We start from the raw sequence: 72,089 nt of genomic DNA on the forward strand, positions 1-72,089 counted from the left end.
GAGGCGGCGCCGGCAGCCTCACAAAGAGATTTGAAGGAAGCCTATAAACCATGATAGGATTCTTAGGACACAGGCCCATGTAGTGGGCCTTAGGACACAGGCCCATGTACTGGGCCTGCTGCGATGGAAGAACCTCCGGTAATTTCACTGCAGCCTGGAAGTTGTCGTCGTACATCAGAATGTGTAGGAGGCTCCACTCCTTCGACATGGCAAAGTGGTTCCAAAGTCTCTCACAAAGCGCAAAAAGATATTACCTCGCTGTACTTCAAATTGCTTAAATGACAAGGTTTAAAAGTGAATATGGAAAGTTTGCCAACTCAACACACGTCTGCTCAGCACAGCACATTATAAGTACAATACTTATTCATTGTTCTCATATATGACAGGGAAGCAAAGGAGAGAGAGGACCACTGAAGGTCTGAGTGGAACCAAAGGAGACAAGGTATGTGGTGAAAGAGTCCACCAGGGGGCAGTGTTTACCCAGGAGTTGAATACAAGTCTTACATTCAAAGAGTCCACCAGGGGGCAGTGTTTACCCAGGAGTTGAATACAAGTCTTACATTCAAAGAGTCCACCAGGGGGCAGTGTTTACCCAGGAGTTGAATACAAGTCTTACATTCAAGCAGAATGAAATATTTCTGTCCTTGTAGTGCTTCAGTACTTTGAATATATTCTGAAGATAGTATATTATGTAAGTATTTACAATTTCTTCTAAAGAAAGTATAACATCTGTTTATGTCCTTGTAGTACATCATTATGCTGTCTTTTTTACATTTTTATTTTTATTTTTGATTAAATCAACATAAAAAACACAAGATACACTTACAATGAGTGCACCAGTACTTGTACTGGCAACTGTTCAACATAGTGGCAACTATGTTGAACTCTTGCATGCTATTGCTGAGAAAGATGACAGGCTAGCTAGGCATTTGGAGACATCCACTGTATTTTCTGCTTTGTCAAATAGAATACAGAATGATTTAATCAAAGCAGTTGGGGATGTCATTAGAAATGACATTAAAAAGGAGATCATTTGTTGCTGTAGAAGTGGACGAGACCACATATGTCACAAACCAAGCTCAGATTTCTGTCATATTACAGTATGTAGCTACAACTGAAGCAGGCTGTGAGGTGAGGGAGGCGTTTTTGGGATTTGATGACGTCAGTAATGACAGACACTGCTGAGTATGTCCAGGGAGTGTTGGAGAAGTATGACTGTGTTGAAAAGCTTGTAGCTCAGACCTATGATGGGGCCGCTGTAATGCCCTCAGAGCTTAATGGCGTGCAAGCTAAAATGAAAGAAAGAGTGCCCAAAGCCATGTTCACCCACTGTTACGCACACAAGCTGAACTTAGTGCTATTGCATTCAGCAAAGTGCATGTCCGAGTGTCGCACGTTTTTTAAAAAGCTGAGGGACTGGCCTCATTTTTCAGCAAGTCCACAAAGCGCACTCACTTGCTGGATGATGTTGTCAAGCGCCGTTAACCCAGAGCAGCGCCCACAAGATGGAGCTGTAACTCTAGGCTGCCTCAAACAATAAGCATGCCCCACCATGATCTGCGCGCGTTATTTCACATCATCATTGAAAATCCTGACAGCTGGGATAATAACACGCTGATGATGGCAGCAGGATGCGATCAGTGGCTGTCAAAAGCATCTACATGCTTTCTCCTTATGGTATATGAGGACATTTTCAATGAGACTAATGCACTTTATAGAATGCTGCAAAACAAAGTGATGGACATTGAATAATGTCTTGCACGCATCCGCGACACCATTGCAGCTCTCAAGCGCATGAGACTGGAGTTCAAAAGTTTCTGTGAGCGATTTGAGAAGAAATGCAGCTCACTAGGCCTGGCAGAGAGTGGAGGTAGACAGTCAATTAGATTTGAACGAAAACAAGTGTTCTGTAACATTCTGGATGACATAAGCTATCAAATGAAGGCTAGGTTTGATCATTTTGGTGAGCTGGCTTTCCTTGGTTTGGTTGATTGTTCAAAATTCAGTGAAATGTCAAAACATTTTGATGACACAAAACTGCAGAGCCTTTCAAAATATGCCAGATTCTTTGACTTTGTGCAACTAAAGGCGGATCTTGTTGGACTGTACAGCTCACAAACAGTGAGGGATGAATGTCAATCTCCTGGACAGCTTCTCAGCTTTTTGGCCCAGAAGGACCTCATCAAAACTGTTCCTGAGGCGACAAAGTTACTCCAGCTAGTGCTCACTGTTCCATCTACTACAGCATCGGTGGAGCGGTCATTCTCAGCACTGAAAAGAATCCAAACATACAGTCGGAACAGGACCGATCAAGGACGACTTTCTTCCCTGGCAGTGATCTCCATCGAGACAGAGAGACTTTTAAAACTGAAGAAAGATAAGGAAGACTTCTTTAAACAAGTTATCGATGCTTTTGTTCAGAAGGAGCGGCGCATGGACTTCATTTATAAGTAAAGGTAAGACCATAATAAAGTTTTTTTAATTAAATGTGCTTTTTTGTGTGCTACAGTTTGTATGTGTAAAGAATGCTGGTATGAGCTTTTAAACATAACCCGTTAACTTCTGTCAATCAAATGGTGAATAAGATACTCTTTAGGGTTCATATGTTTGTAAATCTGACTGTGATGAAGTCAGTGCCTCACCAGCCATCAACCTCACCGCACGTCACTGGAGTGCACCAACCCACAAAACCTCCTTCCCCCATTTACACTCATTCACACAAAAGGGTTGTTTCTTTCTGTTATTAATATTGTGGTTCCTACAATATATATCAATATATATCAATACAGTCTGCAAGGGATACAGTCCGTAAGCACACACGATTGTGCGTGCTGCTGGTCCACTAATAGTACTAACCTTTTAACAGTTAATTTTATTCATTTTCATTAATTACTAGTTTCTATTGTAACTGTTTTTATATTGTTGCACTTCCTTTTTTATTCAAGAAAATGTTTTGAATTTATTTATCTTAAAAAGGACCTTATCTTCACCAGACCTGGTTGTCCATGAAATGAGATTGTTTAAAGGGTTCTTAAAAGCAGGTCCAGTCCAGATTATGTCCAGGTCAGGCTCAGCAACACACACCTTCATTTATGTACATTCAAATTTAGGGAACACAACAACAGATTGCATATAATCTATAAACAAAATTACATTTTCAAAATAAGCATTTCTGTACAGTTCAGATTATGTCCAGGTCGGACTCAGCAACGCACACCTTCATTTATGTACACTCAAATTAGGAAACACAACAACACATTGCATATATCTGTAAACAAAATGACATTTTCAAAATAAGCATTTGAGGACTTCCCATCTTTTTTTAATGTTTTTTGGCATCATTATCGGTTTCAATCATATAACTTTCTAAAGTTAAGAAATACTGAATACATGTTTTAAAGAGAATAATACTAAGTGAATATCTGTTTTTGGCCTTAAAAATAAACCTTTTACCGAGTACTATAATTACATTGACTAAGTCATGACTGTCAATGATCTCTCCTAAAATAATAGAAACCACATCAAGCTTCATAAACAAACCAATCCTTAAACACATGTTTTCAACTTCCACCCAAAAGGAAGACACAATATGACAATACCAAAACAAATGCAGGGTGGATTCAGACTCCTTACAACAAAATCGGCAATCATCCGACTCTGTCACATTCCATAGTTTTAACAATTTTCTTGTGGGTAAGAAGTTATAAATAATGTTAATTTGAAAATAACCATTTTGCACATCGATAGTAGTTTTGCCGATTAATTTGAATATGGCATCAGTCAAAAAGCAGTCAAAAAAGTCCTCCCATTTTCCATATATGTTATATGGGGCAGCCTTCAAAGATTTATTTATTAAATAAAAATTATATTTTTTTCTATTTATTTTAGGTCCTTTTTGCCAACTAGAATTTCGTATTACAAACTAATACTTTAGTAGTTCCATAATGAATTATTTGTGTCCATCTTTTCCAGTTAGTTGATTAAGAGAAAAGCTTGAACAGGCATCACCATACATAGTTGTAAATTCATCATACTTCATCATCTTACCATTCTCATTGATAATATCATTGACAAAAATCATTCCTCTTTCAAACATATTTTTCCAAAAGAAAGGCTTTCCTTCTATTACAATATTAGAGTTGATCCATATTATCTGCTGCAAAATGTCATCTCTTTTTTCTGGCACATAGAATTGAAAACACCACCATGAGTGGATTGTTTCCTTTATGAAGCCCGCCATGTTTCCCAGCAGACTCTCTACATAAGGAAAATGGGAGGGCATCACTTGTAAAAACGGATACAATTTCTTTTGATACAGTGCATGTTTTTTGTCCAACAGGACACTTTTAAAGACAGACACATAGCTTCAAGGTTATGAAGTTTCAGGCCCCCATATTCATATTCATTTTACAAAACCTTTCTTCTAATCTTTTTTGGTTTGCCGTCCCAGACAAAATCGAATATATTTTACCATACAAGGTTAAGGATTTTCTTTTCCATAATTGCATAATTTTATCCAGCTTTCTTAGTGGATTATCATAATTTACTGAGCCTAGATCTTCCAGCTTCTCTGGGACAACAACACCAAGTTTGTTAACTGGTCCATCTGTCCACAAAACAGGCACTTTGCATTCCCTTTAGATTCCCGATCCTTAATATTTTACATTTATCATAATTAAGCTTAAACCCAGATTGCTGTGAAAATATGTCCAAAAGATAAAGAAGGTTTTGCAAACAATGAGAATTGGGGCTGATGAAGAAGCTTGTATCGTCTGCATACATTATTTTACTTTCAATATTATTATTACTGAGCCCTTCAATATTTGTATTCAATCTAACTTTAATTGCCAATATTTCCGTTGCAATAATAAATAAGTATGGAGACAAAGGGCACCCTTGTTTTAGACCTCTTAATAGAGGTATTGTCCCAGAGATGTATCCAGTATTGATCATTCTACAGTTATTTTTAATATATAGCATCTTGATCCAGTGTAATAAGGTGTTGCCAAAATAGAAAAAAACTAATTTTTTACAAATCTAAGCTAATTTTGTCAAATGCCTTCTCCAGGTTGGCTACACAAATTATTCCTCTTTTATTTTCCATATTATAATTTCTAATAACTGTCTAATATTGTTTTCCTATGTTTCTTCCTTGTAGGAAACCTGATTGATCTTGGTGAATAATATTTGACCCTAACCCTGACCCTTATATTTGACAAAACAGACTTAAGTTGTGTAGCCAAACATTTTGCCAGGATCTTAGCATCGTAACACTGAAGTGTAATTGGTCTCCAATTTTTTAGATAAACTGGGCCTTTACACTGACCATTTATTTCCTGTTTCAATGATAAAGAATTAAGACCTTCTGTTTGAGTGTTACACAAAAAACCTGTTTTATATGAGTTATTATAACTACAAAAGCAACCTCTTTATAAAATACTTGTCAAACCTCAATAGGTATTCCATCTAATCCTGGGGTTTTCCCTGGATGAAAAGACTTAACAGCTTCCACAAGTTCTTCCTCTCTAATGAGGCCTTCACATGAATGGCTTTCTTCTGAATTCAATTTTCTTTCATCATTTTCTGGAAAAATGTTTTTGGTTTCAGGAGGGATTACCGGATTAGCAAAAATATTTCTAAAGTAATTTTCCATTTCTTTCAACAACGTGGTGTGTGTATCCAATACCTTTCCATTTGTTTTATTAAGTTTGGAAATGTTTTTTTTAGAACTATTTTTTGTTTGGATATTTAAAAATAATTTTGAACACTTTTCACCTTTTTTCATCCAGATTGCTCTGTTGCAGTCACAACTTTAAAATAAATGTTTTTCAATTAAGTGTGCTAACTCCTCTTGTTTGGCTGTAAAGGAATTCAGTTGCTCACTAATTAGATTATCATTACTATCAAAGTATTTTGGTAAATCCTCAATTTATTTCTTTAATTCCTGTTCTGCAATTGTAAGTTGTTTTTTTTCCATGAAGAGTACGCAATGGCATATCCCCTAAAACAACGTTTGAAGGCTTCCCAAGTAAGTAATACATTGCTTAGTTTTTTCTATTAATACCGTACATCATCCTGTAGAAGCATTTGATTAAACTTCCAATATCTGGGCCCACGTGTACTATCTTCAATTGCAATATTTAATCCTATACAATTATGATCATTACGCAATTTATCATGGATTGATATTGCAGTCACTTTGTTTAGCATTGAAAATGATATCAATAAAATAGTCAAGACGACTTGCCTGATTTTGTCTTCTCCATGTATACCGTACTAACCTAGGATTTTTGAATCTCCAGATATCAATTAAATCAAATGCATCCATAACATTTTGAATCTTTTGTAAAGATTGAGGATTATAATCCGTTGAAAAATTCCCTTTTCGGTCCAGAACTTTATCCAAGGCAACATTAAAGTCCCCTACAGTAATAATGTCCCCTTGTTGTTCTTGCAACATGTCACTTATTTCTTCAAAAAAGGCAGGTTCATCAACATTTGGCCCATACACATTCAAAACACACATCTTTTAACCCTGAATAATCATATTTAATATTAACCAGCATCCTTGTGAGTTTTTCCATAGAGTTAAATTGAAAATTAAAACATTATTTTATCAAAATCATAACACCTTTTGAATTTCTGTGACCATGTGCAAAGAAAATCGGACCATCCCATTCTTTTCTCCATGTTTCTTCATCTAAATTTGTTGAATGCATATTTTGAAGACAAAATATATAACTTGTTTTTTTTCCTTCAGCCAAATAAATATAAGTTTTCTTTTTCTGTTGGTCTGCAAGACCATTGCAATTATAACTAATTATTCCAACTTCATTATCGTTCCTATAAACCACATGACCTGAGTAAATTCATTATATATTTGATTGAATGTCTTAACACCATAAGTTTCATAGACATGAAACTCTTGAAAGTAAAAACTGCAGCATCACCTGCTATTTACCAGGAAACCAATGTCCCCTCTAATAAAGCCACAGACACACCATTCACACCACAGCACAAAAGACAAACAAACACGTACACCCCAACATATATTATTCAACATCTAACTACATTGTCCAGTCCCAGAATAAACTAAAAAGCCCCAAAACAAAATGTCAATTCATATCCGTCAAGTTGTCACCATGGCGATGACGCAATCAGTGCTCAACATTATTGTTCCTCACATGCTTCTGTACAGCTCAACGTTAACAGTTTATTGAAAACAAGACGAGCTTGTTGTCCTTTCTGCCTAAAGGACTTCATAATTGGAATGAACTTACGTGGTTTCTCCACCACCTGGATTGGGTATTGGCTGGTCATGAAGAATGTAGTACCTTTCAGTCTTCTGGAGAGAGCAAGCACTCCATCTTTGCATTTGGAGTTAGTAAACGTTACAACCATAGGTCTCGGTCTAGCGTCCTCATTGCGTCTGACAATCCTGTGTGCTCGTTTCATTTGGATCCTCTGGACTTCTTCCTCCGAGATGCCGAGTTGCTCCTGCAGAAAGGCTCTGACGAGGTTCTCCGTGATGCTGTAAGTCTCTCCTACATCTTCATGATCAGCAGCTTGTCCCGCATGCTCCTGCAGTGGAGTTCCAACAAGTCCGCCTTTAATTTCTTGCTCTCTGTTGTAAGTTTAGTAGTTTCGAGTTCCAGGCTTGTTAACTCAACTTTTAGCGTTGTCTGTTCCTTTTTTATCTCCACCATTTTAGCGTGATTGTACTCGACTGATTTTTTTCAGCTCTGATACGTCAGTTTTTAGTTCATCCAAAATGTCCAGTTTTCCAAGTTTTTCAACCATAGCTTGCAACATTTTTCGATCGTCCGGACTAAACGTTGTATTTTCGTCCAAATCACTAGAGGAAAATTGATCACGGACGCGTTTAGATTCCTTTGATCCGAGTTGTGGCATGGTTGCAGGAGAACAATGGGCCACTCGGCGTTCCAGGCACCTTATCTTCAGCCAAATCACCCTTGTGAGTAGTGTATATCTCACCAATTGCAGAGAGGCGGATATATATAGCGTAAACGACTTCAAATCTTGTGTCAGTGGCGCTTTTATGCCATTTATAACATTACATACTGGGACTTGTGTAGAGACTGTCTCAGCTCACGTTGCTCACGGCGGCCTAACCCATTATGCTGTCTTTTAAACTTGGTATATTATATAATTGTACTGTAGTGCATCAATACTCCTAAAGATAGCATATACGTATGTATTTACACTTTCTTCTAAAGATAGTGTTACGGCTACTCTTGCTTTCAAAAAAGTTTTAAAAAATAAAAATAAAGATAGCAGAGTAGTACTGAGGAGGAGGTATTTGACTCACCAAATTCCTTCATAAGCACTCGCGGAGATATGTCGAGATTCCAAATGATCATCATTTATTTTCACAAACAAAATATATTCTCCATGGTTGACTTCATAATAATCAAAATAACTTATTTAGCGGTAAATAAACTGTTTCACTCCTCACTCCAACATGATAGACAGACAAAAAGGAGAACCCAGCTGCCCTGTCTTCTTAATTATAGGAGGAGGAAGTGGCTCACCAGGAGGACCGTGAGTAGCTGAAAACAATCAGTCAATCATAATTTATCTAAAACATCCAATAATTCATCAACATTATCATTGGCATTATTTGATTTCATTGTCAAAACAATTAATAAATAAATAATATAGATAGGCTCGAACAGATAGTATATCATAGAAGTGTTTGCGTCCTTGTATTGTACATCAATACATACACTTTCTTCTATATAAGTACTTCAGTACATTAATACTTACACTTTTTTTCTAAAGATAGTGTATTGTATAAGTATTTCAGTACATCAATACTTAAACATTGTATCTTTAGAAGAAACTAAGTATTTATGTCGTTGTACTGTAGAACATCAATACATAAACTTTCTTCTAAAGATTATGTAAGTATTTCTCTCCTTGTATTGTGTAGTACATCATTACTAAAACTGACTTCTAATGATAGCATATCAGTGTTCCTGTCCTTGCACATCAATACTTACACTTTCTCCTAAAGGTATTGTTTTATAGAAAGTACTGGAATTAGTTACCGTGTACAAGATGTATTTACGGTATATTTTTAACTCCACTATGTTATACATGTATAAGTTTGTCTCTTGTCATTCAAAGGGCTTCCAAGGAAGAGGTGGACCCAAAGGAGACTTTGTGAGTATCACTTTTGTTTGTGAATGATTGGAGCCTTCAATATTTCATGAAACACTAACAAATATTCAGTTTTCTGCTTGAAGGGAGACCCTGGTGTGGAGGGGCTGGCTGGTGAGAAAGGTGAAAAGGTAAGAACAGTCATTTCGGACTTTCTGAAGTTGACTTATTGATATTTAAATATTGAAAGCAAAGACAAATATATTATTTGACTGAGACCCCTTTGTCCCCAGGACTTCTAACAATCCTCAAGGATAGTTAAAAACAAGAAATATCAAAATGGCACCTGCATTCGTTAACTTTTCAGTGTGCGGCCCGTTGTGGTAAAGTTTTGGACATCCATGGTTTAGTTATAATGATTAGCTGAGCAAAAAGAATCTTAAATAGATTATAGATTAATAGTAAGTAAGTGAATCTTTGTGTTTCAGTATTGTTTGCCCCGCCACTAGTAGGAACCCTCATTCTGCATGTTTTTGTACAGACTATTGTTGGACAATCTTATAACGCTGCATTCAAACTTTTTCATAGTTGAACTCTACTTGTAGAAACACAAACGTTTATTGGTGCTGTGCTTACTAAACGGAGGAAAACAAACTTAAAGAACCAGAGCCTCTATCCTCCTTCAAAACCGCAATAAAAGTACACCTCCAGGCAACTTCAACCCTAAACTAACACCCTCCCCAGATTGTATATAATCGAATGTAAATAATCAAATGTAGATACTTTTTCTTATGCTTTCTGATCTCTCTCTCTCTCTCTGTGTCCACTACTTGCTGTACATATCCTACCAAGTCACACCTACACTGTTTCAATGTCCATTTCTTTGTTTTTAATTGTTGATGACTGAAGTGATGATAACAACCAAACCTAACCCCCTTCCACACCCCGAATTGTAAATAATGTAAATAATTCAATATATATACTCTGATGATTATCTTGTGTGATGACTGTATTATGATGATAGTATATATCTGTATCATGAATCAATTTAAGTAGACCCCGACTCAAACAAGTGTGAAAAACTTATTCGGGTGTTACCATTTAGTGGTCAATTGTACGGAATATGTACTTCACTGTGCAATCTACTAATAAAAGTTTCAATCAATCAATCAATCAATTAATCAATCAATCAAACAAAAGCCTGCAATCATTCAAATCAGTAACTCATGATTGTTTGGTTGTGACAGGGTATGTCTGGAGAAGCTGGCCCTAAAGGACAGGTGAGTTGTGTATGATCATGTGTTAAGTAAATATATATACTTCATGCACTTGTATGTGTGTTTGCAGCACAGAGTGAGGGGAGACCTTGGACATAACGGTCCAACTGGAGACTCTGGGAAGCCAGGTGATCTAGGACCCCCTGGACTGCCTTTTCTCGGGGGTTGAACGGCATGAGAGGAGTGCCTGGCAGGACGGGTATTGAGGGTCCACCGGTGAGTGCACTTCCTGTCTGGGAAATGTAACGTTGGTCACTTTTACACAATGTTGTTCTTCCCTTCAGGGACAAGATACATCTGACCAGCATATTATTGATGTGGTGCTAAGAATGTTGCAAGGTGAGCTTTCACACTCAAATTTCCCTCCTAAAAATAATCAATTGCTTGTTATTGTAAACATCTACTTTATTTAATGTTTAAAGTATCAGTTTATCCGTCAAAAGTATAAATGACAGTTAACCAAAATCAAATGAAAACCATACATGTTGGAAGATGTGTGGAGATGTAGTGGAGAAGGAAGGGTTAGGGTTTTATAAGAAGTATTGGAATTAGAGTTATTGTGTATAAAATGTATGTACAGTATATTTTTAATCTCCACATTGTTTAGTTTCTAAGTTAATCTCTTTGTTGTGTCAGAGAGGCTGGCAGCGGTAGCAGTGAGCGTTAAAAGGGCTGTGCTTGGTGGAGCTGGTGTCATGGGAACCCCCCGGCCCTCCTGGACCTCTGTGATCAACATGATTTGCCTGGTTCTCGAAGAATTCCTGGGATGATAGGAGCTGATGGACAGATCGGAAACAAAGGTCTTAAAGGTAGTCGGACACAATGGGCCTGCCCGGGATATCTCGTGGTGTCGGCTCCGCTTGTGTTGCTCTTTGTGGATCTTGGGGAGCATATAGATTCTGCGGGGGCCGGGGGCCGATTCGCTCAAGAGATAAGTCTTTTGTTTTGCATTAATGAATCATTTTTGTAATACATTCTTAATTATGTTTTCTATCATAGGAATAGTTTCGGGGTAAATGGGCGAGGCCAATGGTGAGTAATAAGTGGTATTTCTCAATTGTCTGGTGCTCTCCCAAACATATTGAGACCTGTACCGTATTTTCCGCACTATAAGGCGCACCGGATTATTAGCCGCACCTTCAATGAATGGCATATTTCATAACTTTGTCCACCAATAAGCCGCCCCGGACTATAAGCCGCGCCTACGCTGCGCTAAAGGGAATGTAAAAAAAACAGTCAGATAGGTCAGTCAAACTTTAATAATATATTAAAAACCAGCGTTCTAACAACTCTGTTCACTCCCAAAATGTACGCAAATGTGCAATCACAAACATAGTAAAATTCAAAATAGTGCAGAGCAATAGCAACATAATGTTGCTCGAACGTTAATGTCACAACACACAAAATAAACATAGCGCTCACTTTCTGAAGTTATTCTTCATTCGTAAATCCTTCGTCTTCGGTGTCCGAAGTGAAAAGTTGGGCAAATGTGAGATCCAAAATGGCCGGTTCCGTCTCGTCGAAGTCATCGGAGTCAGTGTCACTGTTATCCAGCAGTTCTGTGAATCCTGCCTTCCGGAAAGCTCGGACCACAGTTGTGACCGAAATATCTGCCCAGGCATTTACGATCCACTGGCAGATGTTGGCGTCGTCTGGCGCTGCCTCCCTGTCTTAGTGAAGGTGTGTTCGCCTTCTGTCATCCATTGTTCCCACGCAGTTAGCAGTCTAGCTTCGAATGCCCTGTTGACACCAATATCTAGCGGCTGGAGGTCTTTTGTCAATCCACCCGGAATGACGGCGAGTATTGAATTAAGCGCTTAAGCGTGTCTCTTACTGTGATGTTATGAGCTAGCAAATATAACAACTACACTACCCAGCATGCAACGATAGTTACGAGCATGCGCGGTAGCCCTGAGAAGCGTTGTATGCTGGGAGTTAGAATGTGGTTATGAGCACGCTGTGAGTAAACGTTGAGAACTCAGTTAACACGCCTCGTCTGCATTATTTATAATTAGACAGACAACACACTTAATAGGAGCCATTTTGGGGTCTTTACATAAACACACAAATGGAAATGAAACGTCACATATCCCAGCATGCACCGCGCGCTTCTTCGTCATCCACTGTTCCCACGCAGTTAGCAGTCTAGCTTCGAATGCCCTGTTGACACCAATATCTAGCGGCTGGAGGTCTTTTGTCAATCCACCCGGAATGACGGCGAGTATTGAATTAAGCGCGCAAGCGTGTCTCTTAATGTGATGTTATGAGCTAGCAAATATAACAACTACACTACCCAGCATGCAACGATAGTTACGAGCATGCGCGGTAGCCCTGAGAAGCGTTGTTGTATGCTGGGAGTTAGAATGTGGTTATGAGCACGCTGTGAGTAAACGTTGAGAACTCAGTTAACACGCCTCGTCTGCATTATTTATAATTAGACAGACAACACACTTAATAGGAGCCATTTTGGGGTCTTTACATAAACACACAAATGGAAATGTAACGTCACATATCCCAGCATGCACCGCGCGCTTCTTCTTCTTCCGGGGGCGGGTGGTTGCTTACAGTACAAGAAGAAGCGCTTCCTGTTCTATGGGGGCGGGTGCTTACCTTGGCGGTTGCTTGCGTAGAAGAAGAAGCGCTTCCTGCTCTACCGGGAAAAAAGATGGCGGCTGTTTACCGAAGTTGCGAGAACGAAACTTTATGAAAATGAATCTTAATATTTATCCATATATAAAGCGCACCGGGTTAAAAGCCGCACTGTCAGCTTTTGAGTAAATTTGTGGTTTTTAGGTGCGGCTAATGGTGCGGAAAATACGGTACATAATAATAACCACGCTTCCCTTGTCTGCCGGCTTGATGACAATGTGTCTGTTCTTTTTCAGACTGCGGAGGGCCTCAGTTTTATACCGCGTCAGGTTGGGCGAGACCGCGAGGGCGCAGCCCGACCGGAGCGATGGGTGCTCATCCGCCAGGACCAGCGTCTGGAACTCTGGAGGTAGCAGTCCTGGTGAGGGCTTCCAGTCGGACCTCGGAGTGAAAGGTCGCGGCCTGAGGGCCTCTTGTTTTTCATAAAACACTGCAAGCTTGACACCCCTGTGGTATTCTTGCAGGTCGTATTTCCCCTGATGGTGCCACTCGGGACTGAGGCTGGTGGACGGGACGAAACTGAGGCCTTTGTCGAGGAGGGAGAGCTGCGAGGAGGTAAGTATGAAGTTTCTGACCAGGTTCACAACTTTTCTGTAAGGTTGCATACAACAATATATATATATATATATATATATATATATATATATATTTACATATATATATTTACATATATATATATATATATATATATGTGTATGTATATTTATGTATGTATATGCATATATATATATTTATATATATATATATATATATATATATATATATATGCATATATATATATATATATATATATATGCATATATATATATGTGTATGTGTGTATATCAGTGACGTGCGGTCACTAGAGGCAGGTGAGGTGGGGCCTCACCTGCCATCATGGAAAGAAAAACATGTAAAAAGAAAAAATATATATGCATATATATATATATATATATATATATATGCATATATATATATGTGTATGTGTGTATATCAGTGACGTGCGGTCACTAGAGGCAGGTGAGGTGGGGCCTCACCTGCCATCATGGAAAGAAAAACATGTAAAAAGAAAAAATATATATTAAATTGTTATATGTATCCAGTGATTATACTATAAAGTTATTTTCCATTTAACTTCACCAGTTTTAGATTAATTTTATTCAAAATCGCTGAATTTTCACATTTGCCGTTCAAATACCATACCTGCCAACTACTCCGGTTTTCCCGTAATTCGTACGGTTTTCATCAACCTATTCCGGGTTACGGTTGCAGTGATAAAAAATACGGTTTTTCATTAATTAAAAAAAAAAAGAGGGTGAAAACTACGCGAATTGCACCTTGTGCAGACAAGATTTTTCGATCGGACACGGAGGAATTAGCGATGTAAAAGACCACGTTGGGACAAAAAAACACAAGTCTAATGCCGTTGCTAGCGATACAAGTGGAAAACTTTCAACGTTTTTCGTCGCCCAAACAGATTCTTTGGATGTGATAAATGCCGAAGTTTTATTTACGGAGGCAATAATTGAGCATGGATTTCCAATCGCACTGGCTGATCACATGGGACAGTTAAATGTTTGTAATGCAACCTTTAAAAATCATTACGCGGTGATCGCCGTCCCAAAAATAAACTTTTCTTGCATGATAATGTCCAGAAAAAATCGCTTTATATTACTATAGAGTCCTTTTAACGAATGAGTTTGATGGTTTATCACAAACCTTAAATGAAAGAAGTCCTTTGTTCTCCTGCACCATGGCCTTGCTTCGTGTTTGGTGCGCAATCCTGTCGGCTGTATTTCACAGCACGACATACTGTTAAAAGTGTTTATACTATTTATGCTTTCAAGTCCAAGTTGAAGAAATCTTGTTAAATGTTGACAGCATAACTACCAAAATACAGAAGTATGTCCTTAATATTTTTGCAGTGCTATTTCTGTTGAAAAGTTCAAATGATTACATTAGAGATGTGATGTGCCACTTTTCAAGTGTCTGATGGCTTCAATTAATTTGCATTAATTTTTCATATTTTGAATTCTTTTGAAAGGCTTACAAAAAAACTACATTTGAATTGTAATTCCATGCTATTGACAGGACTATTAATTTTAATGAAGTTAGCTTACCATGTTTACAGTATGATAATTGTGATAGAAATGTGAATTTTAGGCACAGAATATTTTTTACTATTGAACAAGGCAGTAGATTATACAAGCTTGGACAGAAAGTTAATAATGACACCAATTTTTTTTTAATGGAATTGTTTAGTACTGTTTTACCATTTGTTTACTGTAAAAAGTGTTTATACTTTCAATTAACAAATTGAAGTCTTGTGAAAGGTTGACAGGATAACTGGCATTAACTGTCAAAATAATTTCAAACTATTGAAGTTAGCTTACAGAATAAACATGTCAATCAACCCATATGATTTTTGCTGTAATATTTTTGTTTTGAAAAGTCACTGTGACTGATAGAAAAGTGATGGTTTTAGCAACATTTTAACCTGTCTGAATGCAATCAATCATTTTGCGTCGGGGGGCGAAGCCCTGAACCCTCCACCAGGACTTTGTCCTGGACCTACCGGGGCCTGCGGCCCTTGGACCCTGGCTACTAGGTTTTTCTGATTTCAAAAGTTGGCAGGTATGAAATACTGAGAAGAGACGGTGCGGTGAACAGCAGCCAGTCGAGGCGCGTCACTCAGTGCCTCAACATGGACGGACTCGGCTAACTGCTGGTCTGCTGTGCAGTGAGACTGTATTGCTATATGAATTATATTATACATTTCCATAGTTTAGTTAGCTGAGGTATATAATGTACAGTGTATTTTGTCAACAACTGTATGTGTGTAACGTATTTCTTGTGCTGAGCGATCATAAAACTGCTGCGAAGACGCACTGGCTGAGGCACGCGTAACCCCGCCTCCTGGTGCTTAAGACACCTTCGCCGCAGACTGCACCCACCGACGGGAACGCCACACCAACCAAAGCCCACACCCAAACCCTCCACGTGCAAGACCGAATCCACCCCAAAAAAGTCACTTAACAAGAAGCCAAAAAGTGCAAAAACAACATTGCTCGCGCCGGAGGAGCCGTGAACAACTGCAAGGACACTACATTAGGTACACCTGCAGACTGCAGCACGGATTTCATATTTCATTCATTCACAACTCCTCCACACCGAACACCACTGTACCCGCACTTATTAGTAAAGGTAAGACCATAATAACGTTTTTTTTATTAAATGTGCTTTTTTGTGTGCTACAGTTTGTATGTGTAAAAGTTACCGTATTTTCCGCACTATAAGGCGCACCTAAAAACCACAAATTTTCTCAAAAGCTGACAGTGCGCCTTATAACCCGGTGCGCTTTATATATGGATAAATATTAAGATTCATTTTCATAAAGTTTAGGTCTCGCAACTACGGTAAACAGCCGCCATCTTTTTTCCCCGTAGAAGAAGCGCGCGGTGCATGCTGGGATATGTGACGTTTCATTTCCATTTGTGTGTTTATGTAAAGACCCCAAAATGGCTCCTATTAAGTGTGTTGTCTGTCTAATTATAAATAATGCAGACGAGGCGTGTTAACTGAGTTCTCAACGTTTACTCACAGCGTGCTCATAACCACATTCTAACTCCCAGCATACAACAACGCTTCTCAGGGCTACCGCGCATGCTCGTAACTATCGTTGCATGCTGGGTAGTGTAGTTGTTATATTTGCTAGCTCATAACATCACATTGAGAGACACGCTTACGCGCTTAATTCAATACTCGCCGTCATTCCGGGTGGATTGACAAAAGACCTCCAGCCGCTAGATATTGGTGTCAACAGGGCATTCGAAGCTAGACTGCTAACTGCGTGGGAACAATGGATGACAGAAGGCGAACACACCTTCACTAAGACGAGGAGGCAGCGCCAGACGACGCCAACATCTGCCAGTGGATCGTAAATTTGCCCAACTTTTCACTTCGGACACCGAAGACGAAGGATTTACGAATGAAGAATAACTTCAGAAAGTGAGCATTATGTTTATTTTGTGTGTTGTGACATTAACGTTCGAGCAACATTATGTTGCTATTGCTCTGCACTATTTTGAATTTTACTATGTTTGTGATTGCACATTTGCGTACATTTTGGGAGTGAACAGAGTTGTTAGAACGCTGGTTTTTAATATATTATTAAAGTTTGACTGACCTATCTGACTGTTTTTTTGACATTCCCTTTAGCGCAGCGTAGGCGCGGCTTATAGTCCGGGGCGGCTTATTGGTGGACAAAGTTATGAAATATGCTATTCATTGAAGGTGCGGCTAATAACCCGGTGCGCCTTATAGTGCGGAAAATACGGTAAGTTAAAGCAGGGGCGTCACTAGCTTTTAAGGACAGGGGGGGCTTTGCCCCCAGGAGATGCACAGGATGCGAGCGAATGTTACGCACGAGCACAAAACTTCACAAACGGCTAACAAAGACTTAGAAATTATTCATTGTTATTATTATTTTTAAAAAATGCACGGAACGAAATGAAATTCTCCCCGGGACGATGGCTTTTAACCATATATTTTCTTTTTCTTTTTATGTATTTATTCATTTTACATTTTATATTAAATGTCTTGGTTTTTCCTCCCTCTGAAAATCCTATTAAATGTTTAACAAGCCATCCTATAATAATAAAACAGCTATTTGTCACGAGGGGGTCGCAGCTTGCTGCGGGGTTGTTCTTCCAACGCAAGATAGACGGCTCCGGACAACAGCGTGAAGGTAGGCTAGGATTTATTTAACATAAATCACGCACTACCGCGAACATAAACAATACAACAACAACAACAACAAAAAGAGGCAAGCGTGCCTAAAACGCAAGTCAGGCTAATCTTAAACAAAAACTAGGACATGGACATGGGAACTTACTTTGTCAAAACGAGACCTGAACCGGAGTGACATAACGACAATGCAGGCAGGACGAGTGATGAACAAGGTATGCTTAAATAACAGTGACATGATTGGTGACAGGTGTGTGTGAGTCAAAACGTGAAACAGGTGCGTGACGTGACAGGTGAAAACTAATGGTTGCTATGGTGACCAGACAAGGAAGTGAAAAGACAGAAACTAAACAAAACATGATAATACAGACATGACAGAGCCCCTCCCTTAAGGACAGATACCAGATGTCCAAGACAAAAAAAACTTAACAAAAGTCATGGGAGGGCGGGAGGGGGACATGGCGGTGGGTTGCCAGACCACGTGTCCCCGTATCCACCGGGGCAGAGTTAGGTGGCGGCGGCGAGTGGAACGCCGCTGCAGCAGGCGAGGCGGGCGCCCAGGGAATGGCCACATTCGTGGCCGACTGGGAGGTGGGCGCACTTGGCGTGGCGGGCGACCAGGTAGCGGCCATATCCGTGGCCGACGAGGAGGCAGGCGCGTCGTCATCTTGGCAGGCGTGGCTTGGCGTGGTGAGTCAGGCGGCGAAGCTCGGCGTGGCGCGTCAGGCGGCGAAGCTCGGCGTGGGTCTTGGTCTTGGCGTGGGTCTTGGTCTTGGCATGGCAGGTCTTGGTCTTGGTCTTGGCATGGCGGGTCTTGGTCTTGGTCTTGGCATGGCGGGTCTTGGTCTTGGTCTTGGTCTTGGCATGGCGGGTCTTGGTCTTGGTCTTGGTCTTGGTTTGGCGGGTCTTGGTCTTGGTCTTGGCTTGGCGTGTCTTGGTCTTGGCATGGCGTGTCTTGGTCTTGGCATGGCGTGTCTTGGTCTTGGAATGGCGTGTCTTGGTCTTGGCATGGCGTGTCTTTGTCTTGGCATGGCGTGTCTTGGTCTTGGCATGGCGTGTCTTGGTCTTGGCATGGCGTGTCTTGGTCTTGGCGTGGCGTGGCTTGGTCTTGGACTTGTTGAGCTGGTACCGGAGCTTGGCGTCGTGGAGCTGGTACCGGAGCTTGGCGTCGTGGAGCTGGTACCGGAACTTGGCGTCGTGGAGCTGGTACCGGAGCTTGGCGTCGTTGAGCTGGTACCGGAGCTTGACGTCGTGGAGCTGGTACCGGAGCTTGGCGTCGTAGAGCTGGTACCGGAGCTTGGCGTCGTGGAGCTGGTACCGGAGCTTGGCGTCGTGGAGCTGGTACCGGAGCTTGGCGTCGTGGAGCTGGTACCGGAGCTTGGCGTCGTGGAGCTGGTACCGGAGCTTGGCGTCGTGGAGCTGGTACCGGAGCTTGGCGTCGTGGAGCTGGTACCGGAGTTTGGCGTCGTGGAGCTGGTACCGGAGCTTGGCGTCGTGGAGCTGGTACCGGAGCTTGGCGTCGTGGAGCTGGTACCGGAGCTTGGCGTCGTGGAGCTGGTACCGGAGCTTGGCGTCGTGGAGCTACTGGTGCAGGTGGAGGTGGTCTAGCTGGGGGTTGCGGCTTGGCATGGTAAAAGACTGGTGGTGGCGGCCGTGAGGGAGGCTGTGGCTTGACATGGTTAAGCTGAGTCACCCCACCAACACAGCTCTCGACCCCAGCCCCCCCCTCAAGGGGCGGATACCAGACGCGCTCCCTGCGGTCTGGAACTCTCTGTAGGGGTGGGCGGAGGAGGGCAAAAACTTCCCCATTAAATTGTCCAAATTGTCTATTCCCTACCCCCACTTTAGACTGGGTCTGAAAAAATCTAAATTTAGAGACAATTTTCTCAAAAGGATTTTTCTTTGAAACAAAGTCCATAGTGGGCGGCTGACAGAGGGTGTAAATAGACTCAAATAAAAAATCTTGGTTTCTGACGTCATCACCAGTGGGCGGGATGACGTCATCAGCACGGGTCTCCTGCGGCGGGAAGGAAGAATGGGCTGGTTGAGGAATCTTGTTGTCCGTGGGAGGGTTTTGGGGGAACGACGCGTCATGCTGGCGAGAAAAAGCCTTTCTGGTTGGCTTCCAGCTTTGCCAGCGCGTCTCCATCACCTCCTCGTGGCCGGTCTGCGGAAGAACGTCTGCTGCCTGCATTCTGTCACGAGGGGGTCGCAGCTTGCTGCGGGGTTGTTCTTCCAACGCAAGATAGACGGCTCCGGACAACAGCGTGAAGGTAGGCTAGGATTTATTTAACATAAATCACGCACTACCGCGAACATAAACAATACAACAACAACAACAACAAAAAGAGGCAAGCGTGCCTAAAACGCAAGTGAGGCTAATCTTAAACAAAAACTAGGACATGGACATAGAAACTTACTTTGTCAAAACGAGACCTGAACCGGAGTGACATAACGACAATGCAGGCAGGACGAGTGATGAACAAGGTATGCTTAAATAACAGTGACATGATTGGTGACAGGTGTGTGTGAGTCAAAACGTGAAACAGGTGCGTGACGTGACAGGTGAAAACTAATGGTTGCTATGGTGACCAGACAAGGGAGTGAAAAGACAGAAACTAAACAAAACATGACTTAAAACAAAACATGATAATACAGACATGACACTATTAATGTAACAATACAATAAAACAAATATATTTAATGATGTTTTTTTCATTATTTTAACAATAGGCTTATGTATATTACTTTATATATTCTACAAGAAACACAAAACTTAAAAAATAAATGATTTACAATTGCACACACAAGGTTTTGTGCAGCTTCACTCATTGTAAAGGAAGATAATGTGCTTCGTACACCTGCAGGACCGCAAGCAAGGTCGCAGAGAAAATGCGGGCTGGAATTTGAGTGATGTGGGCATTTTCTATATGAACAAGTGGAATGGATTGGATACCGACGCACGAAAGGGGCTCTCTACCTTACGCTACGAAGTGAGGGGAAACTGAGTGAATAATAACAGCTTATATGATTATTTATTTAAACTCATATTTGGGCCACTTTATAATGAATATGTCGGCATTTATTTGTAAAAAAAAAAAAAAAAAACACCAAATTATTTAGGGTGGCTTAAGAATATTTTAGGGTGGCTTGAGCCCCCCTAAAATAGGCCTAACAACGCCAATGAGTTAAAGTACCAATGATTGTCACACACACACTAGGTGTGGTGAAATTTGTCCTCTGCATTTGACCCATCCCCTTGATCACCCCCTGGGATGTGAGGGGAGCAGTGGGCAGCAGCGGCGCCGCGCCCGGGAATAATTGTTGGTGATTTAACCCCCAATTCCAAGCCTTGATGCTGAGTGCCAAGCAGGGAAGAATGCTGGTATGAGCTTTTAAACATAACCCGTTAACTGCTGCCAATCAAATGGTGAATAAGATACTCTTTAGGGTTCATATGTTTGTAAATCTGACTGTGATAAAGTCAGTGCCTCACCAGTCATCAACCTCACCGCATGTCACTGGTGTATATATATATATATATATGTGTGTGTGTGTGTGTATGTATATATATATATATATATATATTAAGGCTACAGCTAACGATTATTTTTCTATCGATTAATCTATAGATTATTTTTTTCGATTAATCGGTTAATCTATAGATTATTTTTTCGATTAATCTATAGATTATTTTTCCTTTTACCGATTATTTTTTTTATTTAAAATGAAGATGAAAAAATAAATGTAGGCCAGTTTTTTCAAAAGGCATGGCTTTTATTTACAAAAAAAAAGTATGGCCACTCAGTCAACATTGACAACAACATGACAAAATATTCTGTAACAATGTAAACATTTAACAAAATTAAAAGTAGCTTATTTGCTTTTAATGTGCAAATATAAAAGTAAACATCCAGTGCAAATCTTAATATTCTGCAATAGTATAAGCATTTCAAAAGTAAAAGTATTGCTTATTTTGCTTTAAAATGTGCAAAAATAAAGATAAACATCCAATTCAAAAAAGTGCAAAACGGAAATATTCTGTAACAACAGTGTAAACATTTCAACAAAAGTAAAAGTATTGCTTATTTGCTAAAATGTGCAAAAATAAAGATAAACATCCAATACAAAAAAGTGCAAAACGAAATATTCTGTAACAACAGTGTAAACATTTCAACAAAAGTAAAACTTTTGCTTATTTTGCTTAATAACACAACAATGATAGTATGATTAAAGTGAAAGTTAATTGTTCGTTTGTACAAAGTATACGTAATTGTTAATGTTGTAAAAGGTATTTGCACAACTAATTAACGTTAGCGTTAAAGAGGAGCGCGTCTTTGTAAACACTAACAGGCACGCCAAACGCTCCTCTCAGAGCGAAACAGTGCTTTAGTTTATGAATTTACAACTCAGATACAAATGACACATTCATGTTTTTGTGTAATGATGACAACGTATACTCACGCGGACGATTGACTAGTTGATGGTGATGGCAAGAACGCTGCCATTGTGCTGCTATGATAGGCCATTTCCGCTCGACACAGTGTGCATACAACAACATTATTAGCAGAGGTGGGTAGAGTAGCCAGAAATTGTACTCAAGTAAGAGTACTGTTACTTTAGAGATTTATTACTCAAGTAAAAGTAAGGAGTAGTCACCCAAATATTTACTTGAGTAAAAGTAAAAAGTATGTTGTGAAAAAACTACTCAAGTACTGAGTAACATACACACACATATCATATATATATATATATATATATGTGTATATATATATATATATACACACACACACACACATATATATATATATATATATATACATACATTGATATATACAGTATATAATTTATATTTATTTATTTTGCCGTTTTTGTTTACATGTTAAAGGTGTTTTAATAATTATACATGCATGTTTAACATATAGATTCCTTTCTTTCATGAAGACAAGAATATAAGTTGGTGTATTACCTGATTCTGATGACTTGCATTGATTGTAATCAGGAAGCAGTGCTGGTAACGTCCACGTTTTCAAATGGAGGAGAAAAAAAGTTCCTCCTTTCTGTCTAATACCACATGAAAGTGGTTGTTATTTGGCATCTTATTTGTCCACCTTCCATATTCGTTTTTATACACTTTACAAGAAATACATTGGCGGCAAACTCCGTAGCTTGCTAGCTTGTTTGCGCTGGCTTTCGGAGACTCTTATTTTGAAAGCGCAGGCGCGATGGAGCGGGACTTTTATTGTGAAGACAGGAACTGTGCAGTCAGTCTTTACGGTTGAAATAAAAAAAGGGTCTTTTTTCCTTCACACTTTTGATTGATTGATTGGAACTTTTATTAGTAGATTGCACTGTACAGTACATATTCCGTACAATTGACCACTAAATGGTAACACCCGAAGTTAGCTCGGAGCCAGTCAGGTCATGTGACCCCTGGCTCTGTTTGATTGGTCCAACGTCACCAGTGACTGCATCTGATTGGTGGAACGAAGTGAAACGTCACCAGTAAGGCAGGCACTTTGAAGGTCTGTCTGACAGACCAAAACAAACAAAGCATGCATTAACAGATCGATAAAAATTAGTAGCGAGTAGCGAGCTGAATGTAGATAAAAGTAGCGGAGTAAAAGTAGCGTTTCTTCTTAGGCCGTTTATTGAAATACTCCCACACTTTTGACGACTTTTGGCGTGCTTTTTTCCCCTCGCTCGCACCGCTCGCATCGTCTGCTTTGCGCTCCGCCATGACGGTAGTGTGACGTAAATATGCGACGCGTCGACGAACAAAAACGTCCTCGACGTATTTACGTAACCGATGACGTCGACTATGTCGACGCGTCGTTTCAGCCCTAATATATATAAATATATATGTGTGTGTGTGTGTGTGTGTGTGTATGTATATATATATATATATATATATATATGTGTGTGTGTGTATATATATATATATATCCATCCATCCATCCATCTTCTTCCGCTTATCCGAGGTCGGGTCGCGGGGGCAGCAGCCTAAGCAGGGAAGCCCAGACTTCCCTCTCCCCAGCCACTTCGTCCAGCTCTTCCCGGAGGATCCCGAGGCGTTCCCAGGCCAGCCGAGAGACAGAGTCTTCCCAACGTGTCCTGGGTCTTCCTCGTGGCCTCCTACCGGTCGGACATGCCCTAAACACCTCCTTAGGGAGGCGCTCGGGTGGCATCCTGACCAGATGCCCGAACCACCTCATCTGGCTCCTCTCCATGTGGAGGAGCAGCGGCTTTACTTTGAGCTCACCCCGGATGACAGAGCTTCTCACCCTATCTCTAAGGAAGAGCCCCGCCACCCGGCGGAGGAAACTCATTTCGGCCGCTTGTACCCGTGATCTTGTCCTTTCGGTCATAACCCAAAGCTCATGACCATAGGTGAGGATGGGAACGTAGATCGACCGGTAAATTGAGAGCTCTGCCTTCCGGCTCAGCTCCTTCTTCACCACAACAGATCGATACAGCGTCCGCATTACTGAAGACGCCGCACCGATCCGCCTGTCGATCTCACGATCCACTCTTCCCTCACTCGTGAACAAGACTCCGAGGTACTTGAACTCCTCCACTTGGGGCAAGATCTCCTCCCCAACCCGGAGATGGCACTACACCCTTTTCCGGGCGAGAACCATGGACTCGGACTTGGAGGTGCTGATTCTCATCCCAGTCGCTTCACACTCAGCTGCGAACCGATCCAGTGAGAGCTGAAGATCCTGGCCAGATGAAGCCATCAGGACCAAATCATCTGCAAAAAGCAGAGACCTAATCCTGCAGCCACCAAACCGGATCCCCTCAACTCCTTGACTGCGCCTAGAAATTCTGTCCATAAAGGTTATGAACAGAATCGGTGACAAAGGGCAGCCTTGGCGGAGTCCAACCCTCACCGGAAACGTGTCCGACTTACTGCCGGCAATGCGAACCAAGCTCTGACACTGATCATACAGGGAGCGGACCGCCACAATCAGACAGTCCGAAACCCCATACTCTCTGAGCACTCCCCACAGGACTTCCCGAGGGACACGGTCGAATGCCTTCTCCAAGTCCACAAAGCACATGTAGACTGGTTGGGCAAACTCCCATGAACCCTCAAGGACCCTGCCGAGAGTATAGAGCTGGTCCACAGTTCCACGACCAGGACGAAAACCACACTGTTCCTCCTGAATCCGAGGTTCGACTATCCGGCGTAGCCTCCTCTCCAGTACACCTGAATAGACCTTACCGGGAAGGCTGAGGAGTGTAATCCCACGATAGTTAGAACACACCCTCCGGTTCCCCTTTTTAAAGAGAGGAACCACCACCCCGGTCTGCCAATCCAGAGGTACTGCCCCCGATGTCCACGCGATGCTGCAGAGTCTTGTCAACCAAGACAGCCCTACAGCATCCAGAGCCTTAAGGAACTCCGGGCGGATCTCATCCACCCCCGGGGCCTTGCCACCGAGGAGCTTTTTAACTACCTCAGCAACCTCAGCCCCAGAAATAGGAGAGCCCACCACAGATTCCCCAGGCACTGCTTCCTCATAGGAAGACGTGTTGGTGGGATTGAGGAGGTCTTCGAAGTATTCCCTCCACCGATCCACAACTTCCGCAGTCGAGGTCAGCAGAACACCATCCGCACCATACACGGTGTTGGTAGTGCACTGTTTCCCCTTCCTGAGGCGGCGGATGGTGGTCCAGAATCGCTTCGAAGCCGTCCGGAAGTCGTTTTCCATGGTTTCCCCGAACTCCTCCCATGTCCGAGTTTTTGCCTCCGCGACCGCTGAAGCCGCACACCGCTTGGCCTGTCGGTACCTGTCCGCTGCCTCAAGAGTCCCATGAGCCAAAAGAACCCGATAGGACTCCTTCTTCAGCTTGACGGCATCCCTCACCGCCGGTGTCCACCAACGGGTTCTAGGATTACCGCCACGACAGGCACCAACTACCTTGCGGCCACAGCTCCAATCAGCCGCCTCGACAATAGAGGTGCGGAACATGGTCCACTCGGACTCAATGTCCAGCACCTCCCTCGTGACATGTTCAAAGTTCTTCCGGAGGTGGGAATTGAAACTCTCTCTGACTGAGGAGATTCTGCCAGACGTTCCCAGCAAACCCTCACAATGCGTTTGGGCCTGCCAGGTCTGTCCGGCATCCTCCCCCACCATCGCAGCCAACTCACCACCAGGTGGTGATCGGTAGAAAGCTCCGCCCCTCTCTTCACCCGAGTGTCCAAAACATGAGGCCGCAAATCCGATGACACAACTACAAAGTCGATCATAGAACTGCAGCCTAGGGTGTCCTGGTGCCAAGTGCACATATGGACACCCTTATGCTTGAACATGGTGTTCGTTATGGACAATCCGTGACAGGCACAAAAGTCCAATAACAAAACACCACTCGGGTTCAGATCCGGGCGGCCATTCTTCCCAATCACGCCTCTCCAGGTTTCACTGTCGTTGCCAATATGAGCGTTGAAGTGCCCCAGTAGAACGAGGGAATCACCCGGGGGAGCACTCTCAAGTACTCCCTCGAGTGAATCCAAAAAGGGTGGGTACTCTGAGCTGCTGTTTGGCGCGTAAGCGCAAACAACAGTCAGGACCCGTCCCCCCACCCGAAGGCGGAGGGAAGTTACCCTCTCGTCCACCGGGTTGAACTCCAACATGCAGGCTCTGAGCCGGGGGGCAACAAGAATTGCCACCCCAGCCCGTCGCCTCTCACTGCTGGCAACGCCAGAGTGGAAGAGAGTCCAGCCCCTCTCGAGAGAACTGGTTCCAGAGCCCTTGCTGTGCGTCGAGGTGAGTCCGACTATATCCAACCGGAACTTCTCTACCTCGCGCACTAGCTCACGCTCCTTCCCTCCCAGCGAGGTGACGTTCCTCGTCCCAAGAGCTAGCTTCTGTAGCCGAGGATCGGACCGCCAAGTGCCCTGCCTTCGGCTACCGCCCAGCTCACATTGCACCCGACCTCTATGGCCCCTGCTATGGGTGGTGAGCCCATCGGAGGGGGGACCCACGTTGCCTCTTCGGGCTGTGCCCGGCCGGGCCCCATGGGTACAGGCCCGGCCACCAGGCGCTCGCCATCGTACCCCAACTCCGGGCCTGGCTCCGGAGGGGGGCCCCGGTGACCCGCGTCCGGGCGAGGGAAATCTGAGTCTCGGTTCTTGCATTTCCATAGAAGTCTTCGAGCTGCTCTTTGTCTGATCCCTCACCTAGGACCTGTTTGTCTTGGGAGACCCTACCAGGGGGCATGGAAGCCCCCGGACAACATAGCTCCTAGGATCATTGGGACACGCAAACTCCTCTACCACGTTAAGGTGGCAGCTCAGAGAGGAGTATATATATATATATATATGTATATATATATATATATATATATATATATATGTGTGTGTGTATATTAGAGATGCGCGGATAGGCAATTTATCTCATCCGCAACCGCGTCAGAAAGTCGTCAACCATCCGCCATCCTTCCGATGTAACGTTTGATCTGAACTGCATCCGCCCGTTGTTATATATCTAATATTAATAAAAAAAAAAAAAAAGGGTGAAAACTACGCGAATTGCACCTTGTGCAGACAAGATTTTTCGATCGGACACGGAGGAATTAGCCATGTAAAAGACCACGTTGGGACAAAAAAACACAAGTCTAATGCCGTTGCTAGCGATACAAGTGGAAAACTTTCAACGTTTTTCGTCGCCCAAACAGATTCTTTGGATGTGATAAATGCCGAAGTTTTATTTACGGAGGCAATAATTGAGCATGGACTTCCAATCGCACTGGCTGATCACATGGGACAGTTAATAATGTAATGCAACCTTTAAAAATCATTACGCGGTGATCGCGATCCCAAAAATAAACTTTTCTTGCATGATAATGTCCAGAAAAATTCGCTTTATATTACTATAGAGTCCTTTTAACGAATGAGTTTGATGGTTTATCACAAACCTTAAATGAAATTCCATGGCCACCGTCCTGCTGTCTATATCAACCAGGGTGAGCCCCACCCCTTTCGTGAGCGCACTGAGCGCGGAGTGACCCCTTTTACGCGCCCCCGGCAACAGGGGTGGCAAGCAGGTAAGCTGCGCGGGCGGAGCGCGCGGAGTGACCCATGTTACGAGCCCCCGGCCACGGGGGTGGCGGGCAGGTAAGCTGCTTACCTGCTGCGCGTGACGCCGGCCGCGTCGAAAGCGGACGAGGCGGGGTGTCGGTGCGGTGGGCGCGGTAGTGACCCTGGACGTGCGTCAGGCCCTTCTCGCGGATCGCCTCAGCTACGGCTCCCGGTGGGGCCCTCTCGGGGGTAGGGGCCTCGGTCCCGGACCCCGGCGAGGCGTCGGGGGCCTTCTCCGCTCCGTAAAAGTGTCCATCTCTTTTTTCTTTTTTTCTTCTGTTGTGGCATATGCAGCAGGTGCCTGCTCGTTTTTCGTATGTGGGTAACAACATTTAACTATGTATATATATTTACCAATTGGTTTAACTGCCACCCGCAGTTGTGTCCGCAAACCGCGCATCTCTAGTGTATATATATATATATATATATATATGTATATGTGTATATATATATATATATATATATATATATATACACATATATAGATATATATATATATATATATATATACACATATACATGTATATATATATATATATATATGTATATGTGTGTATATATATATATATATATATATATACACATATACAGATATATATATATATATACACATATACAGTATATATATATATATATATATATATATATATATATATATATATATATATATATATAAATAAATAAATAAATGGGTTGTACTTGTATAGCGCTTTTCTACCTTCAAGGTACTCAAAGCGCTTTGACACTACTTCCACATTTACCCATTCACACACACATTCACACACTGATGGAGGGAGCTGCCATGCAAGGCGCTAACCAGCACCCATCAGGAGCAAGGGTGAAGTGTCTTGCTCAGGACACAACGGACATGAGGAGGTTGGTACTAGGTGGGGATTGAACCAGGGACCCTCGGGTCGCGCACGGCCATTCTTCCACTGCGCCACGCCGTCCCTATATATATATACATATACAGTATATATACATATATATGTATGTATATATATATATATATATATATATATATGTGTGTGTGTATATATATGTGTGTGTGTATATACTGTATATATACACACACTATATATATATATATATATATATATGTATGTGTGGGAAAAAAATCACAAGACTATTTCATCTCTACAGGCCTGTTTCATGAGGGGGGGTACCCTCAATCATCAGGAGATTTTAATGGGAGCATTCGCATACCATGGTTTATATAGGGCACAGAGTGGGTGGGTACAGGCTGGCCTAGGGGCGTGGTGATTGGCTCATGTGTTACCTAGGAGGTGTTTCCGTCTATGGCGGCATGTTGTTATATATATATATGTATATGTATATATATGTGTGTGTGTGTGTAAATATATATATATGTATGTATGTACAGTATGTATATATATATATATGTGTGTGTGTATATATGTATATATATATATATATATAAGTGTGTGTGTATATATCCATCCATCCATCTTCTTCCGCTTATCCGAGGTCGGGTCGCGGGGGCAGCAGCCTAAGCAGGGAAGCCCAGACTTCCCTCTCCCCAGCCACTTCGTCCAGCTCCTCCCGGGGGATCCCAAGGCGTTCCCAGGCCAGCCGGGAGACATAGTCTTCCCAACGTGTCCTGGGTCTTCCCCGCGGCCTCCTACCGGTCGCACGTGCCCTAAACACCTCCCTAGGGAGGCGTTCGGGTGGCATCCTGACCAGATGCCCGAACCACCTCATCTGGCTCTTCTCCATGTGGAGGAGCAGCGGCTTTACTTTGAGCTCCCCCCGAATGACAGAGCTTCTCACCCTATCTCTAAGGGAGAGCCCCGCCACCCGGCGGAGGAAACTCATTTGGGCCGCTTGTACCCGTGATCTTGTCCTTTCGGTCATAACCCAAAGCTCATGACCATAGGTGAGGATGGGAACGTAGATCGACCGGTAAATTGAGAGCTTTGCCTTCCGGCTCAGCTCCTTCTTCACCACAACGGATCGATACAGCGTCCGCATTACTGAAGACGCCGCACCGATCCGCCTGTCGATCTCACCATCCACTCTTCCCTCACTCGTGAACAAGACTCCGAGGTACTTGAACTCCTCCACTCCTCCACTTGTGTGTGTATATATATATATATATATATATGCATATATACATATATATATATGTACATTTACACATATATATGTACATATATCAATGGTCTCGCCCCAGCTTACATTAAAGATCTCCTGGACCAACCCACCAGCTCCAGACTTGGTCGTTGTCTTAGATGGGACAAGCAGATGACCCTGATGGTCCCAGGGTCAAACCTAGTGACAAAGGGAGACTGTGCTTTATCAGTGATGGCACCTAGGCTATGGAATAAGCTCCCTCTGAATATTAAGTCTATCACCACTCTGGACTTTTTTAGAGCACAGCTTAAAACTCACCTCTTTACCGCAGATGACTTTTGATTTATGTGTTCATTGTGAGTCTTAAATGTTTAGTTGAGATTCTTTTGTGTGTCTCAGTCTCTGTTTCTGTTTTATTTTATTTTATTTATTTTTTTGTTTAGTTTCTCCACTCAGGCTGCGCTCCGGGCTGATGTAACAGTTGGTTAGGGGGCGCATAATAAATGAAAATAACATAACATAATATATACATATACACACACACACACACACACACACACACACACATATATATATATATATATATTATATATATATATATATACAATATATATGTGTATATATATATGTATATATATATATATATATATATATATATATATATATATATATATATATATATATATATATGTGTGTATATATATATATATGTGTATATATATATATATGTGTATATATATATATGTATATATTAGTGATGGGTCCGGCAACACCGATGCATCGGCGCATGCGTCGAGCTCATAGAGCGAAACCCTGTGTCGGTGCGCGTACCGCTTTTAGAAAGTCACGTGACCGATCATGAGCTGTTTTGGTCACGTGACCGATACGCCAACTGTGTCGCACTGACGCCTCCTCTGTGCCCTGTGAGCGGCTCTTTTCTACAGCCGGAGAAATAATAACTAAGAAGAGACGACTGAAGTGTTGATAACAACCAAACTTAACCCCCCCCCCCCCCCCTCTATATCCCACACCCCGGATTGTAAATAATGTAAATAATTGAATGTATATACTGTGATGATTATCTTGTGTGATGACTGTATTATGATGTTAGTATATATCTGTATCATTAATCAATTTAAGTGGACCTCGACTTAAACAAGTGTAAAAACTTATTGGGGTGTTACCATTTAGTGGTCAATTTTAAGGAATATGTACTTCACTGTGCAATCTACTAATAAAAGTCTCAATCAATCAATGAAAGAAATCGTCTAAAATTGAATACGTTGGAAAAACTTTTTTTTTAATAAAAATGTGTAAAGAATTAATTTAAAAAAATCCCAGTCCACAAACATCCTCATTCACAACACATTCTCTTAGATTTCCATGTTATTATACATGTTCATATTTTTTGACTGTATCTAAAAAAGATAAAAATATATTTTTATTTAAATGAAGATATGAAATAATCCTAAATGAAATACAATGACTTGGTTTATATTATTGTATATACTAGGTCATAAAATCAGTGTCAGTTGAGTCGGTCCATAGGTTGCCTGTAGGGATTTTTAATGTCCAGCAGATGTCAGTATTTAGTCACACAGTATCGACACAGTATCAATACAGTTTTGCAATGTGTCAAAACGCTTCATGACGCCTCATCAACCCATCACTAGTATATATATATATATATATACGAGTGAGGGAAGAGTGGATGGTGAGATCGACAGGCGGATCGGTGCGGCGTCTTCAGTAATGCGGACGCTGTATCGATCCGTTGTGGTGAAGAAGGAGCTGAGCCAGAAGGCAAAGCTCTCAATTTACCGGTCGATCTACATTCCCATCCTCACCTATGGTCATGAGCTTTGGGTTATGACCGAAAGGACATGATCACGGGTACAAGCGGCCGAAATGAGTTTCCTCCGCCGGGTGGCGGGGCTCTCCCTTAGAGATAGGGTGAGAAGCTCTGTCATCCGGGGGGAGCTCAAAGTAAAGCCGCTGCTCCTCCACATGGAGAGGAGCCAGATGAGGTGGTTCGGGCATTTGGTCAGGATGCCACCCGAGCGCCTCCCTAAGGAGGTGTTTAGGGCATGTCCGACCGGTAGGAGGCCACGAGGAAGACCCAGGACACGTTGGGAAGACTATGTCTCCCGGCTGGCCTGGGAACGCCTCGGGATCCCCCGGGAGGAGCTGGACCAAGTGGCTGGGGAGAGGGAAGTCTGGGCTTCCCTGCTTAGGCTGCTGCCCCCGCGACCCGACCTCGGATAAGCGGAAGAAGATGGATGGATGGATATATATATATATGTGTATATATATATATATATATATATATATATGTATATATATATATATATATATATATATATATATATATATATATATATATATATATATATATATATATATATATATATGAGGCCAAACGCAAAGCATTTTTGGCATACAAGAGATGTCCAAATGCTCAGTCACTTGCAACACTCAAGAGTACTCGTTGTTCCACACAGCGCATTGCCAGACAGTGTGCAAACAACTATTGGCAGCAGCTCTGCGAAGATATTCAGATGAGTGCTGAATCTGGTAACATCCGTGGCATGTACAACGGTATAAAGAAAGCAGTAGGACCTGCTGTAAAACGGACTACTCCAATTAAATCTCAGCTAGGGGAGAAGATTACCAATGGTGAAGAACAGATGGTCAGATGGGTTGAGCACTACTCAGAACTATACAGCCGTGAAACAACTGTCTCTGATGCTGCTCTAAATTATACGAAGGAGCTACCAATTATGAATGAACTCGACGAAGTGCCTACAATGGTAGAGCTTTGATTCACTTCCATCTGACAAAGCACCAGGTAACGATAACATTCCACCTGAAGCTATCAAGCAAGGGAAGCCTGCCCTGCTTAAACCGCTGTACCAATTACTGTGTCTTTGCTGGGAGGAAGAAGGAGTACCTCAGGACATGCGTGATGCCACTATTGTGTCACTTTAGAAGAATAAAGTGACTGCAATAGCTATAGAGGAATTTCTCTCTTGAACATTGTTGGAAAGGTTTATGCACGCATAATCCTAAACAGGCTACAGATACTTGCAGATCGTATCTATCCTGAATCCCAATGTGGTTTCAGGGCTGGAAGATCGACGACCGACATGATATTTTCAGTCAGGCAGATTGAAGAGAAGAGTAGAGAACAAGGTCAACCTCTTTACATGATGTTCATAGATGTAACTAAGGCTTTCGATCTTGTCAGCAGGAAGGGCCTATTCAAGATACTACAAAAGATTGGATGTCCTCCAAAACTACTCAGCATGTCGATTGCTTTCCATTCCAACATGAAGGGAACAGTCTTGTATGATGGATCTTGTTCGGACTCCTTCTCTATCAACAGTGGTGTCAAGCAGGGCTGCGTCTTAGCACCAACTCTTTTTGGAATATCCTTCTCTATACTCCTGTCCTACGCTTTTGACACATCCATTGAGGGTGTCTATCTACACACACGGTCTGACGGCAAATTGTTCAATCTGGCAAGATTACGTGCGAAAACCAAAAGGAGGTCAGTGTTAATCCGAGAGATGCTTTTTGCAGACGATGCTGCTCTTGTTGCCAACACCAAAGAAGCCTTACAATGTCTAAGTGACTGTTTTGCCAATGCTTGTGAACAGTTTGGACTTACAGTTAGCCTGCAGAAAACCAATGTCAGTGTTCAAGGTGCTGCAAATCCTGCTATCAAGATGAATGGTGTCACTTTAGAAGTAGTAGATCATTTTATATACCTAGGCTCGACAATCAGCAATAAACTCTCGCTTGATGTTGAACTTGACAGGAGGCTGGGAAAGGCAAATACCATCATGGCTAAACTAGCAAAGCGAGTATGGGAAAACAACGCTCTTACTCAACATACAAAGATCCGAGTGTATCAGGCCTGCGTTCTCAGCACTTTACTCTACGGAAGCGAGACCTGGACTACTTACATGAGACAAGAGCGTCGACTAAACGCTTTCCACATGCGGTGCATCAAACGTATCCTTGGTATTGGTTGGCAGGACTATATTCCACACAGTGTCATTCTTCAGCGTGCTAATATCCATAGCATGAACTCTCTTCTTAGCCAGCGCCGTCTTCGATGGCTGGGACATGTTCGGCGGATGGAGGACGGACGGCTGCCCAAGGACATTATGTATGGACAACTGGCTGCTGGTTCCAGACGTGTTGGCCGTCCCTTCCTCCGGTTCAAGGACGCATGCAAGAGAGATCTGATGGCGTGTAATATTCCTCTAGACAGCTGGGAGATACAGGCGGAAAACCGAAATGTCTGGCATCAAGCGGTGAGACGAGGTATCGCAGAGGCTGATTTGAGGAGAGGCCAGCTCGCAGAGGAGAAGAGAGACAGGAGGAAACGTACTGCAAATACCATCGCACAGCGGGAGGAAGTCTCTACACATGTTTGCACTAAGTGCAACAGGGACTGTCACTCAAGAATTGGCTTGTACAGCCATGCTAGGCGTTGTCAACAAACATGAATGTACCGTATCAACAAAACATCAAGTTCAAATGTGAAAATTATCATTAAATATGTGCATTGTATAATTACAACACTCATTAAAACTGAAGAGTTATTACTAATATTTGACTAAAACAGGATGACAAAACGATTTAAATTTTAAAAAAAATAAACTTAATAATAATTAAAGTACCATTACAAAATTTAAAACATTTAAAATAAATTAAATAAAAAAATAAACATCAAATTGAAATAAGTGTCTGACACAAGAGCGTAAATTAGCATGGTCATCTGTGACTAATATATATATATATATATATGTATATATATGTATATATATATATGTATATGTATATATATATATATGTATATATATATATATATGTATATGTATATATATATATGTATATATATATATATATATATATGTATATATATATATATATATATGTGTATGTATATATATATATATATATATATATATATATATGTATATATATATATATATATATATATATATATATATATATACATACATAGCAGTCCACTTGTTTCTCTTTAGTAGTACTACTGTACTTTGGTAGTACTCCAGTCCACGTTGTTACATCGTTTACTTTCATGTCACTGTAGAAAAAGAAATACTGTAAAGAATGTCCGTCTTCTATTTTTATATGTTTGTTCTAACAGAACCAAAGTTGTCCAGTCTGTTGTCACCAAAATAAAATACGTTTCTAACTGTTTTTAATGAAAACACATTTTATAAAACGTCTTCATTTTATTCTTACACCAGCAAAAATAACTTTTTTTCTTTGCTTTCGTTGACAAATAACAAACAAGGTGGATTTTTGTTGTTGCTTTTTCTTTGCATTTGCACTGCAGGACAAGAACTCCCAAGATGAAGATTGAAGAAAAAACACATTTTAATGGTAATACTAGTAATAATAGTAGTAATAATATGCTAATGGGGAAAGTAAAAGCGTGGCTCGGGTGGTGGAGCAACTCGAGGGTTCCAGGTTCGATCCCCGCTTCTGCCATCTGAGTCACTGCCGATGTGTCCTTGGGCAAGGCACCTGCTTTCCCTTCACTTATTAACAGTAATCATAGTAATAAGTACTTAAAGGTAGAAAATGACTACTGTGTACAATAAAAACAATGTAATACTTATATATGCATGTTGAGAATACATGAATGAATGCTCAATTTCAAAGAATAAATAACAATAAATGTAATAAATAACAGAATGTGTGATCATTAAATATCTGAATGTAAATAAATGTTGATATTATGTAATAAAAAGAGAATGTTATAACTAAATGTATGTTTGATTTACATTTTGTACTTGAATGTTACGTAACAAATACGTGAATATACTGCAATTTAATAAAGAGTGTTAATTTTAGCAAGGTACTTGTGTTGATGTACTCCTACTTCCAAGCGACTTTGTCAAGTACTAGTAAAGGAAGAAATGATCAAGTACTTTTTCTGTGTTTTGGAGAAGTACACTTTTGGAGTGTTTACTTTTGTCCTGAGATGAAGATAAACGTCTGTCATTCTTCATGAAGACACATTATGAAAGTGAACATGACCAAAGTAGGCGTGTCCACAAAGAAAGACGGAAGGGGGCGGAGCCTCTTTCATTTTGTGATGTTAAGTTCCTGTTCTACCTGCGATGAGATGACGACTTGTCCAGGGTGTATCCCGCCTTTCGCCCGAATGCAGCTGAGATAGGCTCCAGCACCCCCCGCGACCCCAAAAGGGACAAGCGGTAGGAAATGGATGGATGGATGGAAGTTCCTGTTATAAGCTGTTATACAGTATATGCATTGAGCCCTTATTTTGAAGGCCCTAAGAGCGGAAGTGGTGACACGTTGAGTGGAGCGGAGGTTTTTATATATGTCGCCTATACTGTATAAAAGTACAAAATAACAAACACGGAGGCTCCAGTTTTACACGAGGACCAATTTATATCCTTCCTTTTAAAACCTCTGCTCCACTCAACGTGTCACCACTTCCGCTCTTAGGGCCTTCAAAATAAGAGCTCAAGGCATATACTGTATAACAGCTTAAATGGTAAATGGTACTTACAACAGGAACTTAACATTACAAAGAGGCAAGCCCATAAAAATAGGTTACATTATTTTGTACTTTTATACAGTATAGGCGACATACATAAACCCTCGGTTACATTTTTGTTGTTGTTGTTGTTGTTGTTGTTGTTGTTGTTGTTGTTGTTGTTGTGTGTGTGAGGCTCTGTTTATTTGGGGGGAAAGGTTTATGTTTTTAGTTTTAACTGCCTGTGTTGTTTTTGCACTTATCCTGTTGCTGTGTTGAAACAAGGACGTTTGCTTTTGTAGGAGGGGAGGTATGTAACTTATTTTTACGGGCTTGCCTCTTTGTGATGTTAAATTCCTGTTATAAGCTGTTATACAGTATATGCCTTGAGCTCTTATTTTGAAGGCCCTAAGAGCGGAAAGGGTGACACGTTGGGTGAAGCGGAGGTTTTTGAAAGAAAGGAAATAAAGTGGTCCTCGTGTAAAACTAGATCCTCCGTGTTTGTTATTTTGTAGTTTTCATACAGTATAGGCGACATATATAAACCCTCGGTTACAATAACAAACACGGAGGCTCCAGTTTTACACGAGGACCACTTTATTTAAAACCTTTTTTTATATAAACCTTTATTTATAAATTTCAACATTAACAAACAGTTGAAAATAATAATTAAAGTAAATACAAAAACAGTACAAAGCAGCGCCAGGGGGTTGTAAATTCAAAGTAACTTAAATAGAATACTTTATTTAGAACCTTTCTCTGTTTGCATCACGCAAGTGACGTCATTGTCCGGCCCTCGAGAGCCATATACCACACCGTGATTGGTAGATTCCTTCAGCTCCGCACACAACGCTGTCAAGCGCCATTCATGTAAAACTCGCACTAACATTACACTTTCCTATTAAGGTGAGGGCCGCAAAATAACGTCTCGGTCTAATATATGTATATATATATATATATATGTGTGTGTGTCAGAAGTGCTACTGACACTTTGGTTATATTTGCTTTTACTGTGTTTGAAATCACTTCCTGTCCTGGTGCTCTTGTTTTGTTACTGTTTCCTGTTTGCTCTCTGTCTTTTACGGCACTTTTACTATCTGCTCCGTGTCTACAGCTGTGAGCACACCTGTTGCTCGTTTAATTAGTTCTATTTAGTTCCACCCGAGTTCCTCCTTCGGCGCTTCATCATTATTCTTTTGTGACGGATGTGGATCGGACGGGTTTTGTTCACAGTGAGTTATACTTTGGTCTTTTTCACTTGCTTTCTACTGTTTGTGTTGATGCTTTCTATCATGTGCTTTCTATTGATGATTGATTGAAAATACGTTTTTTTTATTCACAGTGACTAATACTTTGGTCTTTTTCGCTTGCTTTCTACTGTATGTGTTGATGCTTTCTATCGTGTGCTTTCTATTGATTGATTGATTGAAACTGTTATTAGTAGATTGTACAGTTAAGTACATATTCCGTACAATTGACCACTAAATGGTAACACCCGGATAAGTTTTTCAACTTGTTTAAGTCGGGGTCCACGTAATCAATTCATGGCACAAATATATATGTACTATCATCATAATACAGTCATCGCACAAGTTAATCAGACATTGAATGATTTACAATCCGGGGGGTGGGATGAGGAGAACATAGTGAGTTCAGATAGCATAAGAACAACAATTATATACATTAGAAACCCATTTGATTAACATTTGGTTATTTAGGATCCGTGGAGGTGTAAGGGGGAGGGTGTTAGTCAAGGGTTGCTTCTATCTTGTGCTTAGCTGCTTTAATTAGGCTGACCATATTGTGAAATCCCAAAAAGAGGACACGTATATGCGTGCCAAGGCCGGGACTAGGTGAACATTTGCCAATACTCGAACTTGCTTTATAAATATTTATTTAAATACAGCAGTTTTCTCCTCTGACAGCAGTGTTTGCGCTAGGAATTTTCAAAATGGGGTCCCACAGTAAATTTTTGGGGTCCGACTTTTTTGTAAGCCTTTTAAAAAAACAAACAAAAAAAAACCTTATGAATTATGGTATATCTCTTCTATATTGTGTTTTGGATAAAGGTTGCTTCATTAAGAAAAAAAGAAAACAAATGTGTATGCATATGTGAATGTATTCAGTTATAAACATTCATTCACTTCTTTCCTTCATGGATCTAAACTTTACCGCTGCTGCTAGTTTTTTCTATGTTTTTATTTAATATGTTGTAGGTGTCATCATGTCCGCTTTTTGTGCCGGCCCAGTCACGTTATAACATCTACGGCTTTTGGAGCTCAGTGCACCAACTGCACACACAAGAAGGAGACTATTATATATGTCTCTGTTATCCATAGGTTTATCTATAACCCATAAAGTAGGAAGGCACGGAGCTATTTCTCAGCGTGTGTTTATTCCAGCCGGCACGTTAACACACTGACACAACATCCAGATTCCCATCATGCATTGCTTCAAAAGTACGGCAAGTAGTGATGTCCAAACGAAGACTGACAGTGAATAGAATGAGGATGGACAATTCAACCCTGAACTCACTCCTTTCCCGCAAATTAAATTTCACCTATGCTACTTCAAAGGCTGTGCTACTGGCTGCAAAGCATTGCACTTTCAAATACAACAATGAGTAGTGTTTGTGTGTGTGTATATGTATGTATATATAAGAAATACTTGAATTTGCACTGAAATTCAAGTATTTATTTTATTATATATAAGAAATACTTGAATTTGCACTGAAATTCAAGTATTTATTTTATTTATATATATATACACAAAATATATACTTGAATTTCAATGCAAATTCAAGTATTCCTTATACATATAATAATAATAATAATAATAATAATAATAATAATAATAATAATAATAATATTTTTAATATAATATACATACACAACACTCCTACTCATTGTTGTATTTGAAAGTGCAATGCTTTGCAGCCAGTAGCACAGCCTTTGAAGTAGCATAGGTGAAATTTAATTTGCAGGAAAGGAGTGAGTTCAGGGTTGAATTGTCCATCCTCGTTCTATTCTGTCAGTCTTTGTTTGGACATCACTACTTGCCGTACTTTTGAAGCAATGCATGATGGGAATCTGGATGTTGTGTCAGTGTGTTAACGTGCCGGCTGGAATAAACACACGCTGAGAAATAGCTCCGTGCCTGCCTACTTTATGGGTTATAGATAAACCTATGGATAACAGAGACATATATAATAGTCTCCTTCTTGTGTGCAGTTGGTGCACTGAGCTCCAAAAGCCGTAGCTGTTATAACGTGAAGAGGTCTGCACGAAAAGCGGACGTGACGACAGGCTGTCCTCACTCAGGGCCGGATAGAAATTTGTGAGAATGGTTGTTCCGGGAGAAGCACTGAAATTCAAGTATTTCTTATGTGTATATGTGTATGTAGATGTACACATAAAAAATACTTGAATTTCAGTGCTTCTCCCGGAACAACCATTCTCCCGAATTTCTCTCGATTTCCAGCCGGGCTTGAGTGAGGACAGCCTGTCATGTCCGCTTTTTGTGCCGGCTCAGTCACGTTATAACATCTACGGCTTTTGGAGCTCAGTGCACCAACTGCACACACAAGAAGGAGACTATTATATATGTCTCTGTTATCCATAGGTTTATCTATAACCCATAAAGTAGGCAGGCACGGAGATATTTCTCAGCGTGTGTTTATTCCAGCCGGCACGTTAACACACTGACACAACATCCGGATTCCCATCATGCATTGCTTCAAAAGTACGGCAAGTAGTGATGTCCAAACAAAGACTGACAGAATAGAACAAGGATGGACAATTCAACCCTGAACTCACTCCTTTCCCGCAAATTAAATTTCACCTATGCTACTTCAAAGGCTGTGCTACTGGCTGCAAAGCATTGCTCTTTCAAATACAACAATGAGTAGTGTTTGTGTGTGTGTGTGTGTGTGTGTGTGTGTGTGTATATATAAGAAATACTTGAATTTGCACTGAAATTCAAGTATTTATTTTATTATATATAAGAAATACTTGAATTTGCACTGAAATTCAAGTATTTATTTTATTTATATATACACAAAAGATATACTTGAATTTCAATGCAAATTCAAGTATTCCTTATACATATAATAATTAATATAATTTACATATATATACATACACAACACTCCTCTACTCATTGTTGTATTTTAAAGTGCAATGCTTTGCAGCCAGTAGCACAGCCTTTGAAGTAGCATAGGTGAAATTTAATTTGCGGGAAAGGAGTGAGTTTAGGGTTTAATTGTCCATCCTCGTTCTATTGTCAGTCTTTGTTTGGACATCACTACTTGCCGTACTTTTGAAGCAATGCATGATGGGAATCTGGATGTTGTGTCAGTGTATTAACGTGCCGGCTGGAATAAACACACGCTGAGAAATATCTCCGTGCCTGCCTACTTTATGGGTTATAGATAAACCTATGGATAATAGAGACATATATAATAGTCTCCTTCTTGTGTGTGCAGTTGGTTCACTGAGCTCCAAAAGCCGTAGATGTTATAATGTGACGAGGCCTGCACAAAAAGCGGACGTGACAGGCTGTCCTCACTCAGGGCCGGATGGAAATTCGGGAGAATGGTTGTTCCGGGAGAAGCACTGAAATTAAAGTGTTATGTGTGTATGTAATAATAACTGGGATTTATATAGCGCTTTTCTAAGTACCCAAAGTCGCTTTACATGTAGAACCCATCATTCGTTCACACCTGGTGGTGGTAAGCTACTTTCATAGCCACAGCTGCCCTGGGGTAGACTGACGGAAGCGTGGCTGCAATTTGCGCCAACGGCCCCTCCGACCACCACCTGTCATTCAATTCACCGGTGTGAGTGGCACCGGGGGCAAAGGGTGAAGTGTCCCGCCCAAGGACACAACGGCAGCGATTTTTGGATGGTAAGAGGCGGGGAGCGAACCTGCAACCCTCAGGTTTCTGGCACGGTTGCTCTACCCACTACGCCATGCCGCCCCTCGTGTGTAGATGTACACATAAGAAATACTTGAATTTCAGTGCAAATTCAGGTATTTCTATTTTATTTTATATATTATATATTTTATATATATATATATTTTATATATATATATATATATATATATATATATATATGAGAGAGAAATTCTTGAATATCAGTGCAAATTCAGGTATTTCGATATATATTTGTTATATATAGAAATTCTTGAATATCAGTGCAGATTCAAGTATTTCTATATACATACATTTCTTTTGTATGTGTGTGTGGGGAAAAAAAATCACAAGACTACTTCATCTCTACAGGCCTGTTTCATGAGGGGTTCCCTCAATCATTAGGAGATTTTAATGGGAGCATTCACATACCATGGTTTATATAGGGCACAGAGTGGGTGGGTACAGGCTGGCGTAGGGGCGTGGTGATTGGCTCATGTGTTACCTAGGAGGTGTTTCCGTCTGTGGCGGCATGCTGTTACAATTTCGCTGCGCTTGTTGAGGGATGACAGGTCTGGACGGTAAATAATAAACAGTTTCTCTTTCAAGCATAGGTTGCATCTTTTATTACCACTATTGTAAGGTGTGCTGGATGCAAGAATTTGCCATGTTATTAAATATTCAACATTATTGTCTTTGAGGTCCCGAATGTGTTTGCTGAGTTCTGTGGTATTCCGCAGGTTTTAGTTCCTGAAAGAAGCCTTGTGATTGTTCCATCTGGTTTTAAACTCTCCCTCGGTTAATCCTACATATGTGTCTGATTTAATGTCCTTGCGTGTTACCTTAGATTGGTAAACAACTGATGTTTGTAAGCACCCCCCGTTGAGAGGGCAATCAGGTTTCTTGCGGCAGTTGCAGCCTTTGTTGGTTTTGGGGTCGCTCTGTCCGGGGGCCGACGGCTCATTTGCAATTGTTTTGTTGTGGTTTGAGATAATTTGTCGTATATTGTTCATACAGCTGTAGCTCAATTTAATGTTGTTCTTGTTGAATACTTTTCTTAGGGTGTTGCCTTTGGGGAAGTGTTTGTCAATCAGATTGAGGAATTTGTGGCCAATTTTAGTTGAAACGTTTTTGCTGTATGGGGGGGTTGTACCAGATGATGTTTCGTTTTCTGTTCTTTTTTGGTTGGTTTCCTGGCGTGGGTTCATAGGTGAGGGTGAAATTGTATCCGCTTTCATCAAGGGCTTTTTGGTACGGGGGGTTGCTTGGTCAAATTCAGCTTTGCTAGATGACAGCATCGATAGCCTTTTATTAATTCCGGTAGGTATTCTTTTCGTGGTGGTGGGTGGGTGGTTGCTGTCATGGTGCACATATTGGAGTGTTGTGTTGGATTTCGTGAATGGTTGGTAGCTGTTATTTCTCAGGTTGAAAGTGACGTCGAGGAAGGTGACTGTGTGCTTGTTGGCTTCAATCGTGATCCGTAGGCCGTTCTCTTTGAAAATTTGGCATATGCGCTTCTTGGTATTCTCGCTGCTCCTTAGCGAGGCGCGACACACTGCCAGTCCGTCATCACGGTAAATACCAAGGTTCAGGTTGAGGCTAGCGAGCTGGGAGAGGAGGAAACTCCCAACGAGTTCACACGTTTCTGCTCCGTCAAAACTTACCATAGTGACGTCAAATGTTGAATTGTTCTTTTTTTGCCATGGTGTACTGTTGTGGATGAGTATGGAGTTTTTTGCGTGGATGATGTTTCTTTCGTTGCCTGTGATTGAGGCGAAGTCTAGTGCTTGAGTCAGTAGGTCTTGCGTGATGGAAGGGTAAAATTCCTCTATCGAAGGAGATAAAGTTGTGCTGTTGTTTGTCTTGGATGTTGTTGAACCATTTGATTACTGCTGCTGTATTTCTCCATTGGTTGAGTGGTGTTTTGTCCTTGATTTTTGTGTTGACTCTGTCCAGGATTATTTTGCTGATTTTTCCTATTTCAGATTTAGTTGGGTTTATTAGTCGGCATGTTGGGTTATTTGCGAAGTTGGGTTTGTGGTCCTTCAATGTGATGAAGGCTTCCTTGTTGGCTGTGGCGTCCACCCTGTCCTCAATGTCCAGATCAGCCGCGATCCTTTTATTTTCCAGGTGGATGTTCTGTAAAGTGTTGGGTTGTGCTTTTTTGTATGATTTGGTGATGCTTCTGTCCAGTAAGGTGTTATGTTCTGGTATGTCCATTCTGTAGAAGTTTGTGGTTTTATCGGCAGCTATGAGGTTGTTTACTTTCTTGATGCGCTCCTTGTCATTTTTCAGCTTGGTGAGGAGTGGGTTGCGGACTGGCTTGAATTTGACTGATTGTATCATTTTGAGCATGTCGTTCTCAAAATCCTTTAGTTCCTCAACTGTGGGTGGGTTCTTGGTAGATTTGAATCCGTAAGTTTTCTTTTGCGTTCCTTTTGTTTCAGGGTGCAGGAAAAAATGTGCTTTCCACCGCATCCTTCTTAGGAAGTGTTCAGTCTTTTCTATGAGCCTTAGCGTGTGTGTGTGTGTGTGTGTGTATTCTTGAATATCAGTGCAAATTCAGGTATTTCTATATATATATATATATATATATATATATATATATATATATATATATATATATATTCATTCTTGAATATCAGTGCAAATTCAGGTATTTCTATATATATATATATATTCATTCTTGAATATCAGTGCAAATTCAGGTATTTCTATATATATATATATATTCATTCTTGAATATCAGTGCAAATTCAGGTATTTCTATCTATATATATATATATATATATATATATATATATATATTCATTCTTGAATATCAGTGCAAATTCAGGTATTTCTATATATATATATATTCATTCTTGAATATCAGTGCAAATTCAGGTATTTCTATATATATCATATATATATATTCATTCTTGAATTTCAGTGCAAATTCAGGTATTTCTATATATATCATACATATATATTCTTGAATTTCAGTGCAAATTCAGGTATTTCTATATATATCATGTATATATATTCATTCTTGAATTTCAGTGCAAATTCAGATATTTCTATATATATCATATATATATATATATATATATATATATATATATATATATATATATATATATATATATATATATATTCATTCTTGAATTTCAGTGCAAATTCAGATAGTTCTATATATATCATATATATATATTCATTCTTGAATTTCAGTGCAAATTCAGATATTTCTATATATATCATATTTATATTCATTCTTGAATTTCAGTGCAAATTCAGATATATATATATATATATATATATATATATTCATTCTTGAATTTCAGTGCAAATTCAGATATTTCTATATATATCATATATATATATTCATTCTTGAATTTCAGTGCAAATTCAGGTATTTCTATATATACATTTGTTATATATATATTCATTCTTGAATATCAGTGCAAATTCAGGTATTTCTATATATATATATATATATATATATATATATATATATATATTCATTCTTGAATATCAGTGCAAATTCAGGTATTTCTATATATATATATATATATATATATTCATTCTTGAATATCAGTGCAAATTCAGGTATTTCTATCTATATATATATATATATACATATATATATATATATTCATTCTTGAATATCAGTGCAAATTCAGGTATTTTTATATATATATATATTCATTCTTGAATATCAGTGCAAATTCAGGTATTTCTATATATATCATATATATATATTCATTCTTGAATTTCAGTGCAAATTCAGGTATTTCTATATATATCATACATATATATTCTTGAATTTCAGTGCAAATTCAGATATTTCTATATATATCATATATATGTATATATATTCATTCTTGAATTTCAGTGCAAATTCAGAAATTTCTATATATATCATATATATATATATATTCATTCTTGAATTTCAGTGCAAATTCAGATATTTCTATATGTATCATATATATGTATTCATTCTTGAATTTCAGTGCAAATTCAGATATTTCTATATATATATATATATATATATATATATTCATTCTTGAATTTCAGTGCAAATTCAGATAGTTCTATATATATCATATATATATATTCATTCTTGAATTTCAGTGCAAATTCAGATATTTCTATATATATCATATATTTATATTCATTCTTGAATTTCAGTGCAAATTCATATATATATATATATATATTCATTCTTGAATTTCAGTGCAAATTCAGATATTTCTATATATATCATATATATATATTCATTCTTGAATTTCAGTGCAAATTCAGGTATTTCTATATATACATTTGTTATATATATATTCATTCTTGAATTTCAGTGCAAATTCAGGTATTTCTATATATACATTTGTTATATATATATTCATTCTTGAATTTCAGTGCAAATTCAGGTATTTCTATATATACATTTGTTATATATATATATATATTCATTCTTGAATTTCAGTGCAAATTCAGGTATTTCTATATATACATTTGTTATATATATATTCATTCTTGAATTTCAGTGCAAATTTAGGTATTTCTATATATGTATACATTTGTTATATATATATATTCATTCTTGAATTTCAGTGCAAATTCAGGTATTTCTATATATACATTTGTTATATATATTCATTCTTGAATTTCAGTGCAAATTCAAGTATTTCTATATATACATTTGTTATATATATATATAGAAATTCTTAAATTTCAGTGCAAATTCAAGTATTTCTATATATACATTTCTTTTATGTGTGTGTGTGTCTTGTATATCTAGAAATTCTTGAATTACAGTGCAAATTCAAGAGTGTGTGTATATATGTATGTATTTGTGTATTGATAGAGAAATACTTGAATTTGCACTAAATTAAAAAATGTTTGTGTGTATATAGAAATACTTGAATTTGCACTGAAATTCAAGTATTGTTTGTTTGGCCGGTTGGGAGGCCTTTGTATGTTTGTTTGTTTGGAAGGCTGGGAAGCCTTTGTTTGTTTGGCCGGCTGGGAAGCCTTTGTTTGTTTGGCCGGCTGGGAAGCCTTTGTTTGTTTGGCCGGCTGGGAAGCCTTTGTTTGTTTGGCCGGCTGGTCGGCTTTGGTTTGTTAGTTTGGCCGACTGGGAGGCTTTGGTTTGTTTGTTTGGCCGACTGGGAGGCTTTGGTTTGTTTGTTTGGCCGACTGGGAGGCTTTGGTTTGTTTGTTTGGCCGACTGGGAGGCTTTGGTTTGTTTGGCCGACTGGGAGGCCTTGGTTTGTTTGGCCGATTGGGAGACCTTGGTTTGTTTGTTTGGCAGACTGGGAGGCTTTGGTTTGTTTGTTTGGCCGACTGGGAGGCTTTGGTTTGTTTGTTTGGCCGACTGGGAGGCTTTGGTTTTTGTTTGGCCGACTGGGAGGCTTTGGTTTGTTTGTTTGGCCGACTGGGAGGCCTTGGTTTGTTTGTTTGGCCGACTGGGAGGCCTTGGTTTGTTTGTTTGGCCGACTGGGAGGCCTTGGTTTGTTTGGCCGTCTGTTTTGGCCTTTTTTGTGTTTGTTTAGCCGACTGGGAGGCCTTGGTTTGTTTGTTTAGCCGACTGGGAGGCCTTGGTTTGTTTGGCCGACTGGGAGGCTTTGGTTTGTTTGGCCGACTGGGAGGCTTTGGTTTGTTTGGCCGACTGGGAGGCCTTGGTTTGTTTGTTTGGCCGTCTGTTTTGGCCTTTTTTGTGTTTGTTTAGCCGACTGGGAGGCCTTGGTTTGTTTGTTTAGCCGACTGGGAGGCCTTGGTTTGTTTGGCCGACTGGGAGGCTTTGGTTTGTTTGGCCGACTGGGAGGCCTTGGTTTGTTTGTTTGGCCGACTGGGATGCCTTGGTTTGTTTGTTTGGCCGACTGGGAGGCCTTGATTTGTTTGTTTTGGCCGACTGGGAGGCCTTGGTTTGTTTGTTTGGCCGACTGGGAGGTTTTGGTTTGTTTGTTTGGCTGGCCGTCTGTTTTGGCCTTTTTTGTGTTTGGCCGGCCGTCTGTTTTGGCCTTTTTTGTGTTTGGCCGACTGGGAGACTTTTCTTTGGCTGGCTGGGAGACTTTTCTTTGGCTGGCTGGGAGACTTTTCTTTGGCTGGCTGGGAGGCCTTTTTTGTGTTTGGCCTTTTTTGTGTTTGGCCAGCTGTCTGTTTTGGCCTTTTTTGTGTTTGGCCGGCCGTCTGTTTTGGCCTTTTTTGTGTTTGGCCGACTGGGAGACTTTTCTTTGGCTGGCTGGGAGACTTTTCTTTGGCTGGCTGGGAGGCCTTTGTTTGTTTGACCGGCTGGGAAGCCTTTGTGTGTTTGGCCGGCTGGGAAGCCTTTGTGTGTTTGGCCGGCTGGGAAGCCTTTGTTTGTTTGGCCGGCTGGGAAGCCTTTGTTTGTTTGGCCGGCTGGGAAGCCTTGGTTTGTTTGGCGGGCTGGGAAGCCTTGGTTTGTTTGTTTGGCCGGCTGGGAAGCCTTGGTTTGTTTGTTTGGCCGGCTGGGAAGCCTTGGTTTGTTTGTTTGGCCGGCTGGGAAGCCTTGGTTTGTTTGTTTGGCCGGCTGGGAAGCCTTGGTTTGTTTGTTTGGCCGGCTGGGAAGCCTTGGTTTGTTTGTTTGGCCGGCTGGGAGGCTTTGGTTTGTTTGTTTGGCCGACTGAGAGGCTTTGGTTTGTTTGTTTGGCCGACTGGGAGGCCTTGGTTTGTTTGGCCGACTGGGAGGCCTTGGTTTGTTTGGCCGACTGGGAGGCCTTGGTTTGTTTGGCCGACTGGGAGGCCTTGGTTTGTTTGGCCGACTGGGAGGCCTTGGTTTGTTTGGCCGACTGGGAGGCCTTGGTTTGTTTGGCCGACTGGGAGGCCTTGGTTTGTTTGGCCGACTGGGAGGCCTTGGTTTGTTTGGCCGACTGGGTGGCCTTGGTTTGTTTGTTTGGCCGACTGGGAGGCCTTGGTTTGTTTGTTTGGCCGACTGGGAGGCCTTGGTTTGTTTGTTTGGCCGACTGGGAGGCCTTGGTTTGTTTGTTTGGCCGACTGGGAGGCCTTGGTTTGTTTGTTTGGCCGACTGGGAGGCCTTGGTTTGTTTGTTTGGCCGACTTTGAGGCCTTGGTTTGTTTGTTTGGCCGTCTGTTTTGGCCTTTTTTGTGTTTGGCCTTTTTTGTGTTTGGCCGGCTGGGAGACTTTTCTTTGGCTGGCTGGGAGGCCTTTGTTTGTTTGACCGGCTGGGAGGCCTTTGTTTGTTTGACCGGCTGGGAGGCCTTTGTTTGTTTGACCGGCTGGGAGGCCTTTGTTTGTTGGACAGGCTGCGAGGCCTTTTAGTTTTTGTTTGGCCGTCTGGGAGGCCTTTTGTGTGTTTGTTTGGCCGTCTGTTTTGGCCTTTTGTGTGTTTGTTTGGCCGGCTGGGAGGCCTTTTGTGTGTTTGTTTGGCCGGCTGGGAGGCCTTGGTTTGTTTGTTTGGCCGACTGGGAGGCCTTGGTTTGTTTGTTTGGCCGACTGGGAGGCCTTGGTTTGTTTGTTTGGCCGACTGGGAGGCCTTGGTTTGTTTGTTTGGCCGACTGGGAGGCCTTGGTTTGTTTGTTTGGCCGACTGGGAGGCCTTGGTTTGTTTGGCCGACTGGGAGGCCTTGGTTTGTTTGTTTGGCCGACTGGGAGGCCTTTTTTGTGTTTGGCCGGCCGTCTGTTTCGGCCTTTTTTGTGTTTGGCCGGCCGTCTGCTTTGGCCTTTTTTGTGTTTGGCCGACTGGGAGACTTTTCTTTGGCCGGCTGGGAGACTTTTCTTTGTTTGGCCGGCTGGGAAGCCTTTGTTTGTTTGCCTGGCTGGGAGGCCTTTGTTTGTTTGGCCGGCTGGGAAGCCTTTGTTTGTTTGGCCGGCTGGGAAGCCTTTGTTTGTTTGGCCGGCTGGGAAGCCTTTGTTTGTTTGGCGGGCTGGGAAGCCTTGGTTTGTTTGTTTGGCGGGCTGGGAAGCCTTGGTTTGTTTGGGAGGCTTTGGTTTGTTTGTTTGTTTGGCCGACTGGGAGGCTTTGGTTTGTTTGTTTGGCCGACTGGGAGGCTTTGGTTTGTTTGTTTGGCCGACTGGGAGGCTTTGGTTTGTTTGTTTGGCCGACTGGGAGGCCTTGGTTTGTTTGGCCGACTGGGAGGCCTTGGTTTGTTTGTTTGGCCGACTGGGAGGCTTTGGTTTGTTTGTTTGGCCGACTGGGAGGCTTTGGTTTGTTTGTTTGGCCGACTGGGAGGCCTTGGTTTGTTTGGCCGACTGGGAGGCCTTGGTTTGTTTGGCCGACTGGGAGGCCTTGGTTTGTTTGTTTGGCCGACTGGGAGGCCTTGGTTTGTTTGTTTGGCCGACTGGGAGGCCTTGGTTTGTTTGTTTGGCCGACTGGGAGGCCTTGGTTTGTTTGTTTGGCCGACTGGGAGGCCTTGGTTTGTTTGTTTGGCCGACTGGGAGGCCTTGGTTTGTTTGTTTGGCCGACTGGGAGGCCTTGGTTTGTTTGTTTGTTTGGCCGACTGGGAGGCTTTGGTTTGTTTGTTTGGCCGACTGGGAGGCTTTGGTTTGTTTGTTTGGCCGACTGGGAGGCCTTGGTTTGTTTGTTTGGCCGACTGGGAGGCCTTGGTTTGTTTGTTTGGCCGACTGGGAGGCCTTGGTTTGTTTGTTTGGCCGACTGGGAGGCCTTGGTTTGTTTGTTTGGCCGACTGGGAGGCTTTGGTTTGTTTGTTTGGCCGACTGGGAGGCCTTGGTTTGTTTGTTTGGCCGACTGGGAGGCCTTGGTTTGTTTGTTTGGCCGACTGGGAGGCCTTGGTTTGTTTGTTTGGCCGACTGGGAGGCCTTGGTTTGTTTGTTTGGCCGACTGGGAGGCCTTGGTTTGTTTGTTTGGCCGACTGGGAGGCCTTGGTTTGTTTGTTTGGCCGACTGGGAGGCCTTGGTTTGTTTGTTTGGCCGACTGGGAGGCCTTTTTTGTGTTTGGCCGGCCGTCTGTTTTGGCCTTTTTTGTGTTTGGCCGACTGGGAGACTTTTCTTTGGCTGGATGGGAGACTTTTCTTTGGCTGGCTGGGAGGCCTTTGTTTGTTTGACCGGCTGGGAAGCCTTTGTTTGTTTGGCCGGCTGGGAAGCCTTTGTTTGGCCGGCTGGGAAGCCTTTGTTTGGCCGGCTGGGAAGCCTTTGTTTGGCCGGCTGGGAAGCCTTTGTTTGGCCGGCTGGGAAGCCTTTGTTTGGCCGGCTGGGAAGCCTTTGTTTGGCCGGCTGGGAAGCCTTTGTTTGGCCGGCTGGGAAGCCTTTGTTTGGCCGGCTGGGAAGCCTTTGTTTGTTTGACCAGCTGGGAGGCCTTTTTTGTGTTTGTTTGGCCGTCTGTTTTGTCCTTTTTTGTGTTTCGCCGGCTGTCTGTTTTGGCCTTTTTTGTGTTTGGCCGACTGGGAGACTTTTCTTTGGCTGGCTGGGAGACTTTTCTTTGGCTGGCTGGGAGGCCTTTGTTTGTTTGACCGGCTGGGAAGCCTTTGTTTGTTTGGCCGGCTGGGAAGCCTTTGTTTGGCCGGCTGGGAAGCCTTTGTTTGGCCGGCTGGGAAGCCTTTGTTTGGCCGGCTGGGAAGCCTTTGTTTGGCCGGCTGGGAAGCCTTTGTTTGGCCGGCTGGGAAGCCTTTGTTTGGCCGGCTGGGAAGCCTTTGTTTGGCCGGCTGGGAAGCCTTTGTTTGGCCGGCTGGGAAGCCTTTGTTTGGCCGGCTGGGAAGCCTTTGTTTGGCCGGCTGGGAAGCCTTTGTTTGGCCGGCTGGGAAGCCTTTGTTTGGCCGGCTGGGAAGCCTTTGTTTGGCGGGCTGGGAAGCCTTGGTTTGTTTGTTTGGCCGGCTGGGAAGCCTTGGTTTGTTTGTTTGGCCGGCTGGGAAGCCTTGGTTTGTTTGTTTGGCCGGCTGGGAAGCCTTGGTTTGTTTGTTTGGCCGGCTGGGAAGCCTTGGTTTGTTTGTTTGGTCGGCTGGGAGGCTTTGGTTTGTTTGTTTGTCCGACTGGGAGGCTTTGGTTCGTTTGTTTGGCCGACTGGGAGGCTTTGGTTTGTTTGGCCGACCGGGAGGCCTTGGTTTGTTTGGCCGACCGGGAGGCCTTGGTTTGTTTGGCCGACCGGGAGGCCTTGGTTTGTTTGTTTGGCCGACCGGGAGGCTTTGGTTTGTTTGTTTGGCCGACTGGGTGGCCTTGGTTTGTTTGGCCGACTGGGAGGCCTTGGTTTGTTTGGCCGACTGGGAGGCCTTGGTTTGTTTGTTTGGCCGACTGGGAGGCCTTGGTTTGTTTGTTTGGCCGACTGGGAGGCCTTGGTTTGTTTGGCCGACTGGGAGGCCTTGGTTTGTTTGTTTGGCCGACTGGGAGGCCTTGGTTTGTTTGTTTGGCCGACTGGGAGGCCTTGGTTTGTTTGTTTGGCCGACTGGGAGGCCTTGGTTTGTTTGTTTGGCCGACTGGGAGGCTTTGGTTTGATTGTTTGGCCGACTGGGTGGCCTTGGTTTGATTGTTTGGCCGACTGGGTGGCCTTGGTTTGTTTGTTTGGCCGACTGGGAGGCCTTGGTTTGTTTGTTTGGCCGACTGGGAGGCCTTGGTTTGTTTGTTTGGCCGACTGGGAGGCCTTGGTTTGTTTGTTTGGCCGACTGGGAGGCCTTGGTTTGTTTGTTTGGCCGACTGGGAGGCCTTGGTTTGTTTGTGTGGCCGACTGGGAGGCCTTGGTTTGTTTGTGTGGCCGACTGGGAGGCCTTTTTTGTGTTTGTTTGGCCGTCTGTTTTGGCCTTTTTTGTGTTTGGCCTTTTTTGTGTTTGGCCGACTGGGAGACTTTTCTTTGGCTGGCTGGGAGACTTTTCTTTGGCTGGCTGGGAGGCCTTTGTTTGTTTGACCGGCTGGGAGGCCTTTGTTGGACAGGCTGCGAGGCCTTTGTTTTGTTTTTGTTTGGCCGTCTGTTTTGGCCTTTTTTGTGTTTGTTTGGCCGTCTGGGAGGCCTTTTGTGTTTGTTTGGCCGTCTGTTTTGGCCTTTTGTGTGTTTGTTTGGCCGTCTGTTTTGGCCTTTTGTGTGTTTGTTTGGCCGACTGGGAGGCCTTGGTTTGTTTGGCCGACTGGGAGGCCTTGGTTTGTTTGTTTGGCCGACTGGGAGGCCTTGGTTTGTTTGTTTGGCCGACTGGGAGGCCTTGGTTTGTTTGTTTGGCCGACTGGGAGGCCTTGGTTTGTTTTTTGGCCGACTGGGAGGCCTTGGTTTGTTTGTTTGGCCGACTGGGAGGCCTTGGTTTGTTTGTTTGGCCGACTGGGAGGCCTTGGTTTGTTTGGCCGACTGGGAGGCCTTGGTTTGTTTGGCCGACTGGGAGGCCTTGGTTTGTTTGTTTGGCCGACTGGGAGGCCTTGGTTTGTTTGTTTGGCCGACTGGGAGGCCTTGGTACGTTTGTTTGGCCGACTGGGAGGCCTTGGTTTGTTTGTTTGGCCGACTGGGAGGCCTTGGTTTGTTTGTTTGGCCGACTGGGAGGCCTTGGTTTGTTTGTTTGGCCGACTGGGAGGCCTTGGTTTGTTTGTTTGGCCGACTGGGAGGCCTTTTTTGTGTTTGGCCGGCCGTCTGTTTTGGCCTTTTTTGTGTTTGGCCGGCCGTCTGTTTTGGCCTTTTTTGTGTTTGGCCGGCCGTCTGTTTTGGCCTTTTTTGTGTTTGGCCGACTGGGAGACTTTTCTTTGGCTGGCTGGGAGGCCTTTGTTTGTTTGACCGGCTGGGAGGCCTTTTTTGTGTTTGTTTGGCCGTCTGTTTTGGCCTTTTTTGTGTTTGGCCTTTTTTGTGTTTGGCCGGCTGTCTGTTTTGGCCTTTTTTGTGTTTGGCCGGCCGTCTGTTTTGGCCTTTTTTGTGTTTGGCCGACTGGGAGACTTTTCTTTGGCTAGCTGGGAGACTTTTCTTTGGCTGGCTGGGAGGCCTTTGTTTGTTTGACCGGCTGGGAAGCCTTTGTTTGTTTGGCCGGCTGGGAAGCCTTTGTTTGGCTGGCCGGCTGGGAAGCCTTTGTTTGGCTGGCCGGCTGGGAAGCCTTTGTTTGGCTGGCCGGCTGGGAAGCCTTTGTTTGGCTGGCCGGCTGGGAAGCCTTGGTTTGTTTGTTTGGCGGGCTGGGAAGCCTTGGTTTGTTTGTTTGGCGGACTGGGAAGCCTTGGTTTGTTTGTTTGGCGGGCTGGGAAGCCTTGGTTTGTTTGTTTGGCGGGCTGGGAAGCCTTGGTTTGTTTGTTTGGCCGGCTGGGAGGCTTTGGTTTGTTTGTTTGGCCGACTGGGAGGCTTTGGTTTGTTTGTTTGGCCGACTGGGAGGCTTTGGTTTTTTTGTTTGGCCGACTGGGAGGCTTTGGTTTTTTTGTTTGGCCGACTGGGAGGCTTTGGTTTGTTTATTTGGCCGACTGGGAGGCTTTGGTTTGTTTGGCCGACTGGGAGGCCTTGGTTTGTTTGGCCGACTGGGAGGCCTTGGTTTGTTTGTTTGGCCGACTGGGAGGCCTTGGTTTGTTTGTTTGGCCGACTGGGAGGCCTTGGTTTGTTTGTTTGGCCGACTGGGAGGCCTTGGTTTGTTTGGCCGACTGGGAGGCCTTGGTTTGTTTGTTTGGCCGACTGGGAGGCCTTGGTTTGTTTGGCCGACTGGGAGGCCTTGGTTTGTTTGTTTGGCCGACTGGGAGGCCTTGGTTTGTTTGTTTGGCCGACTGGGAGGCCTTGGTTTGTTTGTTTGGCCGACTGGGAGGCCTTGGTTTGTTTGTTTGGCCGACTGGGAGGCCTTGGTTTGTTTGTTTGGCCGACTGGGAGGCCTTGGTTTGTTTGTTTGGCCGACTGGGAGGCCTTGGTTTGTTTGTTTGGCCGACTGGGAGGCCTTTTTTGTGTTTGGCCTTTTTTGTGTTTGGCCGACTGGGAGACTTTTCTTTGGCTGGCTGGGAGGCCTTTGTTTGTTTGACCGGCTGGGAGGCCTTTGTTTGTTTGACCGGCTGGGAGGCCTTTGTTTGTTGGACAGGCTGCGAGGCCTTTGTTTAGTTTATGTTTGGCCGTCTGTTTTGGCCTTTTTTGTGTTTGTTTGGCCGTCTGGGAGGCCTTTTGTGTGTTTGTTTGGCCGTCTGTTTTGGCCTTTTGTGTGTTTGTTTGGCCGTCTGTTTTGGCCTTTTGTGTGTTTGTTTGGCCGTCTGTTTTGGCCTTTTGTGTGTTTGTTTGGCCGTCTGTTTTGGCCTTTTGTGTGTTTGTTTGGCCGGCTGGGAGGCCTTTTGTGTGTTTGTTTGGCCGGCTGGGAGGTCTTTGTTTGTTTGGGAGGCCTTTGTTTGGCTGTTTGGGAGGCCTTTGTTTGGCCGGCTGGGAGGCCAAACAAAGGCCAATTTTGGGGGCGTCTGGTCATCTACAAAATAAGGTCAATATTGTATTTAATTTGTCTCCTCATCGTTTGTCATCTACAAGGTCTCTATTGGGGGGGGGTCCCCCTCTACAAGGTCAATTTTGAGGGGGTCTGGTCATCTACAATACAAGGTTCATTTTGGGGGGCTCTGGTCATCTACAAAATAAGGTCAATATTGTATTTGTGTCCTCATGGTTTTTTTCATCTACAAGGTCTCTATTGGGGAGTCCCCCTCTACAAGGTCAATTTTGGGGGGTCTGGTCATCTACAATACAAGGTCAATTTTGGGGGGAGTTTGGTCATCTACAATACAAGGTAAAAAAATGTTTTGGGGGGGGTGTCTGGTCATCTACAATACAAGGTCAATATTGTATTTAATTTGTGTCCTCATGGTTTTTGTCATCTACAAGGTCAAAATTGGGGGGTCTGGTCATCTACAATACAAGGTCAATTTTGGGGGAGGTCAGGTCATCTACAATACAAGGTTAATTTTTTTTTGGGGGGGGGGTCTGGTAATCTTCAATACAAGGTCAATTTTGGGGGCGTCTGGTCAGCTACAAAATAAGGTCAATATTGTATTTAATTTGTCTCCTCATGGTTTGTCATCTACAAGGTCTCTATTGGGGGGGTCCCCCTCTACAAGGTCAATTTTTGGGGGGTCTGGTCATCTACAATACAAGGTCAATTTTGGGGGGGTCTGGTCATCTACAAAATAAGGTCAATATTGTATTTGTGTCCTCATGGTTTTTGTCATCTACAAGGTCTCTATTGGGGGGGTCCCCCTCTACAAGGTCAATTTTGGGGGGGGTCTGGTCATCTACAATACAAGGTCAATTTTTGGGGGGGGGGGGGGGGTTTGGTCATCTACAATACAAGGTCAATGTTGTATTTAATTTGTGTCCTCATAGTTTTTGTCATCTACAAGGTCAAAATTGGGGGGTCTGGTCATCTACAATACAAGGTCAATATTGGGGGGTTTGGTCATCTACAAGGTCTATTGCCCCCCTCCACCCCCCCCTTACAAGGTCAATATTGGTTTATCATTCTTACACCATGCACCGCTACAACATTACACAACTCTTACACAGTGTTATTGGTCACACTCCTGCTGCCTCTCCTCCTGCTGTGCACACTTTTGAGCGTACCATGGGGCACACCAACGGGGGTTCCCTCTCGGCTGCGGGCGTGCCTCCGCAAGAGATCTGCAATCAACACACCTGCCCGTGATGAGCGACCAGCCTTCATAAGCCAGCGGGTGCCAGAACGTAGCTTCTCCTACCCAGTACAGTAAGCCAACACATCTCCAGCCTTCTCTCTCTCCCTGTGTTCCCTTCCCGTCGTGTTCACCGTCTCTCGTGTTGTGTCGTCCTCCAGCTTCCTCGTCGTCGAGCTGTGTATCTCGTCTACCTGGACCCCCTTTGGATTCCCCCTTGCCTTCCTGGACTAAGACCTCGCTCCTGTCCTTGACCATCCGCCTGCCCTCTGATGTCCGAGCCTGCTTTTCTGCCTCGATCTCAACACGCACACTCAACACCCTCTGGTGACCACGCTCAGATAATACTTGCACATAGTCACACTACATCTCTTTTAAGCTAATCACACACTGCACTCACATACTGAGCTGTCAATAAACACGCTGACAGCTAACGACATCATCGCCTCTCTGCAGTCTTCTTCTCCCGCTGTCTCGTCACACATTATATATTCTTTCATGTGTTCATTCATTCATGTGTTATCATTACTACACCATGCACCGCAATAACACTACACAACTCTTACACACTGTTATCTATGTATTTATTGATTCATTCGTGTTACTAATTTATCATTCTTACACCATGCACTGCAACAACAATAACCAACTCTCACACAATGTTATTCGTTCATTACATTATTCATAATCAATCAATCAAAGTTCATTATATAGCCCTAAATCACGAGTGTCTCAAAGGGCTGCACACGCCACAACGACATCCTGGGCTCAGATCCCACATTAGGGCAAGAAAAAAACTCAACCCAATGGGATGACAATGAGAAACCTCGGAGGATAATGTTTATTATTATTATTAGCCTTTATTTAACTAGGTAAAATCCCATTGAGATCAAAGATCTCTTTTCCAAGGGAGACCTGGCCAAGAGAGCAGCAGCAAGGTTGCAATGGAAGTCGAGTGGATCTAGCATAAAATTGTGAGTGTCCAGTCCATAGTGGATCTAGTTAATAGTGTGAGAGTCCAGTCCATAGTGGGGCCAGCAAGAGATCATCTTGAGTGGAGACAGACATCTCTGTGCTGCTGACCTAACTGATGCACAGATGAGTGGTCCACCCTGGGTCCCAACTTTGGACAGCTAGCGCGTCATCTGTGGTCACCAAAGGAGAGGAGGGCGGAGCAGAAAAGAAACGGCAGATCAACTGGTCTAAAAGGGGGTCTATTTAAAGGCTAGGGTCTATTTAAAGGCTAGAGTATACAAATGAGTTTTAAGATGGGACTTAAATGCTTCTACTGAGGTAGCATCTCTAATTGTTACTGCTAGAACAATCCATAGTACCGGAGCCCCAATAGAAAACGCTCTATAGCCCGCATACTTTGTTTGGGCTCTGGGAATCACTAATAAGCCGGAGTTCTTTGAACGCAGATTTCTTGCCGGGACATATGATACAATACAATCGACAAGATAGGACGGAGCTAGACCGTGTAGTATTTTATACGTAAGTAGTAAAACCTTAAAGTTGCATCTTAAGTGCACAGGAAGCCAGTGCAGGTGAGCCAGTATAGGCGTAATATGATCAAACTTTCTTATTCTTGTCAAAAGTCTAGCAGCCACATTTTGTACCAATTGTAATCTTTTAATGCTAGAAATAGGGAGACCTGAAAATAATACGTTACAGTAGTCGAGACGAGACGTAACGAACGCATGAATATTGATCTCAGCGTCCCTAGTGGATAAAATAGAACAAATTTGAGCTATATTACGGAGATGAAAGAAGGCGGTTTTAGTAACACTCTTAATGTGTGACTCAAAGGAGAGAGTTGGGTGGAAGATAATACCCAGATTTCTTTACTGAGTCGCCTTGTCTAATTGTTTGGTTGTCAAATGTTAAGGTGGTATTATTAAATAAATGTCGGTGTTTAGCAGGACCGATAATCAGCATTTCCGTTTTCTTAGCGTTGAGTTGCAAGAAGTTAGCGGACATCCATTGTTTAATTTCATTAAGACACGCCTCCAGCTGACTACAATCCGGCGTGTTGGTCAGCTTTAGGGGCATGTAGAGTTGGGTGTCATCAGCATAACAATGAAAGCTAACACCGTATTTGCGTATGATGTCGCCTAGCGGCAGCATGTACATGCTAAGGAATGCAGGGCCAAGAACCGAACCCTGAGGAACTCTGCACGTTACCTTAACATAGTCCGAGGTCACATTATTATGGGAGACGCATTGCATCCTGTCAGTAAGATAAGAGTTAAACCACGACAAGGCTAAGTCTGACATACCAATACGTGTTTTGATACGCTGTAATAAAATATGATCGATGGTATCGAAAGCAGCGCTAAGATCAAGAAGCAGCAACATAGATGACATCCATCGTTAGCAGTAGATCATTAGTCATTTTTGCAAGGGCGGTCTCCGTAGAGTGATTTGCCCTGAAACCAGATTGAAAAGGTTCACAGATATTGTTAGACACTAATTGTTCATTTAGCTGCTGTGCGACAATTTTTTCGAGGATTTTTGAAATGAAGGGAAGGTGGGACACCGGTCGGTAGTTTACCATGAGGTCAGGATTTAGGTTAGGTCTTTTGAGCAGAGGATGAATAACCGCTTTCTTAAATGCTAGGGGAACAGTGCCAGAGGAAAGTGATAAGTTTATAATATTTAGCACTGATGGACCTAATAATACAAAAAGCTCCTTGATAAGTTTCCCAGGAAGTGGGTCAAGTAAACATGTTTGTTGTATCCCACTTACACGCTGTAATAGTTCCTCTGTTATTTCATCAAAAAGAGTATTTTGTATTGCAGTATCCGTCGTAGATAGTTGTATCTGTGTTAATAGAACCCAGTTGTAGCTGGGATGCGTTGTCTTTAATCTCCTTTCTAATGGGTTCAATTTTCTTATTAAAGAAATTCATAAAGTCATCTGCCGAGTGGGTGGAGCTATTGAGGAGTCCCTTGTTGGGTTAGCGATGCGACTTTGGGTACTTAGAAAAAGCGCTATATAAATCTCAGGTATTATTACTGTACTAAACAAAAATTTAGGGTCGTTTTTGTTGAGGCGGATGAGATTTGAGTAATATTTAGCTTTAGCTAAGGTAAGCATGCGTTTATACGATATAAAACTATCACTCCATGCTTGATGGAAAACCTCAAGCTTAGTCGCGCGCCATTTGCGTTCCAACTTTCTACATGATAATTTAAGAGCTCTGGTTTCTTCTGTAAACCATGGGGTGCGCCTTTTAGGGGCCCTTTTTTGTTTTAGCGGTGCTATACTATCAATGGTTTCGCGCAGGGCATTGTCAAAGTTGTTAGTGAGGTTATCAATAGAGCCGACATAATTTGGGAATGGTGCCATTACCGAAGGCAGTAGGTCAGCAAGAGTCATCGTTGTGGCAGCATTGTTGCGGCTGCTATAGCAGTTATTATTATTATTAGCTTGTTGACAATGAGTCAGATCTTCGAATTTTATTAGGTAATGATCGGACATTACTTTAGTATACGGGAGTACCATAACTTTGGAGGTGGTGACACCCCTGACCAGCACTAGATCTATCGTATTACCGTTGCGATGCGTAGGTTAATTTATTATTTGTGTAAGACCACAGCTATCAATTATAGTCTGGAGCGGCACGCACTGAGGGTCCGATGGGGTATTCATATGGATGTCAAAGTCCCCCGTTATAATTATATTGTCGGCGTGCGTCACTAGATCAGCAATGAACTCTGAGAATTCATTGATAAAGTCTGAGTAGGGCCCTGGGGGGCGGTAGATAACAGCCAGGTCGAGAGGCAGCGGTGCGACAGACCTCATAGTAAGCACCTCAAACGATTTGTATTTATTTAGGTTAGGGGTAAGGTTAAAGTTTTCGTTGTATATTAGTGCGACCAGTGTAGTTAGTCAAGTGTGACTTAAACAGTAGTCTGTTTTTAGCCAAGATGATGGCGCCTTCCTGGTTAGGGTGAAGGCCGTCTCTCATCAGCAAGCCTTGTTTGCCCCAGAAAGAGGGCCAATTATCAATAAACGTTAGTCCCTGTTGTCTACAGAAGCTAGCCAGCCACTTGTTAAGCGAGACTAATCTGCTATATCTCTCATCATTGCCTCTCGCAGGCAGGGGGCCAGAGACAATTACTCGATGCCTGGACATCTTTCTAGCGAGATCACAAGTCCTGGCTATGTTTCTCTTTGTAATCTCTGACTGTCTCATTCTAGTGTCATTGTAGCCAACGTGTACAACTATATTCACATAACTAGTGGTGCGATTAGCCTGTCGTACGTGTTTACTAGGCCTGTTGCGAGTTAGCTCCCTAAGATTAGCTTCAATGTCAGGTGCTCTGTCCCCGGGAATACACTTAATTGTGGCTGGTTTGCTAAGCTTTATGTTTCGGGTGATGGAGTCTCCTATGACTAAGGTGTGGTGCCCGGTAGACTGGGGTGTAGGACTAGCTAAAGAGCTAAATCTATTATGCGTCTCAACCGGTACACCGTAGCTTGTAGGTCGCTTAGGACTACTACAAGCTGGGCTAGTTAGCTCGCTACAGCTAACGCTAGCAGATGTGTCCGCAACATCTAAAGTCTAACTGGCGGACACGGCCCTCTAGCAGAGCCAACCTATCCATGAGTAAGGTGCACGAAGCGCAGGAAGTCATACTCACTGAGTTTTCTGTCACCGAGTGAAGTTCCTGCTGTCTTCTGAGAAGTCGTGGTCACGGTGTGCGGGAGTCGCTTCCTTCCGACCGAAGACCGGCGCCGCCTTTCTCCGCGCTAGCTCCGGTGAGACAGAGATCGGGTGATTTGCAAGTTAAATAGTACTACTAAATATGTTTAGGAAGTAGTAAAGAAAGCTGCAGAACAATTAAAAGCACACAGAACGATACTTAGCTTTCTCGAATCAGCGAGCAGTCACGCACGGTGAACCCGTGCGTGAGTAAGTTTTGTAATATCTAATAATATACATGTAATATACAATGTATTAAAATGTAAATAAATACTTCAAAATCTACTTGAACTATATTAACGATGACAATAGTGGTAGGTCAGTCGCCAAATTTTACCGTAAAAAAGTGATGATATAAAAAAAATAGTTTTTTTTTCTTAATGGTGTATGTAAAAAATTTTCAATAAAAACGTACACAATCATGTAATATTATAATGAGGTAAGTCCTTACTAATTTATATTTGAATATGATTCAGTTACAAAGGCCCTTCCTTTACACACATTCATATTTACTGTACATATTCACACACACACTCACACCACATTTACTTCCATATGTACTGTCACGATACAAGTGTTTAGATGATGACATCACAGCAATATCAATCAGCCTTCTGGCACTGAAATCAATCTTGACTATGCACAATCTTGGAGACACTTGTGACTAGGAGCTATGTCCATACATCATTGACTGATATATGATTCAAGATGGCTGCCGGCTAGATGCACTGGGTCACAACTCCAACAATTCATGAAAAATCTTGAAAATAAGTTGACATCCATCCAGCAGAGCAACATCTTCATGTTTAAAAGGAAGATAAACATTGAACTGCCGGATCATTCTTGTGATTTTGGACGTGTTGGAGACTTTTTGATGACATGTGCTTCAATGCACTGACAAGCCATCAATACTGGATTGCCTGAAATCAAAGTATTCTGAAAGATCAACTGGATTGTAAAAGTACTTTTCCTCACTAAAGAATGGCGACTAAGAATTTGTCAGAAGAAATGGAAGAGGTGAACAAGTCTCTGAATTTCATGTCAGAGGAACTCAGCAAAGTAGCAAAACAGCAAACGAGCCTTCTGGACTTAATTGATGAAATTAAGCAGCTGAAGGCAATAATCAAAGACAAGAAGATTGAAGAGCTTGAAAGAAGAGTGGACGATCTAGAGCAGTACTGGAGGATGGATGACCTGCTGATTTCTGGGCTTGAGACAAGCCACCGCTCCTATGCAAGGACCACAGCAGGTGACAAGGAGGGAGGAGGTGCACCAAGAGGTGAACTGCACACGCTTGAGCAGCAAGTCATCAACTTCTTCAATATTCCTGTATGCAGTTCAAGTATAGATGCATGCCACACCATTCCACTGAAACAAAACAACAGATCCAACATCATCATCCGTTTTGTGAGTAGAAAACATAAAATTGAAATGCTTAAGCTGGGAAAAAATTTGAAAGGTACTGGAGTGTATGTAAATGAGCACCTCACACAGAGAAACGCAGAAATTGCAAGACACGCCAGGATATTGGAAAAGGGAAAGCGAATCCAGGACACGTGGACAAGGAACTGTAAAGTAATGATCAGATTGAATGGTCCACCAGAACAAGCAAGGGTATTAGTGGTCAGAGACTTGAAGAAACTTGAACAATATCAATGAAAAAGATGATGATGATAAACAAGTGGAATTGTGGGGAAATGTTCCTTGTTGGCTGTGTACTGTGTGCAGAGAAACAATGTGGACAATGTACAATGTGTACTGTGTGCAGAGAAACAGTGTGGACAATGTACAGTGTACAATGTGTACTGTGTCCAGAGAAACAGTGTGGACAATGTACAGTGTACAATGTGTACTGTGTGCAGAGAAACAGTGTGGACAATGTACAGTGTACAATGTGTACTGTGTGCAGAGAAACAGTGTGGACAATGTACAGTGTACAATGTGTACTGTGTCCAGAGAAACAGTGTGGACAATGTACAGTGTACAATGTGTACTGTGTGCAGAGAAACAGTGTGGACAATGTACAGTGTACAATGTGTACTGTGTGCAGAGAAACGGTGTGGACAACCAACATGATGGAAGAACAAATGAGCTGCACAAAATTCAAGTCTTTCGCTTTCATGATCATAAATGCTATGAGTTAGAAAAGAACATTGACCCAGATATTCACTTCTATCAGGACTCTAATGTGGACTGTGAGTATTATACTGAAGAACAGTTTCATTCAAATGTTCAAATGGAAGGCTTTTCTGTGATTCATTTCAACAGCAGGAATCTTTACAGTAACTTTTCCAAAATTAAAGAGCATCTTAAACAAATACAGCAAAGGTTTACCATAATAGCAATTTCAGAGACTTGGTTGAGTGATAGTAAGGAATTAGTGGATGGATTAGAGGGATATGAAATGTTTTGGCAAAACAGGATGAACAAAAGGGGAGGAGGTGTTGTATTGTTTGTGATGTCCTCTCTCAAATGTAGGCTGATTGCTGACATGACAACTGCTATTGACAATCTGATGGAATGTGTAACTATTGAAATAAGTGTTGAAAGATCCAAAAACATATTAATTTTGTATTTATAGAACTCCATGATCATGCATTGATCAATTTAATAAGAACATTTTTGAGTTATATGAAAGACATAATGATAAGGTGATCTTGATTTGTGGTGACTTCAACATTGATTGATGATCACATGAAAACCACTGATTGTGTTAATCTGATGTTTAGCTTGAGTTTCTTTCCACTAATTGTAAAACCTAGCAGAATAACAAAGGACAGCTTAACACTGATTGACAATATTTTTATAAATGTATTTGATGGGAATAGAAAAAGTGGACTCTTGGTGACTGATGTAAGTGATCACTTGCCTGTCTTTACAGTGATCCAAATGAACAGGGAGCAAAACTTACAAACAAAAAGACAAATAAATAACTTTGTTAGAATAAAATCCCCAGAAGCAGTTAAGGCATTCAAGGCTGATCTTTTAAATCAGGATTGGCAAAATGTTTTTGTGGAGGATACTAATGAAGCATACGATACATTCCTGGATATATTTCTGACACTTTATGACCGTCATTGTCCATTGAGAGAATATAAGCAAAATACTAAAAGGAGGGAGAAACCATGGATAACAAGGGGTTTAGTAAAAGCCTGTAAAAAAAAAAAAGGCTTTAGAAGAAATCTATTAAGCATCAAACAAAGGAAAATGAGGACAAATATAAAAAGTATAAAAACAGATTGACATGTATCATGAGGCTGCAACAAAAAAACTATTATGAACAATTACTGCATAAACATAAAAATAATATCATTGAAACCTGGAATGTGCTTAATACTATGATTAAAAAAATCTAGCAAAAAGCATTTTACAGCTTATCTGGTAAAAGATGACAACTCAATTATTGAAAATATAGAATAGCTGAGGAATTCAATAAGTTTTTTGTGAATGTTGGCCCAAATTTGGCAAAAAATATTATTTCTAATATGAATGATGAGAAAAAGTTAAAGAGTGTATCTGACATTAAATTCAATGTTTCTTGGCCGAGTTTGTGAAAGTGATGTTTTAGAAGTGATAACGTTTAAAAACTAAAAATCTGTCGATAGTAACAACGTGGATATGTCACTTGTTAAAGAAGTGATGGATTGTGTCCTGAAGCCGTTTACTCACATATGTAATAAATCTTTATCTGGAACTTTTCCTGACAAAATGAAAATTGCTAGTCATTCCGATTTATAAAAATGGTGATAAACATATGGTCTCAAATTATAGAGCTGTGTCTCTACTACCTCAATGTGCAAAAATTCTTGAGAAATGATTTGTAAATAGACTTGATAAGTTGATTGACAAACATGAGCTACTGAATGATGATCAGTATGGCTTCAGGAGTAATCATCTACATCCCTAGCGGTGATGCACTTTGTAGAAAACGTAGCTACAGCAATAGAAAAAAAGCAACACATTGTTGGAGTATTTATTGACTTATGTAAAGCTTTTGACACAATCCATCATTCCTTACTTCTGCAAAAATTGGAAAATTATGGCATGAGAGGTGTTTCACAACAGTGGTTAAGTAGTTATTTAAGTAATAGATCTCAATATGTGGAAATTAATAAGACTAAATCACAGCCAAGAAGAGTAACTTGTGGGGTTCCACAAGGCTTGGTATTGGGACCTAAGTTATTTATACTATATTTAAATGATATTTGTTCAGTATCTAATGTATGATGTTTGCAGATGATACAAATGTATATTGTTCAGGAGAAGACTTGAAGGAAGTGTTAAGGGTAATAGAGGTTGAGTTGATTCAGCTAAAAAAATGGCTTGATATCAATAAGTTATCATTAAATGATAAGAAAACTAAATTTATGGTGTTTAGTGGTGCAAGAACAAATTGTGAAGCAAAATTAAAATTAAATCAAGTGGAAATTGATAGAGTATATGAAACTAAATTCTTGGGAATAATAATTGATCATAAATTATGTTGGAAACCGCATATTGAATATATAAAGGGAACAATATCCAAATCCATTGCCATTCTTTATAAAGTAAAACACATGCTGAATAAGAAATGTCTGCATATGCTATATTATTCTTTTATTTTTCCATATTTAACATATTGTGTTGAAGTTTGGGGAAATGTTTATAGAACAAACATAGACCCAATAATTTAACTCCAAAAAAGGGTCATTCGAATAATACACAAAGTGTGCTACTATGAACATACCAATCCATTATTTATAAGTTATAATGCGTTAAAATTTTCAGATAGTGTTTTTAAAAACAATGGAAATTATGTTTCGAGTAAAGAACAGCCTTCCAGCTTGTATTCTTAGCTAATTTCAATTAAGAGGAGAAAACTATAATTTACGGGGGTATTGATTTTTGAAATAGGTAAAGCAAGAACTAATATTAAATACAAATGTATTTCAGTTTTAGGAGTTAAATGGTGGAACAAGCTCAGTGAGGAGTTGAAGACATGTACTTATTTGTTAAGGCTTAAGAAAACATTTAAAGGTGAAATAATTGAAAATGATAAGTAACAATTACTTTCAACCCATTGATGAAGTGCCCTTCATCTGGAGGTAGAAATGAGCATCAAATTCAAGGTCATTTCTCCTCAAATTCATTTGGAAGAGCTGCAAGAGCTCCCTTTCGGGCCTGCTGACGTCCATGTACCTGTAAAATACATTTTTGACAGCCTGAAAACCCTCGTCCATGTCAAAATTTGTATAAAGGCCGTCAATGTCAATGCTCCTGGAACGAGTAGGATTGCGGGGACGCCTTAGAGATAAGTTTTCAGGCATAAAATATGCCTGAGGATGAAAAAATTGAGGCGCAAAGCCCATGCTCTGTTGAATTGATTAACGTGGACCCCGACTTAAAGAAGTTGAAAAACGTATTGGGGTGTTACCATTTAGTGGTCAATTGTACGGAATATGTACTGTACTGTGCAATCTACCTATACATTTCAATAAATCAAACAAAGCTGGGCATGCGCTGCTCCAAAAATGCCGCTGGGGGGCGCTGTGGCGCACCTGCTGTTCGTCCCCATAATGGCGGTGTCACGCCAAATTTCTTCCCCCTACAAATACCTTCCCCCATTTACTTCCGGGGTCATTTTTCTTACGTCATTTCCTTTTATTTACGTCATTGACAGCGATTGCTAACACTTCGGCTTTGACTGCCCGTCGCTGGAAGGATACTTGTTTTATTTATTTATTTTTTATTTTTTATAATATAGCGTAAACAAAACGTCTGTATTAATCGGACAAATTAACTTGAGTCAAAGTACAGACATTTAACAGAATTATATATTAATTAATATTTTTTGCACGTTACCACGAAGATAGAAGTTCCCAGCAGCGGCCCTAACACTCCGCCTGAAATTTTCCCTAACACTCCGCCTGGAATTTTTCGAAGCCTGCTGGTGTTTGACATAAGTCCCCTGGGAAAGATAAAGACAAATGTCATTCAGTGACACCACCATTTTCAGGAGATTTGGATTCTATCGATCGCTGTCAATGACGTAAGTAAAAGGAAATGACGTTTGAGAAAATGACCCCGGAAGTAAATGGGGGGGAAGGTTTTTGTAGGGGGAAGAAATTTGGCGTGACAGCGGCCTATGTTCGAGTGTGGGTGAGGTTGACCACAAAAGTGGGATCTTTGGTGTCCTCGTGTCACCTCCAAATAAGTTCTGCGAGGCGGATGCTGGAACCGCTGTAAAAAACGGCCGTATGGGTCGTAATAACGGCCGTCTTTTGGGAGGAACCAATCTGGAGGCGGAACCTGGCGCTGCGGTCTTCGTTTCCACCCGGATCTGACCGGGACCTTATAAAAAATAATGTCGTGGGTGTAGATGGTTTGAAAGAAAGTCATTGAAGGTCGGCTAAGGTTCGCTTTTCAAAAAATAAAATGTATTTAGGCCGTCTGGGTCGTATTAATGGCCGTCTTCCGGGCGGAACCAATCTGAAGGCGGAACCTGGCGTTGCGGTCTTTGTTTCCGCCTGGACCTAACCGGGACCCATCCGTCGTCATATCACTCTGAAATTGTTATAAAAAATAATGTCGCGGGTGTGGATGGTGTAAAAAAGTCATTGAAGGTCGGCTAAAGTTCACTTTTCAAAAAATAAAATGTATTTAGGCCGTCTGGGTCGTATTAATGGCCGTCTTCCGGGCGGAACCAATCTGAAGGCGGAACCTGGCGTTGCGGTCTTTGTTTCCGCCTGGACCTAACCGGGACCCATCCGTCGTCATATCACTCTGAAATTGTTATAAAAAATAATGTCGCGGGTGTGGATGGTGTAAAAAAGTCATTGAAGGTCGGCTAAGGTTCACTTTTCAAAAAATAAAATGTATTTAGGCCGTCTGGGTCGTATTAATGGCCGTCTTCCGGGCGGAACCAATCTGAAGGCGGAACCTGGCGTTGCGGTCTTTGTTTCCGCCTGTACCTAACCGGGACCCATCCGTCGTCATATCACTCTGAAATTGTTATAAAAAATAATGTCGCGGGTGTGGATGGTGTAAAAAAGTCATTGAAGGTCGGCTAAGGTTCACTTTTCAAAAAATAAAATGTATTTAGGCTGTCTGGGTCGTATTAATGGCCGTCTTCCGGGCGGAACCAATCTGAAGGCGGAACCTGGCGTTGCGGTCTTTGTTTCCGCCTGTACCTAACCGGGACCCATCCGTCGTCATATCACTCTGAAATTGTTATAAAAAATAATGTCGCGGGTGTGGATGGTGTAAAAAAGTCATTGAAGGTCGGCTAAGGTTCACTTTTCAAAAAATAAAATGTGTTTAGGCTGTCTGGGTCGTATTAATGGCCGTCTTCCGGGCGGAACCAATCTGAAGGCGGAACCTGGCGTTGCGGTCTTTGTTTCCGCCTGGACCTAACCGGGACCCATCCGTCGTCATATCACTCTGAAATTGTTATAAAAAATAATGTCGCGGGTGTGGATGGTGTAAAAAAGTCATTGAAGGTCGGCTAAGGTTCACTTTTCAAAAAATAAAATGTATTTAGGCCGTCTGGGTCGTATTAATGGCCGTCTTCCGGGCGGAACCAATCTGAAGGCGGAACCTGGCGTTGCGGTCTTTGTTTCCGCCTGGACCTAACCGGGACCCATCCGTCGTCATATCACTCTGAAATTGTTATAAAAAATAATGTCGCGGGTGTGGATGGTGTAAAAAAGTCATTGAAGGTCGGCTAAGGTTCACTTTTTAAAAAATAAAATGTATTTAGGCTGTCTGGGTCGTATTAATGGCCGTCTTCCGGGCGGAACCAATCTGAAGGCGGAACCTGGCGTTGCGGTCTTTGTTTCCGCCTGGACCTAACCGGGACCCATCCGTCGTCATATCACTCTGAAATTGTTATAAAAAATAATGTCGCGGGTGTGGATGGTGTAAAAAAGTCATTGAAGGTCGGCTAAGGTTCACTTTTCAAAAAATAAAATGTATTTAGGCCGTCTGGGTCGTATTAATGGCCGTCTTCCGGGCGGAACCAATCTGAAGGCGGAACCTGGCGTTGCGGTCTTTGTTTCCGCCTGGACCTAACCGGGACCCATCCGTCGTCATATCACTCTGAAATTGTTATAAAAAATAATGTCGCGGGTGTGGATGGTGTAAAAAAGTCATTGAAGGTCGGCTAAGGTTCACTTTTTAAAAAATAAAATGTATTTAGGCTGTCTGGGTCGTATTAATGGCCGTCTTCCGGGCGGAACCAATCTGAAGGCGGAACCTGGCGTTGCGGTCTTTGTTTCCGCCTGGACCTAACCGGGACCCATCCGTCGTCATATCACTCTGAAATTGTTATAAAAAATAATGTCGCGGGTGTGGATGGTGTAAAAAAGTCATTGAAGGTCGGCTAAGGTTCACTTTTCAAAAAATAAAATGTATTTAGGCCGTCTGGGTCGTATTAATGGCCGTCTTCCGGGCGGAACCAATCTGAAGGCGGAACCTGGCGTTGCGGTCTTTGTTTCCGCCTGTACCTAACCGGGACCCATCCGTCGTCATATCACTCTGAAATTGTTATAAAAAATAATGTCGCGGGTGTGGATGGTGTAAAAAAGTCATTGAAGGTCGGCTAAGGTTCACTTTTCAAAAAATAAAATGTATTTAGGCTGTCTGGGTCGTATTAATGGCCGTCTTCCGGGCGGAACCAATCTGAAGGCGGAACCTGGCGTTGCGGTCTTTGTTTCCGCCTGGACCTAACCGGGACCCATCCGTCGTCATATCACTCTGAAATTGTTATAAAAAATAATGTCGCGGGTGTGGATGGTGTAAAAAAGTCATTGAAGGTCGGCTAAGGTTCGCTTTTCAAAAAATAAAATGTATTTAGGCCGTCTGGGTCGTATTAATGGCCGTCTTCCGGGCGGAACCAATCTGAAGGCGGAACCTGGCGTTGCGGTCTTTGTTTCCGCCTGGACCTAACCGGGACCCATCCGTCGTCATATCACTCTGAAATTGTTATAAAAAATAATGTCGCGGGTGTGGATGGTGTAAAAAAGTCATTGAAGGTCGGCTAAAGTTCACTTTTCAAAAAATAAAATGTATTTAGGCCGTCTGGGTCGTATTAATGGCCGTCTTCCGGGCGGAACCAATCTGAAGGCGGAACCTGGCGTTGCGGTCTTTGTTTCCGCCTGGACCTAACCGGGACCCATCCGTCGTCATATCACTCTGAAATTGTTATAAAAAATAATGTCGCGGGTGTGGATGGTGTAAAAAAGTCATTGAAGGTCGGCTAAGGTTCACTTTTCAAAAAATAAAATGTATTTAGGCCGTCTGGGTCGTATTAATGGCCGTCTTCCGGGCGGAACCAATCTGAAGGCGGAACCTGGCGTTGCGGTCTTTGTTTCCGCCTGTACCTAACCGGGACCCATCCGTCGTCATATCACTCTGAAATTGTTATAAAAAATAATGTCGCGGGTGTGGATGGTGTAAAAAAGTCATTGAAGGTCGGCTAAGGTTCACTTTTCAAAAAATAAAATGTATTTAGGCTGTCTGGGTCGTATTAATGGCCGTCTTCCGGGCGGAACCAATCTGAAGGCGGAACCTGGCGTTGCGGTCTTTGTTTCCGCCTGTACCTAACCGGGACCCATCCGTCGTCATATCACTCTGAAATTGTTATAAAAAATAATGTCGCGGGTGTGGATGGTGTAAAAAAGTCATTGAAGGTCGGCTAAGGTTCACTTTTCAAAAAATAAAATGTGTTTAGGCTGTCTGGGTCGTATTAATGGCCGTCTTCCGGGCGGAACCAATCTGAAGGCGGAACCTGGCGTTGCGGTCTTTGTTTCCGCCTGGACCTAACCGGGACCCATCCGTCGTCATATCACTCTGAAATTGTTATAAAAAATAATGTCGCGGGTGTGGATGGTGTAAAAAAGTCATTGAAGGTCGGCTAAGGTTCACTTTTCAAAAAATAAAATGTATTTAGGCCGTCTGGGTCGTATTAATGGCCGTCTTCCGGGCGGAACCAATCTGAAGGCGGAACCTGGCGTTGCGGTCTTTGTTTCCGCCTGGACCTAACCGGGACCCATCCGTCGTCATATCACTCTGAAATTGTTATAAAAAATAATGTCGCGGGTGTGGATGGTGTAAAAAAGTCATTGAAGGTCGGCTAAGGTTCACTTTTTAAAAAATAAAATGTATTTAGGCTGTCTGGGTCGTATTAATGGCCGTCTTCCGGGCGGAACCAATCTGAAGGCGGAACCTGGCGTTGCGGTCTTTGTTTCCGCCTGGACCTAACCGGGACCCATCCGTCGTCATATCACTCTGAAATTGTTATAAAAAATAATGTCGCGGGTGTGGATGGTGTAAAAAAGTCATTGAAGGTCGGCTAAGGTTCACTTTTCAAAAAATAAAATGTATTTAGGCCGTCTGGGTCGTATTAATGGCCGTCTTCCGGGCGGAACCAATCTGAAGGCGGAACCTGGCGTTGCGGTCTTTGTTTCCGCCTGGACCTAACCGGGACCCATCCGTCGTCATATCACTCTGAAATTGTTATAAAAAATAATGTCGCGGGTGTGGATGGTGTAAAAAAGTCATTGAAGGTCGGCTAAGGTTCACTTTTAAAAAAATAAAATGTATTTAGGCTGTCTGGGTCGTATTAATGGCCGTCTTCCGGGCGGAACCAATCTGAAGGCGGAACCTGGCGTTGCGGTCTTTGTTTCCGCCTGGACCTAACCGGGACCCATCCGTCGTCATATCACTCTGAAATTGTTATAAAAAATAATGTCGCGGGTGTGGATGGTGTAAAAAAGTCATTGAAGGTCGGCTAAGGTTCACTTTTCAAAAAATAAAATGTATTTAGGCCGTCTGGGTCGTATTAATGGCCGTCTTCCGGGCGGAACCAATCTGAAGGCGGAACCTGGCGTTGCGGTCTTTGTTTCCGCCTGTACCTAACCGGGACCCATCCGTCGTCATATCACTCTGAAATTGTTATAAAAAATAATGTCGCGGGTGTGGATGGTGTAAAAAAGTCATTGAAGGTCGGCTAAGGTTCACTTTTCAAAAAATAAAATGTATTTAGGCTGTCTGGGTCGTATTAATGGCCGTCTTCCGGGCGGAACCAATCTGAAGGCGGAACCTGGCGTTGCGGTCTTTGTTTCCGCCTGTACCTAACCGGGACCCATCCGTCGTCATATCACTCTGAAATTGTTATAAAAAATAATGTCGCGGGTGTGGATGGTGTAAAAAAGTCATTGAAGGTCGGCTAAGGTTCACTTTTCAAAAAATAAAATGTATTTAGGCTGTCTGGGTCGTATTAATGGCCGTCTTCCGGGCGGAACCAATCTGAAGGCGGAACCTGGCGTTGCGGTCTTTGTTTCCGCCTGGACCTAACCGGGACCCATCCGTCGTCATATCACTCTGAAATTGTTATAAAAAATTATGTCGCGGGTGTGGATGGTGTAAAAAAGTCATTGAAGGTCGGCTAAGGTTCACTTTTCAAAAATTAAAATGTATTTAGG

The 72,089-nt window shown here is 42.2% G+C and overlaps 1 protein-coding gene and 1 long non-coding RNA gene across 4 annotated transcripts; both read left to right on the plus strand.

Annotated features, from left to right (window-relative positions):
* Positions 1-37,560: 37,560 nt before the first annotated feature.
* LOC140678060 (uncharacterized) lies at positions 37,561-56,354 on the plus strand. 3 transcript variants are annotated; one of them, XR_012049842.1, is made up of 3 exons: positions 37,561-37,740; positions 55,628-55,989; positions 56,077-56,354. It is a non-coding gene; the product is annotated as an uncharacterized lncRNA (long non-coding RNA). The 3 variants fall into 3 exon arrangements; XR_012049843.1 differs by having other exon boundaries at positions 37,573-37,740; positions 55,791-55,989; XR_012049841.1 differs by lacking the exon at positions 37,561-37,740 and having other exon boundaries at positions 55,557-55,989.
* LOC140678061 (uncharacterized) lies at positions 41,479-55,469 on the plus strand. The gene is made up of 3 exons (XM_072912746.1): positions 41,479-41,500; positions 53,892-55,148; positions 55,232-55,469. The coding sequence occupies exons 1-2, from the start codon at positions 41,479-41,481 to the stop codon at positions 55,019-55,021; spliced, it is 1,152 nt and encodes a 383-aa protein (XP_072768847.1). The 3' UTR covers positions 55,022-55,148; positions 55,232-55,469.
* Positions 56,355-72,089: the final 15,735 nt, after the last annotated feature.

The sequence above is a fragment of the Nerophis lumbriciformis genome, unplaced genomic scaffold, assembly GCF_033978685.3.
Source record: "Nerophis lumbriciformis unplaced genomic scaffold, RoL_Nlum_v2.1 HiC_scaffold_65, whole genome shotgun sequence".
Lineage (NCBI taxonomy): Eukaryota > Metazoa > Chordata > Actinopteri > Syngnathiformes > Syngnathidae > Nerophis > Nerophis lumbriciformis.

Excerpts from the sequence above, each read along its gene's own strand:
- LOC140678061 (XM_072912746.1), top strand. The coding sequence starts at position 41,479 with ATGCCGCCCCTCGTGTGTAGAT. Across the intron at positions 41,501-53,891 it reads GCCGCCCCTCGTGTGTAGAT|GCCTTGGTTTGTTTGGCCGA; the intron begins GTACACATAAGA and ends GCCGACTGGGAG.